This window comes from Tamandua tetradactyla, chromosome 8 (assembly GCF_023851605.1).
Source record: "Tamandua tetradactyla isolate mTamTet1 chromosome 8, mTamTet1.pri, whole genome shotgun sequence".
In the NCBI taxonomy this organism is placed as follows: Eukaryota; Metazoa; Chordata; class Mammalia; order Pilosa; family Myrmecophagidae; genus Tamandua; species Tamandua tetradactyla.
In genome coordinates, this window is record NC_135334.1 from 5669914 (window position 1) to 5735919 (window position 66006).

The following is a 66006-nucleotide window of genomic DNA, read 5'->3' on the forward strand; positions in this document are numbered from 1 at the left end:
AAATGGCAGAACCCCTCCGCCCCATAGAAGTCAAAGAGACTTTTCCATCTCTGGTTTCATTTTGAGACCGATCACCTCTTGAATTCCCTAAGTGAGTTCTTAAACTTGTAGAGACAATACCAAACAACATAGAAGTGAGGCGATCCTGAAGCTTGGTTGATATCATTGCTGAGTCCCTCCCAGAATAGTTCTGGGTGGAGAAATGCATTGGCAGGGCGGTATTGGAGAGTTTTCCACCGCTGGTTTCAAAGAGTTGAAACAGGACCCATTTCTGGCACATTAATGTGCAGGCCTATTTCTGACACAGAGCATATACCCTAGATTCCTCTCTCCTCTCTTCATTCTTCTTACTTTAAAAAGTCAGTACCAAAAACAAAACAAAAAAAGTCAGTACCATGCGATTTCAGAATGCTAATCCCCTGTTTAGAAACCAGGCTCCCCACTGCTATGGCTCAGCATAAAGCCCAACTTCTGGGGCAGGAATCCAAGCCCTCCACCATCTGGTTCTCATCTACTCTTATCCACCATACCTTTCAAACACAGTCCCTCTGCTGTAAGCCAGCTTCTCACCCCACAAAGAAGTCTCAGTTATCTCTGCCTTGTGCCTTTGCTTAAGTTCATATTTTGATATAACAAGATAATAGCCCTCAAAATAGATGATTGTGCTTTCACTTCTGTGTATGTGAACATCCCCAATTTACCCAGGGGCATTCGCATCTCCTGGGGATTCACAATGTAGGAACGCAAATAATAAATGCAATATTCAGCTTTTGACTTCCAAAATAGGATTTTTGAGTCTTGAGTGAGAAAATTATAGCCAGGATTAGTTCTTTTCTATAGAGTTGTCTGTGTCTGGAAGGCTCCCCTTTACATATCAAGAGCCAGATCATAGAGATTATGAGCAGCAAAAGATGGAGGATGGAAAACACAGCCTAAAGTCTCCACCTAACAAGAAGAGGGTAGAGAAAGCCTTCAGCCATGGGAAGAAGGCAGGAGAGCCATCCTAGGGTAAGAATAGAGCCTGGCTACTGAAAAGCCTGTGTCCCCCTTCCCCCACTCCCACCTTCCTAGTCTTCCCTTAAATAAAGTCAGCAATACAAGATGAGAGAAACTTTGACAGATTGAGGGAGAATAGGGAATATCTGAACTGGTTCTCCCCTTTCAAGCCAGATCCAGATGGCAAGGTATAGGACAGAGGCTGAAATATATGGCCAGTATTAGTAACAGGAGACCCATGGCCCCACCTGCCTTGGTGGGGGGATCCCAGCATGCAGAAAGAGCATATAGCTGGCAGAGACCTGATATCAAGATGGAGTGGACGCAGGGCATGACAAAAGACGAATGGAGGAGATCACGACCTAGAGAAGCAGGTTCCAATTATGGCAGACAATAATCCCTGCCTTCTGATTATACCCTTGTATAATCCCCACCCCTTCAGTGTGGATGGGACTTATTTCTAGCCAAATGAATATAGCAAAGGTGATGGATATCACTTCCATGATAACTTATATAACATTGTAACTTCCACCTTGCTAGCACTTTTTTTGTTGACTGCTTGGCTTGCATGCTTTGATGAAGGAAGCCACCAAACAGAGATGCCCACATGGCAAAGAACTGAGGGCACCTCCAGCCAACAGCCAGCAAGGAACTAAGGTCTCAGCCCTACAACCCACAAAGAATTGAATCCCATCAACAATTACAAGCAGATCCTTGTTTGGTCGAGTTTCAAATGAGACCCCAGCCCTAGCTGATCCCTTGATGGCAGCCTTATAAGATATCCTCAATCAGAAGACCATGCCTGAATTCCTGACCCACAGAAACTGGGAGGTAATGAATGTGCGTTGTTTCAAGATGCAGAGTTTCTAGTGATTTATTAATTATTCAGCAATGGATAACTGATCACAGCTTAACAAAAAAACCAGGCAGGGTTTTGATTCAGCCCCTGAATCAAGAAATGAGCAAAGGGTTCCCAAATAAAGACTATCACAACCACACTCAAAAGATTGCAACAAAAAGAGAAAAGAAAACAAAAAAGAAAGACTGCAGCAAGCTTTATTCATATTAGCCCTAGAATTGGAAACAGCCCCTGGGTCCAACAACAGGAGAATGGATAAATAAATTGTGCTATATCTATACAATGAGATATTACATGGCAATAAAAAGAAATAGGTTTATCAGAATAGTGCCGGGATTGATTGCAAGTGTCATGAGGGAACTTCCTAAGGGATGGAAATGTTCTTTACCTTGATTGCAGTGTTGAATACTCAGTTATATACTTTGTTAAAACCTATCAAATTCTACGATTCAAATCAGTGTAAATTAAAAAAAAAGATTGCAGCAAGGGCAAAGACAAAAGTATGCAGATATAGATATAGATATATTAATAGTCATTGTTGTAGATACAGATGTAAACATAGGCATACACATAGACAGTCATAGGTGTAGTTATAGATACAGATGTAGACATAGGCATATATGTAGACATAAGTTGTAGTCATTATTGTAGATATGGATGTAGACATAAGTATATACATAGACGTAGTCATACTAACAGCTGTTGATTGTAGATATGGGTGTAGACAGAGGCAAACACACAGACATAGTCATAGTAGTTGTTGATAAAGATGCAAACATAAGCATATATATAGACATAGTCATAGTTGTAGCTCTAGATACAGATGTAGACACAGGCATACATATATGTAGACATAGTTATAGTCATAGTTGTAGATATGAATGTAGACATAGGCATATAAGTAGACATAGTCATACTCATAGCTGTAGATTATAGATATGGACGTAGACACAGGAAAAGACATGGACATAGTCATTATAATTGAGATATGGTTGTATTCATAGGCATACAAATAGACATAGTCATAGTCATAGCTGTATATAAAGATGTAGACATAGATGAAGACATAGTCATAGTTGTAGTTGTAGATGAGGATGTAGATATTGGCATAGACCTAAGGATGTAGATATTGGCATAGACCTAGACACATTCATAGGTGTGGTTGTAGATACAATGTAGACATGGACGGTAATAGTCATATACACAGTTGTAGATACTGATGTAGAAATAAACATTGTAAAAGTCATATTTGTAGATACACATGTGCACATAGACATAGACATAGGTATACCACAGTCATAGTTGTATTTACAGATGTAGACATAGGAATAGAAATAGTTGTAGTTGTAGATATGAATGTGGATATATACATAGTCATATAGTCATAGTTGTAGATTCAGATGTAGACATAGGCATAAATATAGACATAGCCACAGTTGTAGATATGGATGAGAATATAGCCATAGACATGATCGTAGTCATGCACATAATCATGGATACAGATGTACACATATAAATACTCACAGTCATAGTTACAGATACACATGTTACATAGACATAAATATAGGCATCATCATAGTCATCATTGTAGATAGGATGTAGGTGTTGACCTAGACAGACACATAGTCATGATCATAGGTGTAGATACAGATGTAGTTATAGGTATAGACATGGTCCTAGGGTCACTGTAGTTGTAGATACAGATGTATATATAGGCATAGGCAAAGATACAGTTATAGTCGTCAATGTAGATGCAGATACAGACATAGACATAGTAGCCATCATAGCTCTATATGTAGATAGAAACATAGACATACCCACAGTCATTTTCATAGTTGTAGACACTGATGTAGACAGAGACATAGTCATAGTTGTAGTTGTAGATGCAGATATAGATATAAACATACTCACCACCATAGTTAAAGATACAGGAGTAGTCATGAGCATAAACATAGACATAGTCATAATCATAGTTATATAAATATGGATGTAAATATAGGCATAGTCATAGTCAGTTGTAAATACTGATGTAGACATAGAAATAGTCATATTCATAGTTGTACATAGGAATATAGACATATACATAGTCATAGTTGTAGATACAGATGTAGATATAGGCATAGACATGGGTATACTCATAGTCATAGTTGTAGATGCAGACATAGACTTAGGGATATATACGGACATAGTCATAGTCATTGTTGCAGATATGGATGCAAACATAGGCATAGACGCTGGCATAGTACATTTGCACTATGTAGAAATAGACATATTTACAGTCACAGACATAGCTGTAGTTGTAGATACATATGTAGACATAGGCATAGACCTAGGCATAAGCATCGTCATACATGTTGATACAGATTTAGGCATAAGCATGAAATAATCATAGTCATAGTCTTAATTGTAGATATGGATGTAGACATAGTCATAGCCATAGTTGTAGATATAGATGTAGCCATAGACAGAGACACAGTCACAGCATAGGTGTAGATAAAGTCATGGGAGTAGACACAGGCGTAGTTGTAGACGTAGACGTAGACACAGTCATAGCCAACCACTCCATGCCACCGTGAAAACACAGGCCTGTGCTAAGGAACCAACTTGCAAAAGAGGTCAAGGAAAGGGAGAGTCAACGCTGAGATAGAGTTTTAAATTAGAACTGATTTTCTATTTACTCAGAGACATTGAATTAGCCTGAAAGAAGAGCTGAGCTTTGCTTAAAGGCAGCTTTAAATGTTTCCCACCATTTGTAGAGACGGATGTTGTAAAGCAAGATGTGCTTTTCTTGATGATAAATCATCAAGAAAATGATCTATACTTTTCCACAGAGTGTACATTTTCTGCCTTGCCTACACAGCATTTGCTATTTAATTAAAATTATCATTTATCACACATCTACTAGTTGCTTTCACACAGAACTGCTGCCCACTTATTTAAGATCACCCCCTTGAATAGTTTCCTCATTAGTGAAATGTGTCCTGACCTTTTTCTAGCAGAGCTCATCAGTGTCACTGTTCTGACACTAGCATATACTCCTCTTTGGAAGTACCTATCACCTTACATATTGCAATAACAATTAATTATATAGTCTTTATATATGACCGTGACCTCTCAGTGCAGATCCTATGTCTCATATTCCAGATTCGTGGAATATACTGAACAAATAATAAGTATTGAAAAGAGAAGAAAACGAACAGGGAAGAACCATCCCTATCTCAAGGAGATTAATTTCCATGCCCAAGCCATCCTCTGTCTATCTCCTCCAACTTCTGAGTTATACCCATACTTTCTTCATACATCCTAATTCTTCCTGCTCTGTGTAACTCTTTGGACTATTTATTTTCTATGCATAATCTCTTAAACTGACTTATAAAGCCTTCAAGGGCGAGGACCATACCTTGTGCTTCTTTTTTAATCCTCACAGTACTAAGCACACAATAAAATAGATACTTATTGAACTCAACAATAAATCCATTCTTCTGTGATGCTTGAGATGGCATTTGAGACAGAAATATGGCTGTTGAGAATTTCTGTGAGAGCAAAAGCCCAAGGAAAACCATTCTCATGGTTTCTAGCCCTAAATCCTACCAAACCAACAGTCATTTACCAACCTTTCTAAACTTCAGTTTTCTAATCTGCAAAGTGGGGATAATGATAGAACATACTTCATCAAATTGTTATGAGGATAAGCAACTTATAACATAAAAAATAACTTATAAACACATGTAAGATATAAACAACATATAAACTTAGGGCCTGGATATAATCCTCTGTTAGCAAGAGCAACAGCATTATTCCACCTTCCCCAAGGTCCAGTGCAAAGAGAATGCAATGATGAGAGCTACCCACTCAGCAGCGGCACAGAATTCAAACTGGATTGGGGCTTCCTCCAAGTTCTAAGAATGGTTACGATAAGTATAGCAAAGAAATCAAAGAAATATTCAAGTATTATTTTCCTGGTCCCTGACACAAAAAAAACTACTTTAAAAGCCAAGAGGAAAAATGGACAAAGTATTTGAATAGACATTACTCCAAAGAAGATATGCAAATAGCCAATTTGTATGTTGAAAAGATGCTCAACATCATTAGCCATTTGGGAAATGCAAATCAAAACTCTGAGATACCACTTCACGCTCACAAGGATGGCTATTATTTTTTTTTTAAATGGAAAATAAGTGTTAGAAAGGATGTGGAATTCTCATGCATTGTTGGTGAGAATGTAATTTGGTACAGCTACTGTGGAAACCAGTTTCATGGTTTTCCTCAAACAGTTAGACATAAAATTATCATATGACCCAGCAATTCTATCCCTGGGTATGTACCCAAAATAACTGAACATAAGGTCTTAAACAGACTTGTACACTAATGCTCATAAAGCATTGTTTACTAATAAGAAAATGTGGAAACAACCAAAATGTCCATCAACAGATGAATGGATAAACGAAATATGAATATACATACAATGGAATATTATTCAGCCACAAAAAAGAAATGAAGTTATGATATATGCTGCAACATGGATAAACTTTATGCTGAGTGAAATGAGCATTATGCTGAATGAAATAAGCAAGGAACATAAGGATAAATGTTGTATGATTCTACTTATATGAAATATCTAGAATAAGCAATTTCATAGTGATAGAAAGTAGATTAATGGTTGCCAGGGGCCAGGGGAAGGGAAGAATGCAGAGTTATTGATTAACTTTGGGGTGATAAAAAATATATTGGTGATGGATGGTGGTGATGGTAGTACAACATTGTAGATGTAATTAATGCCGCTGAATCACACACATAAAAATGGTTAAATTGTCAAAAAAAAAAATCAAGAGAGACCAAGGAAACCCCAAAGGCAGCAGCAAACTTACATGCTGAGATTTCTCAAATAAATATTCTCCTTCCAAGGGCTGTGAACAGATGGAAGAACAGGTAGGCATCCTTGGATGGGGACGTTCCCAATAGGAATGGAAGAGATTGGGAATTTCCAAAGTATAAAGCTATAAAGATGCAACTCTTTTTGTTTCAGGAGATGTGACAGACAAAAGCTTGAGAAAATCCCGTTGGAGCTGAGATCCTCAATTAACCGAATCTATGAGTCTTAGGGCTTGAAGAGGCCATGTAATTAATTATCAAGGCCAATGCCTCACTTAACATATGAGGATATGGACACCTACTTGTATAAGGTCACTGGGCCAGTGATAGCAGGGTCAGGCTGGGTCTCCTAACTCCCAATTCAGTACCTGTCCAGGCTTCCAGGGTCATGTACAAATAGGTGGATTTTGAGAAAATAAGAGCATCATACCCTGAACTCTTGGCAACTAGAAGAGACTTTCCTACTAAGCAACTAGGGATTTGTCTAATTATTTCAAAGGCAATTTTAGATTTAAAACTTCCCCAGGTGGTGGGGAGAAAACAGCAATGACCAAATTTTGGGCGTCTCCATTGCAGATAGAGATTTGGCTGCAAGGAGATTGACCCATGTTGCTTTGTGGAAGTTTACCTTGCCCAGATGGGAAAGAACCTTCTCATTCAGAAGATCCTCATATTTCTCAGCCTGACTCCTATCCACTTGCGAATCCAGTCCAGAGTGTGTTACACATTAAAGCCATGGGATTCCTTATCAGTAACATATGTGGCTGTAACATATGGAGCCATAATACCTCGTAACCCAGTGTATTGTCCCTAGAGTTAATTTAGCTCCCCTAGCATATGTTTTTGCTATTCCCATCCTGAGATATGTGTATTGAAATATATTATGTACAGTGTACAGTTAATTGAAAGATACAGGGGGTATATTAAAATATAAATCTGTTTATATGACCTATGCTGAAATATATTTGAAATACTATGCATTTGCTTTCACACTAATGTATGTGGACTGGCTCTCTATGTTTTCCTCTCATCTCCCCATGCTTTTCCCTCTCTTGCTCCCCCATGTCTCCTTTTATGTTTTCTTGGTGCCAAGGGAACCACAGAATAGTAAGATTAGATGGAGGAGATGTGACGCCAAGCACTAAGACAGTGATCAAGAAGGTATGGTAGAGAGTAAGGGGCAGCTGGAAAAAAAAAGTTTTGGTCACCCCATTCCTCTGAATCCTGGCAGTACTATGTTTCAGACTTAATTCAAAGAAAAGATCAAGAATATCTACTTTGGGCGGGCCACAGTGGCTCAGCAGGCAAGAATGCTTGCCTGCCATGCCAGAGGACCTGGGTTTGATTCCTGGTGCCTGCCCATGTAAAAAAAAAAAAGAATATCCACTTTCCTCTCCCCTTGTTACATGGCCATATTGATGCATCAACAAAGGGCCTGATTCCTTCCTTTGTAAAGCCAGGCTTGTCGCTAATTCAGAAAATATTTATTTGCACTTTCCTCTGACTCTTCTTTCACTGCTGGACCCTGTAAACAGTTGGTTGTCAAAAGTGGTTCAATCTACATTGTACTCCTACATAGTTCTAGAACCCATTGCCATCCTCACCAATCCACTTGCATTGCCCGACTGCAGACTTTCATGGTCTTAAATTTGATTTTTACAGGAGCTTCCTCCCCCATCTTTTTGCCAACAAGTCTTTTCCTATCCAGTCCATGCTTACTACCGGCCTGCCAGAGTAGTTACACATCTTATTTTAAATCCTACTTTGGCTATTTGCTGCCTGCCCAACAAAATCCAAACTCCTTAACATAGCACAGAAGCCCCTTCATTATAGGGCCCCAGCCCCACCTTCAGGCCCTATCTCCCACCTCTCTCTCCCATGCATTTGAGGTTCCAGCAAGCTATTTCTCTTCCCAAACATTCCATGCTATGTTACATGTGGGTTCCACAGCAGGGAATGCCCTCCCCTCCTTATCTACTCAGCAAATTCTATTCATTCCTCAAGACTCAGCTCAAGCATCATGTCCTCCATGAGCACTTTCTGGATGCATACAGATTATTGCTGCAACTGCTTCTTCTGTAATCCCACAAATCTGTGTACATGTCTCTATTGCAGCACTTCGCCCTCTGCAGCATAATCGTTTGCCTGCCTCTCCCACTAAAATGTGAGTCCGTTGATGCGCAGAAAAAAACTGATTTCATTCTATGACTCATTGAATACATATGTAGTTCAATGTCGTGACTCTGGCATTTACAAGTTGAGGTAACATATATAAGGACCCTGACATCTTTGGACTTCAGCTTCTTCATATGCAAAGGCAGACCATGATGGAATCTAACTCATAGTGTCATTATGAAAAACAAATACAATAACTCAGGTAAAGCCCTTACCATGATGCATGTATATGGTTAATACTAAATGGTGACCACTATGTGCCAGGTACTTACTAAGTGTCAGGTCAATTGAGACTTACCCTCAAGGTCCTGAGAGTATAATTAAACAGACAGTGCAATGTCAGGAGGATATGGAGGGTGCCACAAGAGCACAAAATGAGCCCTATACTGCCAAGGTGGAAAGCCATTCCTGGAGGAAGGTGAAAAGGGACGAATCTGGATCCAGGAAGGGCTGGTATATTGATGTGCTCCAAGTGAGAAGTGAAACAACAGCAGTGGGAAGGAAAGATGAGAGTAGATTTTAAAGACCCTAAGGAGAATCAAGTCACAGGATAAGATGAATGATAAGATGTGGCAGGTCAATGCCAGGGAGGTGTCTGGGTGAGCACAAGTGGAGGAAAGGTTTAAATATGCAGATTCAGGAGCCATCAATGTTTTAGTTGTAATTGAAGCAATGGTAGAGCACGTGGATCCCCAAGGACAGTGTACCACTTGAGCTGAGTAGACTGTTTGAGGAGCACCAGCATTTAAGGGCTAAAGAAGAAAGAGGAGATTGAGAGGGGAAACTGAGAAGGAACAACCAAAGACAGAAGAGGAAACCAGCACAGGAGCAGCCAAGGAAGCAGAGGAGGGACAGTTTTTATATTCTTAATGCCTGACACCTGAGTGAATTAATGATGATATCTGTGGAACAAATGAAGGAATAGCTGAAGACCTATGAAAGTCCTTTCAGTTCACACCTATTATTTTGCCCCAGTGGAGCCTTCAGGGTATTTAAGATGAAGGAGAGAGGGACCCCAGAGTTCTGAAGAAGAGTAGGGAAATGGAAGGGAGGAGGTTGGCTGAATTCCATCCTCTGAAGGAAAAAGTGATAGAAAGATAGCATGCATTTCTTCAAGGGCATATGAAAACAGCAGGGAGACCAAGCAGGCAAACAGCTTCACCACTAGAGGAAAGCCTGGCTTTATGAAGTTCCATCTGTACTACTACATGAGGATCCAGTGTTCTTGGCAAAAATACTTAATCTAAATTAAATTAAGCATTGAGAACTAACTTCCAGTTGACAGGATATCCAGGGGAAAGAGGATTGAGTCAAAGATAGCATGAGGAAATCATCAGAGAATTAAATTCAGTGTGAGAACCTTGACTGCATCCTATAAAAAACATGCTTGGAACAATTGTGGGGATATGGAAATGGGCTCGGTAACAGACACTATCAGAGAACTGTTCATTTTCTTAAGCATGATCATCATATTATGCTTGTGCAGACAACTGCCGTTATTCATAGTAAAATGCAGGTTGATTATGTAGACAGCTTAACTGAACACGATAAGTACATGGAACCTTGAGTAGGGCATGAGATTTTGTTGGTTTGTCCAGAGTGATGTTCTAATAAACCCCAGAGTGATTTGAAAAGTGAATAACGAAGTATTTGCAAAGTCCCCTTCAGGGAAGGGTGAAAAAGGAGGAAAATTCAACTTCCCCAAATGGAGAATTCTTGATATTCTCACAAGCACTGGGGACAACCAAAGCAATAGGCTGAGCTCCCAATCTTGGGGTTTGTTCATATGAAACTTAACCCCACAAAGGATAAGTCAAGCCTACTTAAAATTAGGCCGAAGAATCACCCCCAAGAGAACCTCTTTTGTTGCTCAGATGTGGCCTCTCTCTCCAGCCAACACAGCAAACAAACTCACCGCCCTTCCCCTGTCTACGTGGGACATGACTCCCAGGGGTGTGGACCTTCCTGGCACCATGGGACAGAAATCCTAGAATGAACTGAGACTCAGCATCAAGAGATTGAGAAAACCTTCTCCATCAAAAGGGGGAAGAGTGAAATGAAACAAAATAAATTGTCGATGGCTGAGAGATTCCAAACAGAGTCAAGAGGTTATCCTGGAGGTTATTCTTACACATTAATTAGATATCACCTTGTTAGTCAAGATGTAATGGAGAAGCTGGAGGGAACTGCCTGAAAATGTAGAGCTGTGTTCCAGTAGCCATGTTTCTTGAAGATAATTGTATAATGATATAGCTTTCACAGTGTGACTGTGTGATTGTGAAAACATTGTGTCTGATGCTCCTTTTATCTACCTTATCAACAGATGAGCAAAATGTATGGAATGAAAATAAATAATAGGGGGAACAAATGTTAAAATAAATTTAGATTGAAATGCTAGTGATCAATGAAAGGGAGGGGTAATGCGTATGGTATGTATGAATTTTTTCCTGTTGTCTTCTTATTTCTTTTTCTGAATTGATGAAAATGTTCTGAGAAATGACCATGCTGATGAATATGCAAAAAAATGCATGTTGAAGTATTTAGGGGTGAGGTGTTAGGATATCAGCAAATTCCAAATGGTTTGACAACACACGCAAAAAGTCTCTCTCTGAAAGAGATGGGGCAGCTATGATAAAATAATTAATAATCACAGACTCTGATATAGGAAATAGGTGTAGATGACTCCATTCTTTCACATTTTAGATATTTGATATTGCTCATAATAAAAATTTGAGAAAAAAAATTTGGGAAAAGAACTAGGGATTTAACTCCTGATCATTACAGACTCCTCTCCCCCGAATGGCTCTGCCATGGCTAGGAAACCAGGGACACCTTAGCCCCTATGGAGCTAGACAGAAGGCTGCAGCCAGAGTCCCAGACAAGCACAGAAAATGGCAATACCACATTTCCTGTTTCATCCAAAGTTAGGGAAACAACTATGAAAAGAATAATCTTAGTCTTCTGCCCATACCTTTGCAAACTTTTCTTTATTCAACTCCCGTGGAATTATACTAACTTGAGTATGACAACAATTTCCTGCTGGGACCCTGATGGATACAAAGAGAGAATAACTTGGAGAAATGTAAGTCCCACCCAACAGGAGGGTGGGTTAAGAGGGGAACCCTGGAATGTCAATGGGGGGTCGGTTAGAGAAAACAGCTTAAAAGAAGAAAGGCAAATCAATAAACCTCTGGCAAGGTGAAACCACTTTGGAGAACAATTTGGAAACGGTTCTTGCTAAAGTTGAAAAAATATGCATCCTATAGCCCAGAAATTCCACCCCCTCACCCCCCAAAAAAACCTTTCCCATGCATGCCCTGGAAAGGATGTACAAGGATTTTCACAGCAGTATGGTTGTAATAGCAAAATACTGGAAACAACCTAAATTCATCATGCATCGCCACATAATGAAATAATACTCCAGACTGAAAAACAAGGAAACTAGAACTGCATACATCCACTTGAATCACTCCCACAGCTAAAGTTAAGTGAAGAAAGCAAGTTACCAGAGTGTGTATAAAATGCTAGCCTGCTATACAGTTGAAAAGCATAGCAATGCCAACTATGCATTATTTAGGGATGCATATTCCTAATATCCCTTTACTTCGTATATTTACTAAAATCAACAAGTACCCAATTCAAGGTAATGGTTACCTCTGGCAGAGTGGGAAATGGCATGGTTGAGCCTGCAAATCTATGGGTGAGGCTTTATTTCTTCATCTGGGTTATTAGCAATCCAGGCTTTATTGCAATATCTTTTGTACCTTTCATCAGCCCTTAAATGTTTCATAATTACATTAAGGAAAAAAAAAAAGAAGAGAGAAAAAAAAAAACCAACTCTGGAGATTTCCAAGGAAAATAGAGCCACACAGTTCGCTGCTCCCATGGCCAGAATTTTACCCACTCTCATGCTTTGACTTTCAAAATAGCTCAAACCATCTGAGGTTTCCACACTCTTGGTTCAGCCGGTGGCAGGGTGGTTTCTGGAGCCAAATCCCAACCCTAAAAGCCTCAGAAGTTCTACTGGAAAACGTACCAAGAAAACAATCAGGTGAATAGGTTTCCTATTAGAGATTAGAGAGATCTAGGGCAAGTTCCGATTGTGTTAATAGGTCCTTTTAGGAACAAGAAACATTATCTCAATGTTCTTAGTCATTCCAGGAAATCTTAACGGGGGAAAAAGAAAGGAGCAGATAATTATCCCTCTCCCTTACCAAGAGGCTCTGACAGGGGCTCCTGAGATAAAGCAGAGTAGTAAAGACCCTGGTTCTGGGGGAAAACAAACTGGAACTCGGACCCTGGCTCCATGACTTGCCACGGCTACATTCTGTAACTCCTTCACATTGTGAAACCCCAGTTTCAGCATCTGTAGGACTGAACTGACAAACCTTCAGAGGGCTGTTGTGAAAAACAAATGGAATCGCATATACAGGGTAGACCAGTATCCCTGGCAGAAAACTGACAGTTCTTGAGGAGACAGTGCTTTCATCCCTCTTGTTCTGATCAACGCTCGCAGAGGCCTCCATTGTGGAAATACTTATTGACCACCTCCCACGTCCCAGGCCCATAGACTGGGTGCTGTGTGTATCCACTGATTCCCATGACACTGCAGACCCAGCCCAAACAGGATTCTTGAAGACCATGTGGCATGCTCCCAAACATGATTCCTTAAGAATCCCAAAGCTGCTGTTGTCAAAACAATGACAACACCAAATCACGCTGGGATTATCTGATAGATTATCCAGGGCAGAGGCAATGGGTGATAGAATCCCAGCTCTGTCAGGTCTGAATAATTGGTCAGAAGCCTGAGGACGCAGTGACCAAAGCCCCTACATGCCATTCTGGGATGGTGGCCAGGGGTGGGGGCGAGGAGGGGATTGCTTGCAATGACTTAGGGACATAATTGGGCAGTGGCTAGCATCTCATCGGCTCCAGTCACTCACTCTGACACTGTTTCCACCCTCTTCCCAAATCCAACCTTTCAGGAGAAGACTCCTGTCTCCTTTTCACCTCTTTCTTCTGGCCCTTTCTGCCAAAAGTGCTCTTCCGTGGAAACAGATTGTTCCCTTTCTTCTTTGGAATGCCTCTGGAAGCCAGGAATGCTTATCTCCCTCCTTCACAACCTCTGGTCAGTTCTTGAAATGTGATTTTCGTTACTGACCCACAGCCCAGAGGCTTCAGGAACAAGCCACAGTGGGACTCCCTGAGTGGAGCAGAAAGGAGGGGGTGTGGGGACAGGCAGAGACACCGAGGGCCCAAGCAGGAGAGGGTGGGCAAGTGTGGGGTTTCTAGCGTGACTCCCTCCTTATGGAGAGTCCCAGAATTAGAGGCAGAAGATCCCATTGCAATCCTCTCATGCCGCCACGGTCAGTAGGTGACACGGTGGCATCTGAAGAGACCGGAGGGAGGCGTTTTGCACTTTGAGGATCCGTTGCTGGATTGCAGGCATCGGGGCTGACTCACCCATCAAACGCTGGGTGCAGTCCAAAGAGCAATGGAAAGACTCCTGGGTCACACCCGCTGCGCTACAGCATGCCAGCTCAGCCCGCTGCATTGCCAGTCAAGGCAGCTTGGCAGTCGGCCCATGGCCCAGGGAGTCGAGACCTTTTTACAATTACCAAGGCTCATTCCCTACTGGAGCAAGAAAGCATTACCCAGCCAGGGGTGGGTTACAAAGCAAATTGTCCCTGCCTCTCTTCAAAGGCCAGCAAGGTTAGGGAACTCATCCTTTCTTCTCCAGAAAGCTTAAAAATATAGCTTGGCTTGTCTGTTCCAAGCAGCTTCACTGGGAGTTGCCACCGTACCCTTACCTGGAGCCCTCCTGGGCCCCCAGGCCTGGCTGCGGGGTGAGACCCCATCTCCTTTGCATCCTCTTTGATTTGCATACTCCCAAACCAGCCCAGGGGCTCTCTTCCTTATTTACTGGTAATTGCTACATTAGAAACCAGAAGGGATAACCAAAGTCACAGCCCCAGGAAAGTCACAAGGTTTTGAAGAGTTTTATGAAGATCTTACAGTTTCTGACTTTTCAGCTTAGACATTACCCCAAACTCCCCCAGGACCTTTCCAGGGCTCAAACAAGTTTGTAGAGTTATGCAGGCTTTTTAGCTTGCTTTCCCTTCCCCCAGAACTTTCCATCAAACACAGACACTTGGTCTGAACCTCTGTCCAGACCTCTCACATGCACACCCCGAGGAGTGGCTCCCCATCTACCCCACCACCTAAAGTCCTGTACCCCATGGCCTTGCCCTAGAGGAGGGCGTGGAGAGAGGCCCATTCATCTCTGGACTCCAAATTAAAACCCGTCCCATCTTCCAAAGTTTAAACCAGAACTGTGCCTAGAAACCTAGACCACTAAAGCTGGAAGCACCCAGAGGGAACACTGAACCGTTCTCACTGTGCAGGTTGGAAGTGAAATTCCAAGGGAGGCTCTCAGATCTGGGACCAACCCCCAAGTTCCTAAGCTGCTAGTCCAACAGTCTTTAAAATGTACCACTCTTCTCTCCTGCCTGGATAGTCACTAAAATTGTTATGACCAAAACAGCACCAGGAAGAGTGAAAGGTTCTCCAAGCAGAAGGAAACGTTCCCTCAGGAAACCTGGGGTTTTCTGGTAAGGCAGGTGCCTGGGGTCCCCATGGGAGAGGCCCTTCTGCCTCTGCTGTCCCCTGTTGGCCTCTGTCCCTACAGGCCACCCACATGGGCCATCTCAGGTCCTCCTCTACCCTCAGCTCCTCCTGGTCCCCGGCCTGCATGTGCTGCCCAGCCCCTGCCTTGTTGTCACATTCCCTAAAGGGCTTCCGCATCACTACACACACATGCACACTCATACTCGCTCTCTTTCTTAACACCCAGCTCGTCTCTCCTAAGCTCTTACCACAATCTGAAATTAAAATTTATTGGTGTGCTTCCTTGCTTTAACCTGTCTCCTAACTAAACCATGAGCCAAAAGGACAGGCGCTGCACCTATCTCTTCTGTGCCGTGACACCCAGCGCCACAGCTGGCACATAGCGGGCGTCCTGTAAATGTGCTGAGTGAGCAGGTGGTGAGATGAAGTCAGGGAGGCAAGATGCAGACGTTAAATCCTTACAACTTTATTGGGAATAGGCTGCTGTCAGCTCGGCAGCCCCTCCCATGTATACACAGTATACATAGCCCAGCCAGGGCCCAGGCCCTTGTCCTTTTGCAGTGCACAGATTGCAAAAGAACCACGCGCCAGAGGGGGTGGGGAGCTCCACAAATGATAGCGTCTGGTCCCCCCGGAGCCAACTCTCGGGCTGGGAACACTGATGTCTCTCCAACTGTCCCCAACGTCTTCCAGCCTGGCAGGATCCATCAGGACAGCGTTTGGGTCAGAGTCCATCCATGAGTGCATGCGATGGGTGAAGGACGTGGGGAAGGAAGAACCCAAGGCCTCATCGGCCCATACCCCGCTGAAGAAGACTCTGGAGCCCCTAGTGTGTCTCTCTTCCCCCACAGACACGTCACACATACACCCTCACGTTTTATCCCACTGCCGGGAGAAACCTGTCCCTAGAGCTTGTCTCTGCTCAGCAGTGGGTGACATGGCTGGACCAGCCAAAATGCTCAAGACGGGTTGTGGCTCCTCCTTGAAGTGACTTGTAAGGTGACCGAGAGCAGGAGCCGCTCTGCCATAGGGGCCGGCCCCCCACGGTGTGTCCCCGCCCCCCACCCCCACCCATCCTGCCCAGCACCTGTGCACTGCCCTGCCCAGTCGAGGGGGGCACCCCGGGCACAGGTGCGGCTGTCGTCGCCATCCACAGCACCCTGGATCTCTTCACCCTCGATCCCCACCTTGTTCCCTGAGGTGGGGAGGACGGCTCCTGCAGTCTCCCTGCCCCCTCCTCGCCTGCTTCAATTGCCCTCCACACCTCCCCGACCATGGCAATTTCCACAGCTGGGCTGTGGATTCAGGCGATTAGGGGAAACCAACTAAAAGGACAGAACCCCTGGGGAGGACACCAGTTCTGATCTGGCCTCAGTGAAATTCTCCATCGAGGCCCTGGCCGCCCTGCTAAAGGACGAGCACATCACCTCCACTCAGAAACTAAATATCCCACTTGCTGGCAGGAGCAAGGACACCCTCGAGGAATACCCTGCTTGGCCAAATCATCTCTAACCCCCAAAATATCTTCCCCGTTGGGAGCGCTAGAACATGCCTTGGTTTCCATTCCCCAAATTCATCTCCAAAGCAGCCAGGTTCCCAGCACCCCCTTAACTGGTGGCGGCCAATAGCACCTGCTTGCAGTAACTCACTCTTCCCAAAACCCACCCTCACGGAGGCTGAAAGGCAGCTCCCCTCTCATCCTGGGTGCCCAGGGGCTGCAGGAACAGGGATCAAGGCTCACCTTCCACCATGAAGGAAGGCAGCATGAGCTGGGAGAAGCACCACGGTCACCACTGCCCCCGGGGAGGGACAAGGGTGCGATCCCAGAGATGTAACCTGAGGTAGCCAACAGCAGACCCCATTTTCCAATTGGAGAAGCTGGGGTCTCAGGAAGTGAAGCAATGCACCTGGGCCAGGTGTCACTCAGCAGTCAGGGTGAAGGGAGGTGGCAGGTATGGGGGAACTCACAGCCTGTCCCCCTCCTCACACTCCCTGCTTCAGCCAAGCATCCATTCATCTCCCCTTAGATGTTTCAGCATCTTAAAAAGAAAAGCCTCTTGCCAAAAAGGACAGGGTACCTGTTGATTTTCTACTTCTATGTCCCAAGCCACTGAGAACACCTAAGTGGAAGCCTTCCCCTAACCTGGCATCCCGGACCCCTTCAAGGAGAGGGGGTGGGGTTGTTTAAGGGAGGGCCAAGAGTGAAAGGAAGATGCCTCGGGAGTTCTTCTACAAACACTCCCTCCCCAAATGGCAGTAGCCTAGGCCCCAGCTTCACCTACCCCCTGTCCCCTATAGCCACTTTCCTCCCACCTTTTCCAGGCTTTACTCTCAGTCCCATGACAGCCAGAAAATGGAAGTGGGCAGAAGGCACCGTAAAAGCCTGCCTTTTTCGGAGCCGGCTCAGAACCCTGGGGGGCCGCTGTGGGTGCCAAGCTGCTGCGCCCAGCTCTCCCAGCAGCCCGCAGCCTCCAAGGGGGTGGAGGGTCCCTGCACCTCCCAGCCTCTGCCCAGCCACTGGGCCCCAGAGATGCTGGGCGTGAGGTAGACTTTGTGTTTGCTGCCCCCCCACCCCCACCCAGGCCAGGGAGGAGCCTGGTCCATGGTTCTTGTCCCAGCGTGGAGTGGCATCTCAGGGTGGGCCCACTGCCCCCTGCCCCCACTGGCCAGAACGCTGGCAGCACCTGCGAGAGGGAGAGTGACGGGAAGAAAGGGATGGTCCATCTCAGCATGGCCTCAAGATGCAGAAGTCCAGCTCCTGGGGCTTCCGGTGCAGGCCGCACTGGTCCCTGGCCAGCGACCGCCCTCCGGGGCCCACGCACTTCAGCGGGCGCCTCTTGAAGCCCTGGCCGCAGCTCTTGGAGCAGGGTGACCAGGCGCCGAGCTCCCACGCCGGGCAGGGCTCCCCGCAGGCTCGCATCTCTGCCGGCCGGTGGGCAGCATCGCAAGCTGAGGCTGAGAGCGGCCCCAGGGGGCCCCGGCAATCCACCATCCGCCGCTGGAGGCCGGCGCCGCAGCTCAGGGAGCAAGGGCCCCAGCTGCCGGCCACCCAGCGTGCAGGGGGCCGGCCGTCGGGCCGCTCCACCTGGTTGGAGAGGCTGAGGACGCTGTTGTGCAGCACCGAGGGGCCCCCGTGGTCCTTGTGCGGGGAGGGCCGGTCCTCCCGAGGCTCCTTGGGCAGGTAGAAGGAGTAGCGGACCCGGGGAGGCGTCATCTTCCCTACCGAGAGGAGCTCCACGGTCAGGGGCTCCAGCACCGGCCGGAACGCCTGCAGGCTCTCCACGGCAGTGCCCGTGCCGCTGTAACGCAGGAGGCTGCCCTTAACCACCAGGTCCCGCTCCACGGCTGACACGACAAAGTGTCCGTTGAGCAGGTACTTGCCCTGACTGTTTTTCAGGGCCAGGTAGTTGTCATCCCCGACCAGCCCCTTGTAGCCGCGCTGGCGGATGTCGATGCTTGAGGCGCCCGCCGGGATGGCCACGACAAAATTGTAGCCGTGCCTGGAATGGGGAAAGGGGGTGGCATATCAGACCCACGCCTGGGCCTTGAGGCCAGGACACCTCATCCCCATCTAAAGTCCCCAACCTTGGCGCTGGCAGAGAACAATGACCAGGCAGGCTGCTAAGCGTTCTATTTGGACACAATCAACTTCCGCAAAGCAGACAGAGAGTAGGTGCCTTAGATTATCACCAGGTGACCCAAAATGCAATACCCAGGCTTTAACGCCTTGGAATCCTTCTGAATGTATCTCATGGTCAATTCTAGCATGGGAGAAAAGTACAAGTTTTGGAGTCAGACAGATCCCTACCACTTGCTCAGCCATTGGTCTCAGATAAGTAGCTAAGCTTCTCAAAGCCTCGGTTTCTTCACTTATAAATTGGAGATCATAACAGCACAGAGCTCATTCAATTGCATGGAGGATTAAACAAGCTAAGGGACATATGGCATCAATAAATATTAGCTATAAGATACCCTCCCCTACTACATGGGACATGACACACAGGGGTGAAAGTCTTTCTCTGGCAACATGGGACACGACTCCCAGGGATGAACCTGGCCCTGGCACCATGGGATCAACAATCCCATTCTAACAGAAAGGGGGAAAAGAAATGTAACAAATAAGGTGTCAGTGGCTGACAGAGTTCAAATAGAGTCAAGAAGCTATTAATGAGGTCATTCTCATGCAAGCTTCAGCTAGACATTGCTATTTATCATGGTCTCCCAACCCCCAACCAAAACCATGTCTTTCAACCCAAAAGAACACCTAGGGCTTTATCTAAGACTCTACAAAGGTTCCATGAACTATGGTTACTTTCCAGAAACCTACAGCCTCCAGATGGGTTCCTAGGCCAGATAAGTCTTGAAACCCAGAGGAGCCAGCCTCTCCAGAACATCAGCTACTTCCATCCCCCATCCCATGTTATCAACAGCCCCTTCCAACAGGAAAAAGTTAGAATGGCCATAGCCCAAATGCCCGTAAAGGGTGGAAGATCAAAGGTGATGGTGGAGTTATACAGAAAAGGTAGGGTTTAACAAATAAGTATGATTGTTGAATCATTATTATGATATTTCTTTTAGTCTCCAGTGTCTTGGAGCAGCTAGAAGTGAAAACCTAAAATTGTGGAATTGTAACCCACACCAAACTCTGAAATCTGTTCTATAGCTAATTATTGTATATGCTTTGAAATTCATTGCTTTTTTCTACATATATGTTATTTTTTACTATTAAAAACTATATATGTATTAACTATGAAATGACAAGGAAGAGGGGGAGAAGGAGAAACACAGCGGGGAGGAGGGGAGAAGGAAATCAGTCTCTGGTTCTTGAAACCCAGGCTGGGAACCCTGATTTGGTGAAAGGGTGCTGGCCTTGGGTTTGGGAGATCTGAGCTCTAGCCCAGGCTCACTGTGTGATTTAAGCATGTGGGTTTCTCTGGGCTCCAGTGTTCTCATCTGCACAGTGGGTGGGTGAAAGGAGATGACAGCCAGAGCTACTGCCAGCTCTAACAGTCTATGAAAAGAACACTTGCAGCACATCTGGGGGTCTTTGCCTTTTGTTCCCCTCTTGAACACCCCTGTAGACCCTCAGGAAGGACAGCCTAGAGTGCCATCCGTCTGTAGCGCCTGAGCTACTGAGAGAGGAGCTGGCTGTCCTCCCTCTCCATCTTCCACCCAGCAGAGGGGCCCCTGCCCAGATACCTGCCCAGGACTCTCCAGTCACCAGCCCCTAGAACTCCCAAGTTTTTAGGTAAGCCTTCTGCCCCCCAACCCAGTGGAAACGTCAGGTGCTCTGCCTGCCCCAGCTCTCTCCAGAAAATGGATCTGAACAGTCAAAGAAGCACCTATCCCCTGAAAGTAAAAAGGAATGTGCTCAGGCTCTGACAGCACAAGCTCGGGAGTTTCCAGGCTCTGGCACTGAGAAAACCAGAGGCTCCAGGAATGTTCCTTCAGCTAGATCCCAGGTCACGTTCCCCAGGAAGCAAAACCCCTACAGTCACAGCCACCAATTCTGCCAGCCCCTTGCAGGTTTACTGTCCTTCTCTCCTCAACTGCACCCTCAAAGCCAATGAGTGCCATAGGCCCTGGGAGGTATCAGAGGTTGTGACATTTGACCACCACTTACAGTTAACTTATCAGCATCATTAATACTTATTAGGTGGGAGGAGCCAACCAGCTCCTAGGCTAAGCATTTCATTTGGATTAACTCAGTCAATCCTCACAATAGCTCTATGTGAAATGTAACTATGGGTATTACACCCACTCTACAAATGGGGAAAGCGAGAATTGTAGATATTGAGTTACTTGCCCAAGATCATCCAGATAATGATGACTTGAGCTGTGAACTCTGGTGCTCAAATCTGTCTCACTCTGAACAGCTCTCTGTCAAACCAGTATTGAATTAAGTATTCATTCATTTCTGCCTGTTGAGTGCTGGCTAGAATAAAGGAAGGGATGAATGAATGCATGAAGACCAGCCCTCCACAGCAAGAGTTGTGGCCAGGACCTCACATCTCCTGCAGTCTGATCCCAGCCCCCCTGCCTAAAGGAACTCCTTCCCTGCCAACCCTAACCCTGCTCCCACATGCACCCTGGGGGCACCAGAACTCACATGGGCTTGGTGAAGAGCCCCGTCACCTTCTTGCAGCTCTTGTTGTCTCCTCCACACACTCCACATTTGTCAAACTTCTTCTTGGAGCCCAGGTTCCCGTCACACCCAGCCTTGATACACTTGCCTTGGACGCAGACCGAGGTGGAGTCAGGGGAGCAGAGGGTCCCATCTATCACCTGCAGTGCCCCCCCAGGAAAGGAGGAAGATGGGAGAGGGACAGCTCAGCTGGGGGCTCCCAGTCTCTGCCTGCAGGAAGCTCACCCAGACCCTCATCTTTGCTCAGGTCGCTGCCTGGTCTACTTACCTTGGGTGCCAGCATGTAGAAATAGCCAGTACCATTGGCTCGGCAGATGAGCTTGCACTTGTCCCGCGGAGACACACCCGAGTACTTGGGCACCCAAGCCACGGCGAGCGTGAGCCGGTTGGTGCTATGGTTATAGCCATTGAAAGCCTCGCACTGCTCTTCCCGGAAGCTCTTGCCAGAAACTGTGGGGAGGCGGGGAGAAAGGAAGTAGATCCAGGGAGCTAAGGGAGAAACTTAGCTCCTCCCTGCAACCCTCATTGCTAAGGCTACAGTCTCTTCATCTCAAAGGACTAAAGCAGGCTGGTCCCAAAGGACACAGGTCCCAGATACTAAAGAACCCTCAAGCAGCACACCAGCTTCTCTCCAAGGACAGTCCCTAAGGGTACCTAAACTTAAACCCTCGAGGATGGGTAGCCTAAATATTTGTTGTGCTACCAAGCCCCTTCAGTAGTCTACTGAAACTATTTTCAGGATGCTTTTAAATGCATAAAATAAATTACCTAACACAACAAGGAATACTAATTATGTTACACAACTACAAATAGATTTTAAAACATATCTGTGACATGCATTTTTTTGTTTACACATTAAGTGACAAGATTCAATAGTGAGCCTAATAACTACCGTAATTTTGACATTATGTGGGCAAAATGGTATTCTGAAATTTCTGCAATAACTAAAATGTGAACTGAAATTACCCACAGTTTCTATTCACAACAAACTCACCGGTATTGCTACAACAACTGCAGCTTGTCACCTACACATTTCTAATGGAAGGGAATACTAAATTTTTAGATAGAGAGATTAGTAAAAATAGAGATGTATTTCTTTCCCACCCAAGTTCATGGGCCCTGGACTAAGAATTCCTGTTTATGGAGATGGGCTTTGGAGTCCCTAACTCAGAGGGTGTGTTCCTGGTGTGACCCTCCAGAGGGAAAGCATGGCCAAAGGCCAGTGGAGACCAGAATTATCCCGAGAGGAATGGCACCTCCAAGCTTCCAGACTTTGCCCCAGGGGGTTAGAACTTCAAGTGACCACAATGACGGCCATCCCCGCCTCTCCAGGCTGCAGCCACCACTGCCCCCTCCTCACCTGAGCTGGGGCAGGGCTCCAGGCTGCACGAGCGGTACTTCACCCTCACGCCCTCACAGTACTTGCCCCCGTTGGCAGGGGCGGGGTTACTGCACTGCCGCCGGGCCAGCTGCACGCCCCCGCCACAGGTCCGCGAGCAGGGGCCGTAGGGCTCCCATTTGGCCCAAGTGCCATCCACCTGTGTATGGGGGACAGTCCGGCATTATCCCCCGCCAGGGTGGGGGGCCCCCAGTTCCACACCTGTGCCCCAGACCCATCAGAGAATTGCACCCAGTTCTCCTCCCTCGGGGATGAAATTCACTCTGTATCACGAGGGGAAAATGGTCATCATGAGATGCTGAGGATTAACCAGTTACATCCCCCTACCCCATAACGTCGACACTCCTTTTGAAAAAAGGAAAAGAAAAGAGATACTCAGAAGAGACATCCCTCTAGGTTGTGGGATCAGACAGGCCTGTTTTCCAATTGGCCCTGCCCTGTGTAGACAGGGGTCTGAGCAAGCAGCTAAGTCTTCTTCAGTTGCAGACATGTCATCTGCAAAAATAGAGCTAATAGTTTTCAGGCCTGAAGCTGAATGGAAGATTTAAACAATGTAAAGGTATCTAAATCAGTGGATACATGACATTATACATTTGTCGAAACCCATAAACCATACAATAATAATTGATAAATTAATAATTTATCAATATTATTCACCAATCATAATTACTATACTGCACCAATGCAACATGTTAACAAGAGTGGACACTGTGAGGGATGGGGGTTGCGGGTGGGCATATGGGAACCTCTGTAGTTTCCCCCTATTTTCCCATAAACCAAAAACTGTTCTAAAAATAAAGAATATTGTTAAAAAATAATTCCTAGCACCATGTCTTCCACTGAGCAGAAATTCAAGGTGTCCCACTATCTATCTGCTAGTGTATTTATAAGACTTCTAAATCTAAGGCAGGGCTACCCCTCAGCCTTTTCCAAAAGCAGCTGTGGATACAGGCATATTATTATTTGTCAGTCTTTTCTAATTCAGATTTTTCACCAAATCACACCAATATTAATCCAATTGGGGACTAAATTTGAGAAGGTGTCACTAAAGTAGCTCAAATATTTGTGTTAAGAAAAGACACAGATTATAGACTCCTAAACTATTCTGAAACTCTGTTTGGCTTTGGGGTACATCATGCAGGTTTGTTTTTTCCCAAGAGGGTGGAAAATGGATAGGAAAGGTATAGTTCACATTACGTTTTTCTTAGGATGACAGTAGAACAAGTTTTCACCACTCCCTCAGCACACATCACTTGGGCAATAGAAGAAGTAGCTCAACTGAACAAACTGAGATTAAAAACCACAGATAATCCATAAAGTGAGTAACCCCCCCGGAGCACAATAGGAATGTGTAGCGTGCAACAGACACGCCTGAGCTCACGCGGGTGCCCATCTATTCTTCCTGTTCCTGTGTCACAGAGCTCATTTCATTGTCAGCATGTCTGCTCTGCCCTTTAAAAAACGCCTTCCCTTGGCCCCTGCTCCAAGCAATGCCCCGCCTCAGCACATCCTTTTGCTCCCCAAAAAAGGTCATCTGCATCTGCCTGTTTGCACCCCACCACAGCACCCCACAGCACAGCCCCCTCCCCACTACACCCCAGGGACTGGGGGGACCTTGCAAATACTGGGGGGGGGGGGGCGGGGGGGCTGTGCTTCAGCCTCATCGCCTCCAATTTTCCTCAGTACTTGACACTATCTTGCAGTTTTGGAGACCGTATGGTGACTTTCTGTCACTTCTTTGAAATTCTCGAGGAGGGTGGGGGGGACACAACGAACAAATAATCCAGAGAACATGTCAGATGGGGAGGAAAGCAGGAGGAGAATGGAGGGTGAGCCAAGGAGGCCTCACTTCAGGGGCAACATTCAAGCTGAAGCCTGAGGAAGGAAATGGGGTGAGCTGTGCCAATATTGGGGAGAGCAGAGAGAGGAGATGCAAAGGCCCCAAGGAGGAAAGGAGGTTGGGCATTCTGGCGCCAGTGGACCAGAGCAAGCAAAAGGGAGGGGCGCAGGAGATGAGGGCACAGGACGGGGCCTTCAGCTTTCATGCTGACAGTGGGGTGAGGTCTCTGAAGGACCCTGAGTAAAGAAATGATTTGCCTGGAACTTTACAGGACGCCTCTGGCTGCCATGTAAGGAGTAAGACCAGAGGCGAGAGGCCAGCTAGCCATGAGGGTGCTAATTCGGGCAGAGGTGGCAGCATGAAGTGGCAGGCAGTGCTGAGATTCCGAATATATTTTGAGGAGAGTGCACAGGGACTGCTGCTCGAATTGGAGGTGGCTTATGTGGAAATCACCAGCATTAGGGGAGAGAACGGGCTTCCCATTGCTGGCTGGCAAATTGCAAATCCCTTTACCACTTCAACCCAAGACCAAAAGAACATGATGTTGCTATTATATTCAGAGAATATTTGAGGTTTTGAACTTGTCCTGGTTTGACTGCTATTCCTATTTATCAAGGGTGAAAAAAAACTTTTGTCCCATCAGTTCCTGGTAAAAAAAGCCCCTATCACAAGGAAACCTGCAGCTTGGTTCGGCACATAGCAAATGGCTTAAACTTGTCTGAGGCTTGGCATCATTTAAGAAACAGACCCAATGAGAAGTCCCCCACTAAACTGTAAGTTTTCTGGGGATGCCATGACCAGCCCTTATCTATCTGTCCGGCCCACAGCTCCCTGAACGGGGAGATATTCAATGACGGAAGAAGCAAAGGAGCCGAGAGGAAGCCAAATCATAATACCCCACGTTGAGCTTCAGTTGCAGAGTTCCTTCACCACTTGGATGAGGCTCAGCATTCAGGACTGAGACTCTAGCTTCTGCAAAGTGTCTTCCCGTGTGTATAGGCCCACACCAAGTTCTCCAACCTACCACCTCTTTTCTCTACACCCTTAGACTTCAAAGAAGAGAGAGCCAGGAAGCCAAGGCCCAGAGTGGCTGGGAGATACAGCCAAGGTCACACAGCAGCCCTGCGATGGGAGCTTCCTCCCAGAAGGTACCCAGAGTCTGCTCTGCTCTGCCCAGCAGCCCTTGGCCAGCAGACTCCAGCACTCACCCTGTACTCGTTGGGATCGTGCCTCTCCACGCAGGCCCCCTTGAGGCAGAACTTGTGCTCGCCACAGCCGGTGCCGTCTGCCCAGGGGAAGTGGCGCGTCTGGCAGACCACATGTCCCTTGGCCTTGCCCGTGCACCACAACTTGGTGCAGTACTGCATGTAGGGGCAGGGCTTGGAGCCAACGCCGAAGGCCAGCTCACACTGCTGGTTCAGCGTGTAGCTGGAGCCCGGCAGGTCCTCGGGCAGGGCGATGGCCTGGCTGGGTTGGTCCAGGAGGCAGTCACCTGCAGAGAGCCAAGAGCATCATTCATTATGGAGGCACTGGGAACGGTGGCTTGGCTGGCGGGCAGAGAGCTGCAACCCGGAGATGACAGCTCCACAGTCATGGTATGCTTATGGGCTCCCCCTCTACTAGCTGCTTTCACCTTCGCAATTTAACAGAGAAGGTAAAGTGTGTTTTAACTACATTTTAAAGAAACTACATAAACCTCCACCAGGGCACAGTTAGGGACTGAAATGGGGCCTAAGCAGCAGCCGGTCGGTTTTTTTTCTAAAATGTTCCAGTTGAAAGAGTCTCCTTAACAACAACCAAAGTCCAGGGCTGACCCAAGAAGCAGCCCTTCGGCATCTCAGCATCTAAATGGTGGGGAGAGAAAGAATGGAAGGACAGCTGGCACAGACCCATGTCAGAGTCCACTCTTGGGAGTTAGAAGCACCCCAGGTAAGAGGGAACAGAAATAATTTCTAGGGGGACGTGTCCACCAGTGACAGCAGCAGGGCCTCTCGCAGTAGCCGCCTGCCCTCGCTGCCCCCACTCACCGTGCCCATTGTCCAGGAAGTCGGTGATGATGGCGGCGCTGCAGGCGGACCAGGGGCTGGTGCGGTCGATCTGGATGAGCGTTGGAGACATCATGTGGTTGGCTCGGAGCTTCCCAAACACCTCCTCACACACTTTGACGTTGTCGTGGGGCATGTTGAACACGTGGCCTGTTGGGGGAGACTAGAGGACTCAGAGGGTGGAAGACTCGGCCAGGAAAGGCCTGAGTTGGGGAGGAGGGATGGGTAAGTTACAATGCCCAAACATCAGCTTTCAGCCGGTCATTTCTACCTACGAGGAGACTGCTTCACGAATATCCTTAACGTCACTTCCTCGTGTGTTCCGTGCCCTCCACCAGCCCTCACTGAGGCCAGGAACTCCTCTTTCCTTTAAGATATTGGCCCTACATTGCTTAATGTATGAGAATCATTGAGGAAAGAGGTCCTCAACAGTACTAACAGCTGACTGGGCTAGGCCGATTGGAAAAACACAAAACAAAGCCATTGCTGAGACAAACCCTCACCCCAAGAAGTGGCCGATAAAGATATCAGAAACATACAGGAGCAAAGACCAACATTCACCCTCACGAAGGAAAGGAAGGCCCCAGGGAGGCCTCGGAGGGAAGCTCTGCCGCTCCAGCCTTACCCAGCTCGTGGGCAGTGGTGAAGGCTGACGGGAGCCCGTCGTCCTCAATCACGGAACAGCTCCTTTTGGGGTCGCACATGGTACCCACATCGGCCATGCCCAGCGTGTCGCAGGTGGTGGCCCCGCATAGGTCCTGCCAGGCGGGAGCAAAGCAGAGCCCAGAAGTCAGACAAAGAAGAAAAGAGAGGGCATCCTCTAGGAAATTCCAACTTGACCCCATTCCAATGCCAACTAGGCCAGCCCCTTTTTCGCAGGAGGATGTGGGATAATGCATGGAATCAACCTGGGCTAAGGGAGTAGACCCCAGTGTGGAAGTGCTGTGGCTTACTGAGAATATTCTGCCCAAATGCTGCCCAGGGAGATCTCATGGGAGTAAATTAGGAGGTATAAAATCAAACTTCTAGAGACATTGCTTTATATAGAGTTGGCTATCCACACCAGAAAAATGGTGACTTCCCTAGGTGGGCGAGGTTCTGGCAGCAGCCAACAGAGGCATGAGGGGCAGAAGGTAAGCCCTTTCCCCATACACAGTCATTTTGGGTAGCCAAGTCCCTTTCCAAGTGAATGCCTTTTGGACAACCATGAATTACAGTCAGGTTCTCAGCCAAAGGGTCACCAGCCAAGGAACTGCCCATGCTAGACAGAGACTTAGCTTCTTTGGTTTGGGATGTGGCAGAGTGAGATAGATGCAAACCCCTTATTCAGTCACAGCTCCTCTAGCAGCAGAGGTCCACTGGGACCACAGGCTCAACGGCTGCTTAGAAGAAAACACAAACTAAATGGATTGTGGCTCAGCAGGAAGTCACAATCTTTTTTTTCTGGAGCTTAACTTGCAACAGATGCTGGGACTACCAGCAGCAAACCCAAGCAGGAAATATTTCTAGGGGACGTGGAAAGATAAGATGGGTTGAGGATCTCATGGATGAGCAACACATCTAGACAAGAGCCCAGGAGATGGGAATAGGGTAAAGCACCTGCCCACATTCTGCTCTGCTTGCAAAAGAATGTGTGGAATCGGTGGCGCTGGTATTCTCTTCATTACATCCCACTCTTTACGTTTAGAGTATTTTTCAGTTTACAAGAAACTATTTCATGTATCACCTCCTATAATCATCATCCCAATCTTAGGAGGTGCCTATGTTATCATACCTTTTTTTTTCAAAGTTGGAGGTTGAGAGCCATCATCATAGGCAATCCTGGTTCCAGTTTACCAAATGCTAACACTGGGCATGTACTCTACACACATCAGTTTCTGTAGTTCTGGCACCATCCCACTGAGAAAGTGACTATGATTCCCATTTCTCCTGCAAGGATGCTGAAGTTGAGGGTGGTCTAAGTCACTGGCTAAGGCATGGCAGAGTAGAAACACGACCTCAGGTGTGTATGGTTCATAACAGCACTCTTCCCACAGCATCACAGCTAACTGCCTAGCAACCACGAGCAAACGCTGGAGGAAGGCCTGCCGGGGGCTGTCAGGATTCCCTGTAGGAGCCAAGGGTTCACAGACGGAAGCACAGAGTGGCTCTCAATTTCATTTCTCTTTAGGACTATATATGTGCATGTATGTGTGAGTGTGAACATGCATGTGCATATGTGTGTGTGCATGTGTGCTCGTTTGCACATGCATATATGTATGTGTACATATGGACGAGCGCATGTGTGCACTGTTAACTCATCGGCACATGTATGCATGTGGGTGCATATGTGCATGTATCCTCATCTGCACATGTGTGTGCATGTGCCTGTGTTGGACATGTGCATGCATGTATGTCTGTGCTTATCCACATGTGTGTGCATGCATCTGTAAGCACATGTATCCTGACATGGCGAAAAGTCAGGCTAAGCAGTTAGCCGGGGCCAAGGGCACAGGAGAAAATGAGGTCAGAGCACAGAAAATCAGCAAAAATTAATCCAAAGCACCAAGAAGTTTAACACCTGAGCAGTCAAACTTGGCTTCACACAGTCAGGTGCCAGTCACACTTGCTAATGAGTTAGTTATTCTGGCCGTGGCCCCAACAGGTGATCAGATGATCCCAGAGGACACAAAGTCGACTGTGGGCAAGTTGGATGCCCGCCCTGGATCCGCTCTCCTGGGCCAGCACAGCTCACTTCTGCCACTGCTGTGAACCCCACTGTGCGAACCTCAAATTCCCTTCACTTCTCAGCACCCTTCTTTCTCCAGGGACTCAGGGTCCCAGAAAGTTCTCCTTCTGCAGAGCTCTGAAACCTAGGAAACAACTGCTGTCAAAACATTTGGAGGGGGGTTTCACCTTTGGGAAGGGAAGTTTGGGGAATAGGATGTTGAGGGAAAGGGGCCCAGGCAAGGAAGGAGAAATGAAGGCTCATGAAAGAGGCAGGTGCTGGAGTCCACGACCTACAAAAGTGGTAGACTGGGAGTTCCAGTCTGGAGGCTGCAGGCTCCAGGGACAGCCACAGAAAGCACTTTCGGGTCCCTCCAGGGCACCATGAGCCTTGGGTAAGAGCGAGAGTGCCGAGGAATGAGAATCAAGAAGCCTAAACTTTGGTCCAGGTCCCAGCACTAAGTAGGTCTGTGACTCCGGGCAAGCCACAGTTTCAGTTTCCTCCTGGGAAAAAGGGCTGATTCTTAATTAGGACTCTTATGGAACCATCCCTTATGCCTTCCACCCCAGCCCCAATCCCAGGGAGTTCAGCCACTTCAGGTCCTCTGGGATATAAAGGATCTCACAGAATGATATACTGTTAGAATAGAAAGAATCTTATAAACATCCTCTCCTGATCCATTTCTGGAGTTGATATCACTAACTCACAGAAAAGTGAAGCAGCTTTCCCTGGGCCACCCAAGAGGGAACTCAGAGTCCTGAGCTCACTCTATCCCTATGTTCTGCTTGTCAGAAATGGCCAGACCAGACTGAGAGTTCCAACTGGGACCCAGATAATTCCTAGAGCTTGGCGGTCCACAGCCCATCCTGTAGCTATGGGCGGGGGGTGGATTCTCACTGGAGCAGGGACAGACAGCTGCAAGCCCTTCCTGGCCCGGAGCAACCTGTTCTTTCCATCAAAAAAAAATCTGGTTTCCCTGGATCAAACAAGAGGAACAGGGAAAGAGCCGGCATATTTCCTGAGGGTAAGGGTGGAGTTGAGAGTAGCCTCCTGCAAAAACTAGAGTCTCCATTGTGGGAAGATGCAGCTGTTTGGGGTCAGAGGCTCTGCCTGTCCCTCTAACCTCAGTAAGGGACTGGGTGAAGAATCTCTACCTTTAGTGCTTTGAACGCCCATAAGCAGCTACCCAGCACCCAGGAGTACCCAGCTCGAACACCTCATTTGTGGCACCGAGGGTCTCCACCCTTCTGGAAGGAATGCAGAGATGCTCCAATTGCTTTAACCCCTTCCACTCAGGCACTTGTCTCCATATATTGCAACTGGGCACTTGGCAGCCCACTCCCTACCTGCCTCACTATTCAGGCAATTTGCCATTTCTCTTTGTAGCTGCAGCTGCAGCTGCTTTTGCAGTCTGGCCAAGAATCTAATTCTCCTGGGTTATATTCTTTTCCAACGTCCCTTCTTACAAAATGCAGAATTTTATAAGATAATAAGTATCAATGCCTTACAATAGCCTGATCCATACTTACCAATGTCACACCTTATATCCCCACACACTCAACTTTCACCTTCCCCACCGAACGACTCCATTTCCCTGGATATCCTCCCCACCTCCACTTGTTTCCCATACCATGTACTGAAGTGCTCAATATTTTCCAGCAGGATGGAGAGAAGAACTCATAAAAATCAAGCCCAAAAAAATCAGTGCAAAGAAAGTTGAGTCGTTTTTTTTTTAATCAAAAAAAAAAAGTGCAGCAGAAAATATGTGCATTCTCGTGTAGCCAACTTCCCAATTACACTGCTTTCTGAAGCACGTGAGCCAGGGCTAATTCATGGGCTTATCACAGCATCCAAGTTTTACAATCACAGAGCTTCAGAGGCATCCTTTCACTTGGCAGTTAAGTTAAAATCACTCTCCCGGTCACACAGCTGTCAAGTGAAGGATAGAATGGGTCCTCCACCCAGGCCTGTGGACACTGAGGCCAGCAATGGCCTCTCCTCAGAATCACACTTACAAATGAAAACCACTCTGCACTAGGACCGGCCCTGCCCCCTTTAACTGCTTCCTATCTGGGTCTCTATCATGCATCCTGGAATTTCCTCATCCAGCCCCAAATCCACTCCTGTTTGCAATCCCCAAGGATGGGAGAGCTTTGCTTTGCTAGAAGAAAATGAAATCTAGCAACTCAATGCCTGGGAATTGTGACAAAGGCCGCCTTGGAAAGAAGGAGATAACACGCCCTGCAGGAGAGAGTTAGTCACTTCTGTTAACAGAATATAAATCCCTCAAGATATACAAGATGTGATTCTAGAAAGAAACCGAAGCAACCCAAACAACAAGAATTACCTCAGTGATGAAGGAAGGCGACCAAAGTTTGCTATAAGCCTAAACCTTCTTTAAAAATCATCACTTCAAGAAAGGGTACCTACCAAAAGAATGACAATGGCTAATGTTTACTGAGCCACTACCATGCTCTAAGAGCCTTACCTGTTCCGGATCATTTAATCCTCACAACAGCCTTTTGAGGGAGAAGCCACTGTTAGTCCCGGTTTTACAGATAAAGACACACAGGGTCAGCGAACCCAAGGTCAGACAGAGAGGAAAGGGCAGCATCAGGACAGACACTCAGGCAGTGCAACTCAGAGCTGGGTTCTTTGCACAACTCCATACTGAGTCTGGTGCAAGATCCACCCCAGAGCCTGCTTCCCAAGAACGAGGGGGTTTGGGGAAGCAGGACCACTTCCCCTCCTTCCCAGAATGGGAAGAGTCCTGGGAGAATCTGGGAGAGGAAGCCAGCAGGGTGAAGCTGGGTGCGCTCCCGAGAAGTGTCTACTACTGGCGCTGCAGAGCAGGCTCCTGGCTCCCTGGGCCCCACACCTGCCTTGACACACTGCCCCCGTTCCTGCTGTGTACCTTGTCTGCTGACTTGGGCATGGACTGATCACGCCTCTCTCTGGGCCCTCTTTGCCCCAGGATGGAACCTGATGGCAAACAGCCAAGATGGAACGCCAAAAGAAACTACACTCCCTCTCCCAAGTCTGCAGCCTGACAGCCTGGGACCTTGGCTTACTGATCCCCAGGGAGGGAAGTAAAGGGCCTGAGCTCCCCCCCAACGCCCTGCTACCTACAGCCCTGTCACTTCTGTCAGCACCTTCCTGCGTGAACGTGCACTGCATATCTATGACGGGTGGCAACGGGGCCCTGCACGGTCAGCTACTGAGGCTGCAAAGATAAACAAGGGCCCTGCCTGAAAGCAGCTCATGGATCAGTGGCCCTGGCAAACGCTGACGTCCATAGTTTCCAAGCCAAAAATAGGAATATGTAATCAGACAAGCGTTCAGTACACTTGCAAGGGCAATAGGGACAGAATGATTTAAATCAGGACTATCCCCAATTTAAATTCTGGCAAGGGGTCAGAAGGCAATTATTTCAACAATGACAAACATACAAGACTAGAGGTCATTAATTGGGTGCCCATTTTGGGCCACTCAATGACGTATCCTTACAGCAGCCCTGTAAATCAGGCCTCATCATCATCATCATCATGATTCCCATTTTAAGGATGAGGAAAGCAAGGAGGAAATGGTGACTTCATCCAAGGTCCACTGCTAGAAAGAGTAAGAGCCAGGACTCCACCTCAGCCCTGCCTGATGCCAAGTCTCTGTTCTTTCACTGCAGCTGAGGCAAGGAGTTAAGGCAAAGGGCAATTATGCATCAAGAACATGAGACGAACAATTACAGAGAAGCCCAAAGGAAGGGGAAGATGGTGGAAACCCCAATGGCCTTCCTGCCTCCAAATCAGTGTTTATGAAAAAAGAAAAAAAAAACAAGACTCCACTGCTCATGGTTATTTCCAGCCTTCCTCTCTCATCTTCCTCCCTCAACAATGAACTTACTTATTTGGTATAATTAAGGAATGAGGGGAGAATAACAATCACCACCCCCAAATCAGGAAGGACTTCTACCCCACGCCTCCTCTTCCCCCACCCCAGTCCTTCCCCCTCCCTAAAGGACTGGTGCTGAGTTTCCATTCAGTGATCCAGAATCACATACCAGTAAATACCCAAGCTGTAGATTGCCTCTCTCCCTAACACTTTCCAAGCCTGACTTCAAAAGAGATTATGGCAAAACTATGGCATTTTTCATCATTTTGGGAGATGTATGTAAAATGCATTTTATCACTTTATAATTAACACTTTATTCTTTTACCTGAACATGAAATTTCACTGCTGTTTAGCACATGTTTTGTTATATCAAGAACCACCCTCTCTATACAGTGAGGTTCTGGAATGCTGTTCCACTCTGCATGATATAGAATGGTCCCCCACAAAACAAAGTACTGCTCAAAGCCAAAATGAAAAGAGAAGTGCCAAGTCTGGGATTACAAGGGATTATGAGAGAGGATGAATGAAGAAAGTAAGAGTGAAGAGAAAGGAAAGATAAGAAAGAGCCCGCTCCAATAATCACAAAAAGAAGAGGGGAAAGGAGAGTGGGAAGGAAGAAGAGGATATAGTGGCACACACAGCAGAAAAAATAAAATAGATGAAGGAATAAGCAGGCAGAACAACCACAGTTCCTAGGAAAAGCCAGTCCAGAAGAAGGAATGTTGTAAATAGCAAAACAGGTGGCTGAGTGGAGAAGTGGAAGCCCCACAAAGTTGAGATCATGCCTCCTTCCCCTTCACCAGCTTCCCAGACTCAGGGCCTCTCTTGCCACTTGTCCTTCGCAGAGGCCTCGGCAGCTCCAACAGTAAGGAGGAGGACACCCTGTGTACTCCCACAGTGATAGTCCATGCCTTAGCACACTATTGTAGTTAGCTGATTCCCTGGCGGAACCCCTGCCACCCAGTGAGTTCCTAGAGCCAGGGGTCACATCTTGTTAGTATTTGTATCTCCAGCACCCTGTGGACCACCCGACAATAATAGGTGCTTAGTAGGTACTGAAAGAATGCGTGAATAAATGAGTGAAAGCCACTGTCCCACAAAAGGCTTGGACCTGGAGAGAGAGAAGACTCTGAGAAATGAAATCCTACTGACTCTGGCTCCTTGCTGCCCAATGCCACAAGAAGCCACAGAAACTTTCCTTCCCATAGAAATAAATGTTCACCCAGAAGGAGGCTGGCTGCCACACTCCACACATCCTGATTCCAATGCTGAACTGTTCTCACCCTGCAGTTGTCAGCCCCAGGTCTCTGCAGAACACCGGGAGACCGGAGCCTTGCAAAAGAAGATATACACTGTTCCCCCACGAAGTTCTTATCTGAATGTCAAGGTAAGCTTCTCAAAGTGTCAAAATGCTTGTTGGACAATCAATGCATTCTCCTCACAGAACAGTTGCAAGGTCCTCCCTGGGCCTATCAACACCCCTCACCCTCCCTCTGCCTGCCAAGAGGCCACGGCCTGGCCCAGACTTGTTTGCATACACAGCAACTCTGTCAGTCAAAGGGAAAGTTCCCCACATGCAAGTTCCTCTGCTACTGCCGCTCTCCTTCCGGGGGCCTCTGGCATCCTAAGCTCTATGGGAGCTGCTAGCCTCTCTTGGTCAAAGGAGGAAATACAATCTGATCAAACCAGACCCCTTCCTAGCTGGTTTCTCCCTGTGAAAACTGTAACTAGAGCTAAAACCAGTCAGTTTTCAGATTTCCTTTGGGCACCCAAGGATTAGATGATTCTAAAGGTGTCTATCATTTCAAGATCCCTTACAGGAAAAAAAGGTGACTTGCATATAAATAAATATATATATACATATACACACACATATATGCGTAATCTCCCAATCAGATAGATAGTTGGCCAAATTTTAGTTTGAAAAAGCACTGATTACAACATTGCAATAAAGAGGGTTTAAGCCAACAGTTCCTCCATATGATTTAAAGGATTACTACTGACCCTCACAAAGTAAAACAAAAGTCCCTCTTCTTTTCTTGTGTTGGAGTCTTTGGCAGTAGACTCCTCCAGGTTTCCGGAGACCACGTCTGCCTCAGTCTAGAAAGAGCAGCTGCACACTCCTGTTCTCATCGAATACAGTACCTGCCCTGGGGAGTCCAGGAATGAGAAGATCCTAAGCCTGAAAATGCAGCACGCCCTGAACTCTGCGCTGGTAAGGAGGCATAAAGCACATCCCCTGATGACAGACCTGCCAACACAGCCTCCCCATTCTGGTGTACCCTCTAGACTCCAGAAGAAAAGATTGCTTCTAAGTCACAGCTTGCACAGCAGACACGCATTTTGTCCCCATTGTGCACGGATAGCACTGCCCCCTGGGGGACTAGCATGCCCCACTGAGAAACAGAAGCCTTCCCACTGTTTGATTGCTGCGTCTTCCAAAGGCGGGATCCTTCTGATTGCATGGCCCATATTCCCAGCAGAAGCCCTCCTCCTAGGGCTGGATCCAAAGAGTCAGCTGAGCCACCAAGCAGCAAAAACTGAGATCTGTTACTGTAGAGCCATGAGTGGCCTCCACAGGGGTATCCCGGGTAGCAGAGGGGACCGCAGCTGCTTTGCGCATTATCTTGTTCTTGGCCTTTGCTTTTCTTCCAGCAGTCTGCCTGCAGAGCTGGTCTGTGTGCAGAAGTTGAAGCTGCCTCAAAGGTTTCTCGTGACTCAGGCAGTACACGCAGGGGCTGGGCAGTGGCAGCTCTACAGACCTCAGTTGGAAGAATGCATGCAAGGAAACAGATTTAGGCCAAAGACCTCCCTAGAGGAACCAGGTGGTGGGAGGAGAAGGAGGCTGGGAAAGGGAAGAGGTTCAACTCCAGGAAGGGATTTGCTGTGCCAAATGGGTTAGTGTGGGAGACTCCAATTCCAGCCCAAATGCATCAGGCCAGCTTTGACTGGCCATTTGGAGACAGTGGAATGAGCATTAGAAGCCAGGAAGTAGCAGAGGAATCTGTGCCATCCCCAAAATGCCATGGCTAAGATAAGGAGAAAATGAGAGCAGGGCACAGAGTCAAGTCACACCCCCAAATCAGATGAAGCTGATGACTTGGACACCCCTTTTCTTCCTGTCTTCCTGCATCTGAGAAATGTCAAGAATCCAAAAACAGCATCCAACCACTCCAATGTCTATGACTTGAAACTTTGACCGACTCATTCAAGATAGAATAACAAGTAAAGACCTGCTTTCTACAGGAATTTCTGTTGTCTGATGATAGTATCCTGGTTGCCACTCTCCTGGGACTTCCTTTGTGCTCACCCAACAGGGAGCAGACTGGGTATTTCGAAGCCCACACGATTTCACTACAAAAGGTAAAATCACTTTCCTGAACTGCATCCATCTTTCCAATCCCAACATTCAGGGTCTTTCCAACCTCACAACTGGAGTTTCCCAAATGTTCTCTACCAAGCTCACATGGTTTCCATGCTTGCACCAGGGCAGAAGCTGAAACCTGTGGTCACGAGGTTTGTAACCTCACCAGCTGGGGTCATCAGGGCAAAAAGTCACCTTCCAGGGACAAAAATACAGGAAAATTGTAAGAGATTTTCCCAACTCAGCTCCAAGTGGAAGTCCACTTGAAACTCCAAGTGAAACAATCCCAGCTCCAAACAAGAGCCTAAAGAGACTGCTCAGAAAGGTCTGGAAGTCCCTAAGAGAGAAGACAGACCCAGCAGAGGAGAGTGCAGGAGAAGCAGCAAGGAAGGAGAGAAGGCTGCTCTCAAGTACCCTCCCGTCTGTCCTCTCACTGCAGCCCACAAAATTTCCCAAAGGATTCCCTCTTTCCCAGTCCAGGGTTTTCCAGGCCCAGGCCAAAGAGGACAACTAAACCTATTACCAGCGAGAAATGTATCTGGGCTGTACTGGTGGTACGCTGGGATTACCTTCCAATTCTACAGTCAGTGACAGGACAGAGGGAGGATGTTTCTGAGCGGTCTTAGACGCCCCCCTGCCACAGGGGCGGACCTTTCCCTCCCTCCCCAACATCATCCTCAGAGCGCCTCCTATCCGCCTTAGTGGCAAACTGCAGCTTCGGGGCGGCAACTTCCTGGGCGCTGATTGGTCGCCCCTGGTCAACACCTTCGGAACCAGCAAACTCTCCTCCCATCACCTAGACGCACGTGAGCCGAGTTCCGGCTAGCCTGGGAGCTGGGTTCTCCCGGGAAACTCCAAAGGAGGAGTCGGAAAAGACCAAGGAAATATAAACCCGGGCCACTGTGCTCCACGAAGGGGATTTGGAGAGCTATGGTGTTGACCCTAAGAGAATGGGGCCATCTAGGCCCCCAAAAGGCGACAGATCAACTCACCTGCCTGGTGAAGAGGATGGCCGTGTCCCAATACTCGGGGTGCTTATCGCTCACTTTGTTCAGTTTCTTCTGCCAGGCACAGAAGTTGCGCAGAGTCAGAGCCGCGTTGCCCGTGACCTTCGGCCCGCTGTCGCGGTCCCCGAGAAGTAGCACCTTGACCACTACGATGCTGATGGGGTTGAGGATGCTGGGATGGCGGTAGAGGCGCGCCGCCGTGGCCAGCAGAGTCAACAGATAATGCTCCAAGTCCGCGCCGTGAAACTTGACCATGGACTCGTCCGCCACCACCAGCGTCTCCACGTACCGCGGGATAGACACGAAGCGCTTGGCGCGCCCAGACCTGCGCCGGTTGCGACCCTCCCCCGAGCCGGTCTGGCGAGGCTTGTAAGAGTCCAGGGCTCGCAGGATGGCGGGATTCCAGCCAGAGGCCACCCCGCAGCGAGAGGTGGGGTCCCCAGGAGACCTGCCGGGGGCGCCCCGGCGCTGGAGGAGGTGTGCGCCCTGGCTGTTGCGCTGCGCGTCCGGCGCGCTGGCATTGGGCAGGGGACTAATGACAAATTCGGCGCCTCGGTAGCCAAAGGCCCCGCGTAGCCCCCAGCATAGGCTCAGGGCGGCGAACGAGTCCGGCTCGGCGTTTACGTCCCCGGAATAGAAGCAACGGCGCAGGTCCTGGGTGCTCTCGGACAGAGCCCGGAGGGGGATGCTCAGATGCTCCGTGGCGAAGGTGGGTGCCAGGAACTGGACATCTGGCCTCAGGTGGAGATAAAAGTCCTCCTGAAATGCTGTGATCTGGTAAATAAGCCCCTGATCCGCGGAGTCCTCGGGTCCCCGCCGATAGTAGTGGCGACCATTGATGTCCGGGTCCAGTCGGATGGGCACCACCACCTCCCGCTCTGGCTCGGAGCCGCTGGCGGGTCGCCCGGCAAGAACCAGGGTCAAGATGCCCAGCAGAAGCATGGCGCCGGGCAGCGCTCAACCGCGGCTCTGGAAAGGGCTGGCCCGGATCCCCGGCTCCAGCACGGTCTCCGCGCCCCGGGCACCGGAGCCACCAACCCTCCGGGACAGCCCGCGCGCGGCTCCAACAAGGAGCGCAGACGCGGGGTGACTCTTCTCGAGCCACAGCGAGCGGGCACTGGCTGCCCGCGCCTCCTACCTGTGCCAGTCCGAGCGAAGCGCGCTCCGGGAGCTTAAGTACAACCGCTGTCAAGTGCAAGGGCGAAGATTTGTAGCCGCTAACGAGCGGGAGGTGCCGGGCGGCTGCTCCGAGTCGCAGCCGCTCGCAGGCTGCAAAGCCAGCTCTGGGCGAGCCTATTAAAGGCCCCCTCCTCGGTGGCCTGCCCAGTCGGCGCCCCTCCCCTCCTCTCCTCCCAGCCTCCCAGAGCCCGCAGCACCAGAGCAGAAAGCCACTCCGCAGAGAGGGAGTGGCGCTGAGCTGAGGCGGGAGGCGTGGCCTGGCAGAAGCCCGCGCTGCAGTCGCGGTTCTCCGTCTTGCCCTCGGTTATACCCCGGCGTCCCGACTGTTTAGTTACTTCTGTCCTGACGGACATCTGCCACCTTCCCCGAGTCTTGCCATCATCCCCAAGCAGCGCGGGCCGGGAGGTGGGAATGAAGCCCCGCCACTGACCCAGCTCCGCTCTTCCCTCTCTTGTAACGTTCCCGCTCTTTTTTCATCACAGTGTTTCCTAAAAGCCCAGAACCAAGAATTGCCCCTGAAAGTGCCCTGTTGCCAGAAGGGGGACTTTCCAGGAACATGGGGAGCCTTTTCAAAACCCAGGGCTCGTGCTCTATGCAGAAGGCAGTGGCGTGCTGGATCCAGCTGGGGCGGATTGTTAAATTTGCAGGAATTTTGCCAGCCAGTTGTTAAACACGACCACCAATAAAAAGTAAATTATATAAACTTACAATTAAATTATATTGAAAACGATGGTAATACTCAAAACCCTGTCACTCCCTAATTATTTTACTATTATCCGCTCTCTTGATTACCCACCTGCACCCCCAAGCTCCCAGAGAGGGGAGGAAGGTGGGAGTGTGGCTGGCAGAAGTGCTGCTTAAAAGGTGTGCAAATGCACCCAGCCGCCACTTCCACCCCTTATTCACACACAGGCAATGGGAGCTTGAAATAGGTCTCCAGGGGAGTATTTACACCACTTCAAACTAACAAACAGGACGTTAGAGGATGGGTGAGCCCTGGAGCCGCTTGTTAAAAACATTTACTTGCCCAGGTGCCTGGTGTTAGTCTCCTTGGATCTTAGAGCAAGCATTGGGCAGGCACTGGAGGGAGGGCGGCCAGTGTGAATCAGGAGAGGACGATACAGTCAAACCGGAAGTTCCCAGCCAGTTTGGGGGGGAAGGAAAGGGACCCCCATTTTCAGCTCCAGAACTAAAGATCCTCTTTTTCTCAGTGACAGGGACTTCTTTCTTCTGAAAGAAGTCAAGTGGCCAAGTAGAGGAAAGAAGATTTTCCTAGCCTTTCCTGCCATCTAGAAAATCTTGCCCGAACCAGAGGGCTCTTTGTTGAGTTTTCGAGAAGACAGGGAAGCAAGGAAAGCAAGCCATGATTTTAAGCAGAAGGGGGTGGGGCAGGGTTGGGGAAGAACTTTGGAATTTTCTTAAGGAAAATGGCTGCGTTAAGTAAACAGTTCTATTGTTGAAGGGACGTTAGATGGATGTAAAGAGAGAAGGAAGCCTGAACGTTTCCATCAGTGAAGAGCACATTTTGTATTCTCTTCACCTCAAAAAGAGCACGCTCTTAGATGAGTCCCCTGGGGCCTTGGAACATGCTCAAATACCCAAAATTCTACTGGGGCCCCTCCTTACTTGAGATGCAAGGGGCTGAAATTCACCATGCAAGTGGTAAGAGATGGGTGCCTGTGTTCTGTAAATGAAAGGAAGGGTACACCTACGGAAAGGGTTTTGTGAGTGAAAGCGGAAATTCAAGTTTACAAAGGCCCAGTGTGTTTGAGTCCTTCAAGAGGACCTGTAATTAAGGAGAAATTCAGACAACCAAGAGCAATCCTAAATCACTTTAGAGCCAACGATTGTTTTCCTACACTGGTGGTTTTAACGGTGGGTTATGAGTTCTCCAGAGACATCTTATTTTCACTGTGATGAGTGCAGCTTGGCAGGGGTTTGGTAGGGGTTTGGCAGTGGCTTGGCATGTCAATAAAGATGGCAGGACCAAGTCCCTCCGTGTCCTTTTTTTTTTTTCCCTTAAATATAGAACGCTTCACGAATTTGCATGTCATCCTTGCACATCCATGCTAATCTTCTCTGTATCGTTCCAATTTTAGTATATGTGCGGCGGAAGTAAGCACCCTTCTGCGTCCTTGAGCACATACTAAGTACTCTCTGTGGACCTAGATCTGCATTATCTTAGGAGGTGTTTGTCTCCCAACTGGGGAACCTGCAGTTCCATCCAACCCCATTAGCAAGGCTTCCTGTGTAGGAACTGAGGGTCTAGGGATATGCCGGAGGAGAGTACAAAGAGCACTTGAGTGGGAGTTAAGAGAAGGCAGAGTCCAAACTGTGCTTCCTTCACTACTTCTCTGCCTCCTCATGTTCTCATCTTTCAAAAGAGGATCCCAGACCAGAGGACCTCAACTTGGAAGGACTGCAGCAGAAATCTCTGTTCTAGATAATATTTAGGATCACTTCCAGATCACATATTGCATGACTGTTTGAAGCCTATGGGAGGGAACATAATTTAATGATCAAGAGACATCCCAGCCCCACCAGATCTTAGGTAAGGTATTTTCTTAAGCCTCGATTTGTCCATTATTTAAATGCAGAGTAATAATACTGCTCACCTCCTAGGGATGTTGTGAGGATTAGGTGAGTTAAGGCTTATAGAGTGCCCTACAGTGCTTGATGAGTAGAATGTCTCCATTCAATGTTATTGCATATTACCGTTAATATTATTATTGGCATTTACTATTATGAATATCAAGTCTTGCTCAGTCCACCAACGTGGTTACTCTCATCAGTCATGGAAGTTTCTGGAAGGCTCACTGGAACACCCTCTCCCACCTCTGCCCAGGACCTTATACTTCACTTCCACAGCCTTGCTTTCACACAGGAACTCTGCAATCATCCACCTCTTGCCTCCCCTGTCCTCTGTGGTCTTAAGGTAGGTCTTTGGAAAATAAAAAGCAACTCCTTCCCAGAGGAAGATTGGAGAGATACTCAAGGTGACTTCTGCCTACCTGTAAAATCAAGCATCCTGGGGAATCTCTCCAAAACAGGAGAAAAGAATCGAGGAGAAAAGGGGAAGCGAGGGCAACAAAGATAAGCTTTATGATCTCGGCAAGATATTTATGGAAAGGGAAGTGACAAAAAGAAGTCTCTGGAATCCTCAGGTCTGATGTTATAAATCACTTGCTTTCCATGTTAGGATTTAGATCCAGTTTTACATAGCAATATGGAAATAGATTTAAGAATTTATCTTTTTTTGGTGGGGGGGGGGGGGAGTTTATGTCTTTATCATTATTAAAGTCAAAGATCCCTAAACGTCTCAGATGTGTTTCATCTGCCCTTCTCAGAAACTTTGCCACAGAGATGGACGAAGCCTAGGACATGGAGAAAGTCACAGGCTGCGGGGAACTGCTTATGTGGAAAGCTCAGGAGTGTTCAACTAACCAGCAGCAGCATCCTCCGGCTTCCAAAGCCTCTGCAGCCCTTTGGCCAACCTTTCCCCAGATGTGGAGACAGCTGAAGCAGCTGGAGATTCATCTAAGGCCCCAGGAATTATAGCCCTGTGTTTGGGTCCATTCTTCATTGTTCACAGGAAATATTTAACTCTGATTTTTTTCCCTCTCAACCACCCACTCTGCCTTTTTCTCTGGGGGTAAGTATTGAAATAAAAGAATCTCAACCCCTGTACTTGTTTTCTTGGATGCCAGGAAGTTAGAACAAAAGGCCCTGAGTTGGCTTGAGGAGACTCATCAAGAAATAGTTCCCGTGTGCCTTTCTCCTGTCTGAGTACCCCACCTGCTTTAAATAATACCCACCACCCGCATATCTCAGGATCCCTAGTTCAGTTATCTATTTTATACATTTACACACGTGCACCCCCATGTAAATTACTTTAGCGGTCTTGGCAGTTCAGAGTATAGCTGCACCTCTGGCCTTTGGACTGATAAGAAGGGAATGCCTAGAATGGAGGTGTAATAAATACTAAACCCTCATACTTCTGTCTAGGAAATTAGAGAGCAATTAATCCTTTCTGTCAAACCAATTTCCATGTCCTCCAATCTCCCCAGTATGCCCTTTTCCCCATCGCCATTGGCATCTAAATAGTAGCTTAGAGACTGAGTTTGAACTTAAGCTTAGGGCTGCACCCCAATCAGTAGGAAAGGACCATCTCAGACTACTTCAGCATGTCAAGAGTATGTCCCAAGATGAAAGGCATCCTCCCTCCCAGGTGCCCCATTTTCTTCCCTCAATCCAACTCCTTCCTAACAGAAATATTTGAATGTACGAAAGTTTGCATCATTTGTAAATCAGTTCATCTATACCTTCAGCCTTTATAATGTGTGCATCCTGTAATTGCAAATTCACCTACTCACTAAAAGGTATTTGTAACCCCAGAATCTATACTCACAGTGTTTTCTTGATCATTCAAAGACTGTGCAAAAAAAATGTGTGCTGTCCAACGCACATGTTCTCAGTTGAGGCCACACAAGGCCACGCTCTGCCTTTCTCGGGAATTGGTTATTGAGACCGATGGTCAGAAGAACCCACGGCCTTTGTCCAGTAACAATTTGGTGACCCTCCGAATGGATGGTCAGGGATGAATGCACCCGCAGAGCAGGTGAGCCAGGTTAAGTAAGCCTTTTGCAGCTGCTGAACTAAACTTAGTCTAGAAGCTCAGCAACCGGGGTTTTTCTGTTCTGCCAGCACTCCAGAGACTTTTGGTGCCTTGAAAAGCTTCAAAGAGAGAAACCATTTCCAGTTCCATGTCCGGACATCTGACTGAGTGAGTGGGTCATCGGAGAAAAGTGGGTCAGGGAGCAAACAGATGGTTCCAGTCCCCTTGACATAGCCCTGGGTCATGCTTCCAGAATGATCCCTTTGCTCTGACCTCTACACCTGTTTTCTGGGTGCCATGCCCTATGGGGTTTGAAGCCCTGACCTAAATTTGTCTATTGCACATCCTCCTAAAAAAAAGACAAATGAGTACTCCAACAATGAATTGGTATTTAATAAAATTAAGTGCTAGCCAGTGTGTTACCTGCATAAACAAGTTAATACTTGTTTAATTGTTAATCGATATATTGAGTGTTAATGCCTGTTTAATTGTTAATTGGTGTGTTTGGTCTAGTTATTAACTGGTGTATTACTTAAATATAATAAGTGTTAAGAATCTGTTTAAATTTGTTGATTGGTATGTTCCTGCATTTGTATTGGTCAAATGTTCCTAATTGGTTACTAATTATGGAAATGCTTTAAAAAGGGAAACTTTGGGCCGTATTGGAAATTGAAAAGATTTTAATTATGAGTTGTACTGGTTTGAAAGGATGTATGCCCCCTAGAAAAGCCATGTTTTAATCAAAATCCCATTTCATAAAGGTAGAATAATTCCTGTTCAATACTGTATGTTTGAAACTGTAATCAGATCATCTCCCTGGATGATGTGATTTAGTCAAGAGTGTTTGTTAAACTGGATTAAGTGATGACATGTCTCCACCCATTTGGGTGGGTCTTGATTGGTTTATTGGAGTCCTATACAAGAGGAAACGTTTTGGAGAATGAGATTCAGATAGAGCAGCACCACGAAGCAGAGAGTCCACCAGCCAGCGACCTTTGAAGATGAAGAAGGAAAATGCCTCCCGGGGAGCTTCATGAAACAGGAAGCCAGGAGAGAAAGCAAGCAGATGACGCCATGTTCACCACATGCCCTTTCACCTGAGAGAGAAGCCCTGACTGTGTTCGCCATGTGCCGTCTCACTTGAGGGAGAGACCCTGAACTTCATCGGCCTTCTTGAACCAAGGTATCTTTCCCTGGATGCCTTTGATTAGACATTTCTACAGACTTGTTTTAATTGGGACATTTCCTCGGCCTTAGAATTATAAACTACCAACTCATTAAATTCCTCTTTTTAAAAGCCATTCTGTTTCTGGTATATTGCCTTCTGGCAGCTAGCAAACTAGAACATGAGTCTATTAAAAAGAGTTTATTTCTGTAATGTAATCTGGCCTCAAAATGATTTAAAATGAAAATGCTATCATTATAGTTAAAATTAAAGAAATTGCAGTTAAAATTGATCTGTGAAAAGGTAGAAATGGGATGAGATAATTTGTTCCATCTTTTAATTGTCCCTCTCAGAAGTATTTCTTTGTTGTGTAACTAACTTTCTATTTGTGTCTGCCTGGTCAATGTGTACTCTTATACCTCTGGATGGTATTAGCAAATTAACAAGAAAACTCTATCTGAACTGCTTAGAAAGAAATAGGCATCTTATATAAATATATAAATTGGTACTTATGAAGTTAAAAAAGTAAAAAGAAAAAAAAACTCTCTGAATGGCAAGATTCAAAACCTTAGTTTTGTAATTACTGTAAGCAAATCTGGACATTGGAAAGAAATTGTACCTGGAATTTCCCTAAGGCAGCAGAAAACTGTCAAAGACCTTTTCCAAGTGTCCCAGTCACAACTTTTAGTAAAATAAATCTAGTAGTTGGAAATAGTTAAAGAAGAGCATAAGAACTCTCAAAATTCCATGGCCCTCACCTAAAGCTTTCAAGTCCAAGCTCAAAAACAAGTTTGGTTTCTTTCCGTCCAACCTCTCCCTGCCCCAAAGCCTAACCATGTAATGCAGTTATGGGTGAGGGCCAGGCACTCATATGGTGTGGTTTAGAATTATTTTTTACTGAGCCTGGAGATTAGAAATGTTAAGCATAAAAAATGCAATAGAATAGGCTATGTTTGCTAATTTTTTCCCAATAATACCTTTGCAATGGTAACTGTAGTAATCAGTTATTAATTTTTAGAGTGATTAAAATATTTATAATTATTAAAATATAAATAGCCTTGGGATAGGAGTAACTGAATAAAATCTAATGATAAAATTTCATTAGGTAAAATGAAAGTCTTTGAAAGACATGGGAAAGTTTTCCCATATTAGAATTGGGACAAATTAAACAATTGCAGTATATTTTCCAGAACTTGATAGTCAATGTACTTTTAAAATTATTTGTGATTTTAAGATATTATGAAAACAAAGAGATTTTTTTGGCCTCTGATAAAAGGAATTTTATGATAAACCTTGAATTCAACAAATGTGATTTTATTCTGCTTAGATGTGTCCTCCCTAAATCTATATAAACTTCCTAATAAAATAAGCTAGTATTATAAATACATTCTCAAAATTCCTCTTAAAATAGCCCAACTAGATAAATTAAGTTACATAAACTGAGCAATGTACCTGGTAATAATAACACTTACATAAAGTATAATAAAATTTAAGATATGCTAATGCTTCAAACATATTCTATTTAAGAAATCAATTAAGCTTAGTAAGAAATATAAGTAGCTTTTTTTATAACCTTTATTACCTAGGTTTCAAAAAATCTGGCTTTTGGTTACTTGGCCATTTGTTACCCCGGTATGTGAAAGAATTTGGATTTGTAGTGGCTTTTTAATGTCAAGCAGAATATTTCTGTTAGTAAACGCTGTCATAAATAAGGAAAACTTCACTCTTAGCTTCAAAGTGTTTATATTCTAGTTACAGTATATTTATACCAGGGCATAGTGTAAGAGAGTAATAATAAAGGAATAAAAATACCAGATAAACTTAAAAAACAGATAGATAAAAAATGGCCTAAGAAGACTTCATAGAAGAAATGACACTTATCAGCCTTTAAATAAGAGAATATCATTTAAATAAACAGAGCTCTGAGCTAGTTTTTTAGAAGCCATAACTTGATTTTGTGAACTAACATTTTCCTGGTATTATATAGTATTTGGGAATAACATTGAGAAAAATTTTGAGGTTTTTTTCTGGATGTAAAACAAAGTATTTATATCAAAAAGCTGATTATATTTCAAACTTGGGGCTTTTCTGACCTTTGAACATAGTGCTGACATGGACTGAGAGATTTTAAGCATATTGCAAATGATCATTTGTGTATACTAAGCATGAAGTATATAGATGCCTGACTGTGTTCTAAATCCAAGCATAAATTTCTTCCTCCTTCCATTACTTTGTAGTATCTCTGACTCCTCTCCCCTTCCTGAATACTGTTATTGGAAGGAAGTATGCAGGTTCAAAAGCTTTGTGAATTTATTATCAAATTTATTTCTGATTATACGCAGTATGGATAAATTAAACTAAAGGTGGAATGGATATGAAAAGTGACAGAAAATTTAAAGAAATGGATTGTGTTTCTTTATGGTCATTGTGGACTACAAGCCCTGAATGGGTACAGAAAGTAGGAAAGAGTTGGAGGAAGTGAGTTTTGTTTGTCATAGTCTTCGTTGACTATACACTCTGAATTAATGTAGAGAGGTGTAAAACAAGAGTTTATGAAAGTGAATTCTGTCTGTCATAGTCAATGCTGACCAAAATTTAATAAGTCTGTGTTCTAGTTTGCTAGCTGCCAGAATGCAACACACCAGAGACAGATTGGCTTTTGATAAAAGGGGATTTATTTCATTAGTTCTTCAGAGGAAAGGCAGCTAACTTTCAACTGAGGTTCTTTCTTATGTGGGAAGGCACGGGGTGATCTCTGCTGGCCTTCTCTCCAGGCCTCTGGGTTCCAACAACTTTCCCCAGGGTGATTCCTTTCTGCATCTCCAAAGGCCTGGGCTGAGCTGCGAGTGCTGAAACGAGGTATGCTGAGTTGCTTGGGCTGTGCTACATTGAGCTCTCTCATTTAAGCACCAGCCAATTAAATCAAATATTCATTGCAGCAGGCACGCCTCCTAGTCAACTGCAGATGTAACTAGCAACAGATAAGGTTCATGCACCATTGGCTCATGTCCACAGCAACAGAACTAGGTACCTTCACCTAGCCAAGTTGACAACTGAAACTAACTACCACAGTCTGCTTATCATCTATTTCAAAAAAAAAAACAAACTTCTGTGTCAAGCTGCTTATTCATACAAAACTAAAGTTTAGCTTTCTCCCTATTAAAGTAACGTGGATTGCTAGTCTACTCTTCATGTAAAGCTCTTTTTTTAAGTGTTCCTAATCATCTGAGTACTCTGTCTAGAAAACAAAGATTTTAAATAAGAGTAATATCCTTGCTGGGCTATGGTGGCTGTGGTGGCGATGGGGGCGGCAGCAGTGACTCGGGCTCGGCCAGAACCCGAGCACGGCAGGAGCAGGGGCCCCAGTGGGGCCAGGCCCATGTCGCTGCTATGGGCAACCTTTTTGGGTGCAAGAAGCAGAGCCAGGTCACGGAGCAGGACAAGACCATCCTGCAACTGAAGCAGCAGTGGGATAAACTGAGGCAGTACCAGAAGCGCATCACCCAGCAGCTAAAGCAGGAGAGAGAGGTCACCTGGCAGCTCCTCTGGAGTGGCAAGAACGAGCAGGCCAAGCTGTTGCTCGAGAAGAAGCGGTACTGGGAACAGCCCCTGGACAAAACAGAAAACCAGATCACCAGCTTGGAGACTATGGTTCAGAGCATCGAGTTCGCCCAGATCGAGATGAAAGCAGTTGAAAGGCTGCAGTTTGGAAATGAGTGTCTGAACAAGATGCACCAGGTGATGTCCACAGAGGAGGTGGAGAGGATACTGGATGAGACCCAGGAGGCTGTCGAGTACCAATGGCAAATAGATGAGTTGCTGGCAGGAAGCTTCACTCAGGAGGATGAAGATGCAATCTTGGAAGAACCGAATGCTATCACTCACAAACACATAGAGCTGCCCGAGGTTCCTTCTGACCTCCTCCCAGAGAAGAGCCCAGAAAAAGTACCCCTCAACGCTAGGACCAAGCAGGCAGAGCTGATGGCAGCTTCATAAATCGGACTCCTCTTGCCAGACTTGTGGGGACACCCTGCATTCTGTGACCAGTAGCATCTGAGCATGTGGCCAGCCCTGGATTGGGCTCCAGGACAGCCGGCCCCAGTCACACACATGGATGGGGTGCTGATAAGCCGTGTGAGGATGACTTTCCAGAGTGTTCTCCCCTCACGGTTTAAAGTCCGAATGCACTTTGGCAGTGCCGTCCTGTTCTCTTTGAAGGCTGAGGTTCCATGGTGGCCTTGGCCCAGGCACGGTGCTCTGGAGCTGTCCACGTCACTTGTTCCCAGTGTGTCTTCTGGGCACCAGCAGTCCTCAGCATGCCCTGCCACTTTTCCTTGCTGCTGCCTTAGCTGCTGGAGGCTTCAGTTCAGAGTCCCTTTCCCTAGCCTGCCCTCCTGACATGCCACTCCATTTCCACATAGATGACCCTCTCAGTGCCCCAAATCCAGCCTCTCATGTTTGGGGAGTGGGCCCAGTGGAGCTCCCTCTTCACCCTGTGCCATCCTGTTGGCCTGTACCCAGTGGTTTGGCCCAGTTGAGATGGACAGGCCAGGATGGCCCAAGGGTGGTCCTGGACTCTGCTCCAGCAGGAGGTCCTGCAGCTGGAGAGCTGGGCACTCACATACCTGCCAGGGCTTGGGAGCCATGACCTGCAGACAATGGAAGTAATGCCCCAGGTCCTCACGGGGTTTTCTGCTTTGCTGTTTGACAGTCTCATTGGAATTTCATCATCTGTAAGAAGCAAGCAGGAGCCGAGGCCCAGGCCCTCACACTTCAGGCCTGATGACAAAACAAAACCTCTTTCTTAGTCCCGTACTTCCCCCAGATGGACAAACTCAGTATTAAAGTCAATCCCACCTGAAAATAAAAAAGAATAATATCCTTGTTAATGCTTATGCTGACATTATCATCCTTTATTTCAGAAAACAAGACTTCTCACTGTTCAGGGAAAAACTGTTGCAAATAATTTGTTCTTCACTTTGTATAATTAAGGCACTAAAATAGTTTCTATAGGCATAGAAAGTGTTTGGGAAGTATTACAGTGGTTAAGAGAGACTTTCTATCTTGTTGCTGGTTAGATTTATATGAGTAAAATAATTATGTGTTTAGACGCTGTATAAAATTTCTTAAAAAAAATGGCAATGTTTTCACTGTCTGTGTTGTATCTTGATACTAATCTGTATGATGCTAAGCAATAGCATGGTGTTGTTAGTCATGGTTTTAGTTATTCTTAAAAGCTACAAATCATAGAAATAGTCATATTATCAGTTGCTCTGCTTTGCTGTAATACGTCTCTAAAAGTATATGTGGTTAGCTATAGGTCAGAGCTCCGTCTGTAAGAAGGAAAGACTTTTTAACCTATCTGTATAGCTCATTTGAACAACTGAAACGTAGGGAGCCCAGAATAAGAAAGAGAGCCTTTAATCCTGTATAGCTTAAAGTAATGCCTGGATACATCCTAGAGTATATTAAGCAGATAATTTAAAAGTATTGGCAAAGTCCCTTGAGGAATGGGAGAAAAAATATGGAACTATGAAACTTTACCATCAGGGAATCCCTTGATACTATATCAAACTTTAGGGACACCCAAATCAATAGGCCAAGCCCTTATCTTGAGGCTTACTCTTGTGAGGCTTATGTAGGTAGTAGAGAAGCTTAGACTACCACTAGATATGCCTAAAAGCTACTTCTGGAGAACCTCTTTTGTTGCTCATGTGGCCTCACTCTCTCTAAGCCCAACTCTGTAAGTGAAATCATTTCCCTCCTCCCTACATGGTACATGACATCGGGATGAAAGTTTCCCTGGCAGCACGGGAGATGACTTCCAGAGATGAGTCAGGCCCTGGCACCATGGGATCAACAATTCCAACCTGACCAAAAGGGGGAAAGGAAGTGTAACAAATAAAGTATCAGTGGCAGAAAGAGTTCAAATAGAGTCAAGGGGCTACTCTGGAGGTTGATTTTATGCAATCTTCATTTAGACATTGCTGCACATCATAACCTGCCAAATCCCAACAGGACCATCCCAGCCAATCCTAAAGAACACCTAGGGCAATATATAAGATTCCACAAGGGTTCCATGCACTAGAGTAGTTTTCCAGAAACCTACAACCTCCAAATGGGTCCCTGGACCAGATAAGTCCTGAAACCTAGAGGGTCCAGCCTCTCCAGAATATCTGATCATTTCATCTGCCTACCCCATAGTATTGACAGACCCTTCAAACATGAAAAAACTAGAATGTTCATTGCCCAGGCACCCCTAAAGAGAGGGATAGAAAGAACAAAGGTGATGGTGGTGTTAGACAGAGAAGATAGGATTTGACAAATGAATATGAGTGCTGAATCATTAAATTGATATCTCTTTTAGTCTCTAGCAACTTAGAGCAGCTAGAAGTAAAAAACTGAAATTGTAGAATTGTAACCCATGCCAAACTCTGAAATATGTTCTACAACTAATTGTGGTGCTGTGTTTTGAAATTTATTCCTCTTTTGTATATATGCTATTTTTTACAAAAAAGAAAAAAGTTGATTGTGGTGATAAAAAAATATGTATGCCTTCTAGCCTCCTATATTCTGGAGTAGCTAGAAGGAAAAATCTGAGAGGACCATATGGTAGCCCATGACAAATTCTGGGATCTGTCCTCTAACTACTTGTTGAAGAGTGCTTTCGAAACTGTTGCTTTTTTCTTTCTTCGCTTTGCATATGTGCTATATTATTACAATAAAAAAGGTTTTAGGGGCGCGACCTTTCAGGTGCTTGGTAGCATCCGCTGAGTCAGTGCCTTGAGGGACCTGCCAGGGCACTTGATCCTAGTCATGCAGCCAGTTTTGCGCCTGAGTGGCCGAGCTCCCTTCAGTGTCTTCTGATTGGTCCAGAACCTGCCTGGACCGCAACCCCGCTGGCCGCACAGACTGGCCCGCCCCTCGCGCTGCGAGAGAGTGGCGTCATGAGGCACCTACCCTACTTCTGCCGCGCCCAGGTGGTGCGGGGCTCCCATCGCTGTTCCAAGCAGCTGGGCATCCCTACTGCTAACTTTCCTGAACAAGTAGCGGATCATCTTCCAACTGATCTATCCACTGGCGTTTATTATGGTTGGGCCAGTGTTGGAAGTGGAGATGTTGGTCAGATGGTGGTGAGCGTAGGATGGAACCCCTACTATGAGAATACAAAACAGTCCATGGAAACTCACATCATACCTTTAAAGAGGACTTCCATGGGGAAATGCTCAATATGGCCATCGTTGGCTACCTCAGACCAGAAAAGAACTTTAATTCTTTAGAATCATTTATTTCAGCAATTCAAGGTGATATTGAAGAAGCTGAGAAACGACTAGAATTACCAGAACACTTGGCAGTAAAAGAAGACATTTTCTTCCACGTTTCTAATAGCAAAATAATGAATGGCCACTGCTGAGAAACATCTTATTTATTCATTCACTATTTTCTTGTATTTCACTGCTCATATCTACACAGTCTCATGTTGGTGATATTTTAAAAATCAATCATTTTCCTGTAGCTGTGAATTAGTTTAAACAGTTCAATGTAATTACTATATTTATGCTTCAGCTGTTAAATTAAACCCATCATGCCACGGTAATAAAAAGATTTCATTAAAATTCAAGATTGTTTTTATGTAATATGTTAATTAAAAACTCAAAGCATTCTACAATGTACCACTTAGAAAGGTCTTAAGTTTCTTCTGATAGAAATAAAACATATATATATAATGGGTAAAAAGTTTGAGATGAAGCATGATTCTTAAAATACCAGTATGTATGTAGGGACTTGTATAGCATGTGTTGCTAAACAGAGAGACTTGTAGAAGTAAATACATTAAACAGAGGTTTGGTGTAGTCTATTATGAACCTAAGAAAGAAAAAAATCCAGACTTTGCATTTTTAGTAATTGTGCATTGATATATTTTTTACATTAATATAGTTTATTATAGACATGAAGACTGAAATTTCATTTCAGTCATTTCCTTCATGAGGTGAAATCATTGTACTCTCCTTTCCATTTTTACATTAACCTGCCTCAATTCTAAACAGTTTTACTCCTTCCACTCTTTTTTTTTTTGTATTTTAAGTCAAAGAAAAATCTATAGTTTTCAAATCTGTAGTTCTTATTTTTTTTGTGTTGGATAATGTTTTTCTCCTTAAGAGGAGATACTCTTGTTCTTCAGAATTTTTTTTTTTTTGATGGGTTCTTTTTTCGTTTAACAGTTGTCAGTGTTGAGTTATTTGTTTTGTTTTTTCCATTTAGATTAGCTTACAACTGTACATTCAAAGAAGATTGAATCTACCTTTACCATTCCATCCTTTCACTATATGAACAGTAATGGCCATGCATATCTGCTTGTACTTTTAGGGGAAAAAAGCGGTAGTTTCTTCAAGATTTAGTTGAACATATAGCAGTTCGTTTATATATGCCAGTCTTTTAAAGAACACGAAATTCTTGGGACTCCTCTCCCCTGAAAATATTTATAAGCCAATTCAACCATGAAAGAGCTTGAAATAAATCTATTTCATGTTAATTACAAGCCTGAAAAACATCTAAACTCTATGGTTGTGTATGGTCAATGCCAGACTAATGAGTGCCTGTAGCTTGGGGGAAAAGCATAAAGTTCTAGTTAAATCTTTATCTCATATGTTTTTCCTTCCTGCTAACTATGCGATTTTTGGCTGTTTGAGTCTTTATGTATAGAGGAATTTGAAATTAATATTTGGGAAATTAAGGTTACAGATTGCTTTAGGCTTCTGAAATACTACATTGTATCATTTTTCACTTGAGCAATGGATTTGTGGGAAAGGAGGAGCAGTATTTAGAAGGTAATTTTAATGATGCAAACAACTCATTATAAATATGTTTCCCTAATCTGCATAAATGAATTAAAATAAAGTATATAGAAAAATATCTAAAGTCACATTGGATTATCGGGAAACACGGATAAATTCAATTGGTTGTATTTTACTGGATGGAATATGACTTTGTGGCAAACAGCAGTATGTGGCATTTTTCATTTTTATTTATGAAAATATTTTAAAATGTAATTTAATGTTAGAAATAAAATGAAAAAAAATGCCTCAGTTATTTTATGAAGCAGAGTTAAACATCCAAAATGTAAAGACAGATTTGTGTTTATTTTCTTTGACTAGTTTGCTGCTAATTATGTCCTCATTTAAGTATATGAAAGTTCTTTGATATTTTATTGTTGCCTTGTATTTTTTAAATGGCCATTGCTTTTGAAAATCTGAGTGTCAACATTTTCAAATGAGGGTGGGCCACGGTGGCTCAGCAGGCAAGAATGCTTGCCTGTCATGCCAAAGGACCCGGGTTCGATTCCCGGTGCCTGCCTATGTTAAAAAAAAAACAAAAAAAAACATTTTCAAATGTTTTTTATGAAAAGTTTATATTTATGTATTTTAAGAAATTGCAGTAGTATTTTAAGAAATTGCAAAATATGAATTGCATTCATATTTTAATTAATATGAATGTTTCCAGATATTGAAATAAATCTTGACTAAGAGATTTTTAAAAAAGCTTTAAAAAATGCAGGGCAAATATATAAATTATATTTTTATCTGTTAATTAACATAGTTCTGAAAATATGTAAAAGTGAAACAGAATAAAACTGCTATCATTTGTTAATACAAAACAACTGTCTAATGTTTTTATTTCTGAAAGTAACTTCGTTTAAAAATGCTTATAAAAATTGGAGCTTAGACTGTAAGCTTTAACTATTATCTTTGAATTCTGAAATGCTTTGTTTTTTGTATAACCTAGTAGTTTCCTGGAATTTTAAGTGTCTGTGTGATACCAGAGACTAGATTTAGTTCTCTAGCTCTGGAAGTCGGCATAACTCCATACAGCAACTGTTTAAAAAAAAGAAAAAACTGGAAAAAAGCCAAACTCTGATTAAAGATGTGATGAAACTGATTTGATTAAAACCAGGGTAAATCAATATATAAGGTTAAAATTTTAATATTGTCTGTATTTTAAAGCTTTAACTTTTGTATGAGACAAAAATAATGTTTATTTTGTCCAAAATTGAAGTTTTCTGTAGCACGCTATCTAATTTAATCTATCTGGTCAGTTAATTTAAACAACCTAATTTAACTTTATTTGATATAGAACGTAGTATAAGGAATAAAATCTTAATATTCTGTACAAATTAATGTTATGTCATGATGCATTTCAGAGTATTTGGGGCAGTAAATGAAAAAGTGTTTGCAAAGTCCCTTGAGGGACTAGGAAAAATAGAACTATTAAACTTCCCCACTTGGGTAATTCCTGATATTTTCTTAAACAAGAGTGGCTCCCAATTTACTAAGTCAAGGCCTCAATTTTGAGGCTTACCCTTATGAAACTTAAACTGAACCTACTTATGATTAGTGCCTAAGAGTCATCTCCAGAAAATCTCTGCTGTTGCTCAAATGTGGTCTCTCTCTAAGTCAAACTCTGACCTTCCTCCCTACAGGGGACATGATTGCCAAGGGTGTAAGCCTGGCCCTGGCATCATGGGACATATATTCCAAGGATGATCCTAGCCCTGGCATCATGGGTTAGTTGACCAAATGGGGGGAAAAAAATAGAGTTTCAATGGCTAAGAGATTTCAAATTGAGTCAAGAGACCATTCTGGAGGTTACTATTATTCAAGTTTCAACCAGATATTGCAAATGGCCATGATATGGCAAACCCCAGCCAACAATATTCCTGGAAACCCTGAAATACATCCTGTGCTCTATCAAATTTTGCTTATTAAGTTCGTTTTTCAGAGACTTAAAACTTCCTTATTGTTCCAATGCCAAAGAATCTCTGAAGCTTATAAACACTGGACTCTCCAGGAACAACTGGTTTCATCATTTCATATCTTTGTCCCTTAATAACAATGACCCTTTTCAGCTTTGAAGTAGACAGTCATTACCCAAATAACCATCAAGACTGAGAGATAATTATCCAATGAAAGGGAGATATTGTAACCAAAATATCAGGATTTAAAGGATGATTTTGAGTAGTGAATTATTAGATAGATATTACTCTTTGCTTTCTGGTATATGGGAATAGACAGAGGGAAATTCTTGAAATCTCTAAATTGTAATTCATCTGCTTTTATCTCTGATAATTATTTGTATAGCACTTATCTTCTGCCCCTGTGATTGTAAAAACCTTGTGACTAACCTTCATTTGCACCCACTTACCCAGTTTTTCACTTTAGAATCTTGTAATCACTAAAGACAGCCCCTAATGTTTATTAATGGAGAGTCTTTGGGTCAGCCCAGAACTAACCCACCCCACGTCTGGGATTGTCTTGGTGGCCGAGACTGGATCTAGCCAGAGTGGGCTTGCCTGATATGCTTGGTAGCTTGGATTTTGACCTGCAAGTCACCTATACCTCATTATAATACTCCACTATTTTCTTACCTGTGACTAAAGCATGTAATCAGTCTGTTCAAACTCAATAATTAGATTACCTCTAATTACATCATTTGGGGCCACTGTGTTTGTCATCCTAAATGCTATCCATCTTTTCCTCTAATAAAACTTCCAGAATTACTGCAGTTTGGAAAGACAGATTTTGGGCTGCTAGGCCATCTGCTCTCCTCCTATGCACCTAATAATAAGTTCTTTCTCTCTTTGAACTCCAGTGTTTCAGGGATTGGTTATTGAGCATGTTTGGCAAAAGAATCCACAGCCTTTGTACACTAACAATATTATAAACAAGTGTCCTTTTTGTGGTATATTTAGGGCCACATATTTTCGTATTTTGTGCTCTTGTTGTGTGATCGCACTGTTTGAAATGGCCCCCAAGGGTAGTGCTGAAGTACTATCTAGTGTTCCTAAGTGCAAGAAGGCTGTGATGTGCCTTTTGGAGAGAATGTGTGGGTTAAACAAGCTTCATTCAGACATGAGTTACATGAGTATTATTGGCCCTGAGTTCAACATTAAGGAATTAGCACCTTACTTGATGAGCTCTAATTACCTGCCTTTCAATGCAATTTATGATTAAACTTGCTTAAACTTATGTTCATAGGCTTTATTTCAATGTTGCTTTAAACTGTTCTGAAAACAATACTATTTTTAAATGGGGCTAAATGGGGGCAACCTCTAAAAAAAACAGAAGAAATGAAAGACCTTCTTTGGGAGCTATTGTATGCAAATTTAAGGAGGAAGCAAGGATCCATCTCTTTAAACAGAAACCCACATAAAACAGGTTAAGTATTGATCACTTGACAAAATATGACCAGAAACTCACAGAACCTTTGCCTGTATTTTTTCTGGGAGCCTGTATTTCACCAATTCAGTGTTCAAGACTTTGTGTAACTACTACAAATAATGAGAATCGACTCATGTTTTTCACTTTTCTCCTCACAAAAACATTGGTAGGGGGGCAGATGGGGAGGGCAGGAATTATTAACATCTCCACCTTTGGCAAGAAGAATTAAGGCTGAAAGAGGTCAGTGACTTCTCTAAGATCACTGTTTTGGTGAGTTGCAGAAGGAAGAGGTGAGACTCCTCCAGTGGTAGATCCCAGCCCGGAGCCTTGCCATTGCCCCTGTCTCACAGCTGCCTTCTCACAAGACCTTCCCACTTCCCCACAGTCCCATCTCACTCATGTCACAGGGGACTCTCCTGCCTTTTTATTGGCTTCCATCCATACATAGACCTTCCCAGACCTGTTTTCCATACACACACTCCTTCTCATACTCCTTGGGCACATACTCAAAAACGCATTTAAATAGAATTTATAAGAATCCAGTGAGTTGCCTTTAAGCTCAACCTACAACAATTGATTTTTGGCCCTGAAGTCACTGTGTCTTCTATCTTTAGACACCACCCAGAACAGGGGAGTCTTATTTAATAGGCCTTAAACGGTATATTTTTGTTGTTGCATTTATTCCCACTTCCCTCCCTCCAGACATGGCAGAGATAACAGTTGGCATCCATTCAGCATTTGGGAGCCTCTGAGAATGTCATAAACACCACGGAACCTCCCCCCTGGAAAACACTAGGCACATCTGCACAGACGAATGCACTCAACTCTGGGAGATTTGTAGCCTCCTAGAAGCCCATTTCCCAACTTCTGGAGGTCCATCAAGCCCTTCTCATGCCCAAAGAGGAGGAATGGTCCTTCTCAAACACAGTAAGTTGTTAAAATATTTGAAAATCCGATAGGGCTGAGCCAGTGCTTGCACCTGAAACAACAGCCCTTATATGACTGAGAAATCAGAAACAGGGATCAGTCCAATTCGCTTCCCCAAATTACAGAGTACCAAGGCAGGATCCAGCCCCAGCTCCATCAGACGCTGGATTTTTCAGAAATTCTACCTAAAGATCCTGATCTCTTGGAGCTTTCAATTGTTTTATGATATAGGAAGAATGTCCTTCTGATTGTCCATTAGGACACAGTGAGTCCACTGAGCAAATGGCATTATTTGGGACTCAAGTAATTACAGAGTATGATACAGTTCTGCCCTTCAGGAGTTTGCAATTTATTTAATTTGTTTTGCCAAGAAAAACTGAGGTGAGCTGTAGGCTCCCACTCTCTTCATCTAGACAAAATTATAGTGTGGAAACCCAGAGGCTTCAAACCCTTCCTGTCTGAACCCCTGCCCCTCCAATCTCATCTCCCCTCCACCCTCTGCGTTCCCAGCCCTACCCTCCACCCTACTACCACACTTACTGTTCCTCTCTTTAATTCTTCTAATGCATCCTCATTCCCTTTCTCAAACGTCGCTGCCAGAGCCCTCATTTACACTAAGGTAAAAATAACTGATAACAGATTTTGAATGTTTCCCTTTTGCATGTATCTTTCCCTTAAGCAGGTCAAAGTCTTTTTTTCAAAACAAATGTGTGATGATAGAATTTCAGCCAACAGTCAACAAGGGAAAGGCCTTTAAGAGGGGAAGAAGGAAAAAAGAGTGACAGAAAAAGCTCCCCACACATGGAAACTCTTAATGATTGCGCTGGTTATGCACAACATGGCCTTGGGGGGCACAGTTCTCATAAATGAGGACCCTAGAGACAAGCTGCGTGCACAGCAACCAATTGCATCTATTCATCCTGCTCTCAACCATCCTGCTTCCTAATCCTGACAGCACCAAGATGGGAGGGCTACCATTCATCAAGCTATTGCCCTCAAATTTTTTGTCCAACTTCTGATTTAGAAATGCTTTGTAGAATACCTGCCTCATCTCTTCCATCGTTTGTCAACCTAGAGTCCATGCACATTGCCTCGCTCTAGGCCTTACGCCTCTCTGCTTGACTCTGGAAGTAGAGAAGGGAGCAGGCAGTGGGAATGGGAATCATGGATAGCAGAGATGACAGCAGTGAGCCCAAGTGGCAGATAAAATTTCCAATGGAGCCTCTACAACCCAAAAGGCATGAAGCTTAAAGGTGTGAGTTTCTCTGATTTAAACTCTGGCATTTAAATAAAAAGGGCATAACATGAGCCCATGACCCAGGATAGTGGTAGAGGAAAAGCTGCTTCTGGCTGCCCCAGCTCAGGCCCACCTCCCAGCTGAAGGTGGGACAGAGTGAGGCCCGAGGTGGTCCACAGACCCCACTGCTCTTCCACCTTGGTTTCCCCAGTGCTTTGCTGAAAATCCAGACGGTATCTCCTCCGTAAATTCTTTCCCTGCTTTGCTTTCCCTCACTTCCTCCTTCCTGCCCTCACTTTTCAGAGCCAAGAGGTGATGGGATCCAGTAATGTCACTTCTTAGCCAAACTGGCAGGAACAACCCAGTAACTTGTCCAGTATTTTCAAGCGGTGTTTGGGGAGGTTCAAAAAGTCAAGTCACTCAAGTCAAGATTCCGCCTTTTCTCCCCAAGTTAGCCAAGACTCTCCTCCTTCGGGGCATCCCACCCAAAGGTGGGATGACATTTTGAATCAGTCAACAGCTCAATGGAAGGACACATGTAGCCCAGAGAACCCCACCAGGGTGAAAGTCACCGGGTTCCACAAAGGAAACCCAAGGGTGCCTATTGCTTCTGGTAAGGCCCCAGGTATAGGGAGAGAGGAGACAGCAGGAGTGATTGGAGGGGGGCTTTCCCCTGTGCTTTTCAAAGGGTAAAAAGAGAGAAAAGTGGAGGGATAGGAAAACCTAAAAGATGGGTACGATTTAAGCAGGAAAGAAAGAGAACCCCTAGTCTGACAGATGTTCATGAAACAGAGCATACTCCCACTCACAACTTCATCAACACCATTATGTCATTTGGCTCCCAAGTCTGCATTTATGTCCCCATCACTGTCTGGGCTTCATTTACATGTGTCTGCCTCAATCTAGAGTTCCAGAGAGCACTTAGCAGGTCAAAAAACAAGCTTATTATTCCCCCAATTGTTGTACCCCCCAAACAACATAACATATGCACATTGTCTTCTTCCAGTTTCCCTCAGCTCAGCCGAGGGTATGTCCCTTTGCCCCAGTCCTCAACCAGTCAGCCCTCTCCCTGCGCCCGGTCCCACCCCCACCCCCAGGTCCCCACCCTGCTAACTCAGAAAAGCCCAAGAGGATTCCTGTCCACCTCCACTGCCACTTTTTCAGCTCAGGCCCACATCGTCTCTTGAAATCCTGTTCTAATAGGTCCCCTTACTCCAATCTCTTCCTTAATGCAATCCTTATTCTACATAATTGCTAAGTTTGTCCTTTTGAAAGTCATATACAGTCATGTCATTACCCTGTCTAAAAGTCTTTAACGAGTCTGCACTGCCCTTGGGAAGAAAATTCACGGCACCCAGGGTAACAGGAACACCCCTTCGTAGAGTGGCCCCAGCTGACTTTTCCCAGCTGTATGGCCTGCCATTCAGCACCCAACTCCCCTCCTTTCCCAAAGGCACCAGCCTTTAATGTCTTCTTGCCTAGAGATAGAGATGGAGATGGAGATGAAGATGGAGACAGAGATAGGGATAGAAAGAGAGATGGGGAGATAGGAAGATACATGAGTGCATGTGTATGTATACATGTATAGATGTATAGCACCTATATATAGATTGACACATCTGTGTGTGAGTATATTTCAAATCCACCTTTCTGAAATGCTTTTCCCCACTCCAGTGCATGAAGAACCCCTACTCATTTATTAAAATCCAATACAAATATTACTCAAATAGAACTTTTTGCAAACCAGTCCTTGCCCACCAGAGCATAGATATCACAACCTTCCCCAGACTCTAATAATGTATTAATTTCAATCAGCAAATGTTGACTGAATTCCTATCCTGTATACCAGGCTTTTTGCCTATTTTTACTATCCTTCTTACAACATGATATTGTTATTATTTGGTTTTATAACATACTCTCTGATCTGACTAGGAGCTGTTTTAATGAAAGAGATGATGAAAACACAGGAATTGCCGTTTGCATTTCTTTGCCCCTGATGCCCAGGACAATTTGAGGCACTTAGTCGCTGCATGGAATTTCTTATTGAAAGCATAAACACAGGGATTTGGAAAAGGAGAAAAGAAAATTCAGAAAGAGGAGAAAATTGCATAAAGTCCAAAAAGAAGAGAGATCCTGGGGAGAAAGCCATGGAGACTGGAAGAAGAGAAGAAATATAAGGAAGAGGAGAAATGGAAAGGTTTACCACTTCTCCTTCCGTCCCATCAAAACACATGTGTAGACACACACATGTGCCCAGTAAGATATGAAAAAAATCCTCCAAAACGGGAAGCTTCGATGCTTTTTCCACACAGTGCCCCAGGCCATGTCTATGCCACCTCTTCCCCTTCCACCTTCACCACATGGGGGCCCTAAATCCTGCTCTCCTCTGAAGGCCTAAGACCTTTCCTTATAAGGCCATCATCTTTTAAGGCCAATACCTTTACAATCTATGACAGTTTCACACAGGGTGAAACATTTCTTTGTAAATCACTAAATATGTCTAAATTCTTTATACTTAGAATGCATCCATAGTGGGAGGGCTTTTTACTGAATAATAAAACCAAACAAACAAAGAGGAATGGGTCCAAATGAAAATAGCCCTGTCAGTTGGTTTGGGGTGATGATGAAATATGCTCAGTAGGCCTGGATTTCACTCCCTAGCCTGCCCACAGACAGCTCTGTGGCTGTGACCATGTTACTCAAACCCACAGGGCTCAGTTCTGGCTTTTTAGGAGAGAGTGGAATGCAATGCGACAGAGAATATACTGAGCTGAGCACCCAATCTCTGGCCCTGGATCTCCTGCTCTAACCAGCTGTGTGATTCCGGTAAGTGCCAACAGCCACTAGGTCTCAAATCTCCCATCTGTGAAGCAAGAGATTAAAGAAGAGGCCCTCTCAGTTCCACCCCCCTCTAACACTGATGCTGCCAACAGGCATGAAGAGACTCCAGAAAGAGGAAAGTGCAGGAAAGAATATTCTGGTAAAAAAAAAAAAAAAGAAAAGTGGGGAGGGAAGCATTGCTATAATCTCAGGAAATGGGAAGTGGGATTGGTAGACAGCTGCACAATTTGCCCTGGGCCTAGGTGTCTGAAAGCAGACAAACAACCAAAAATAACAGGGCTTCCCAGCCAGGATCAAAACGATGCTCTTTTCTAATACAGCTCAAGAATATTTGAAAATTAGAATGGGTGGGGCCAATGCAAGGCTTTTCTTTGAACACCCCTGCCTGTGTACTCTGTCATCGTTTGTGTGATGAGAAAGCTCTTCCTCTATGGAGCGCTGCAGAGAGTTGAGCAGGAACAGGTGGGACAGGTATGAGTGGGGGCCTGGCTTGTTTCCTGGGATCCTAGATTTCTCCATCACCATGTATAAAATTCTGCCATCATTTGTTTATGTCTTTTGGTGCTCTTTTCTCTGATCACTAAGAATTCAAACATTCCTAGTGGTCCATGCTCTCAAACCAAAGTATGCATGACTTACTGGCTACCAGCTCAGGTGGGAGATGATAACGATGATAGGCAATAACTAGCATTTAAATAGTGCTTGCTATGTGCCCTGCACTCTTCTTAGCACTTCATATTCCAATTACCTATGAGTAAATAACGCCATTGATAAAAACTATATATATTGCATGGACTTGCACATTGAACACTTGTTTGTGCTCACGCATTGAGTCAAAGGACAGCACTTTCTTCAATGTCACTCCTGATTTGGGGCATAACTCCCTTAATGACAGTGAACAGACATGACATCTGCTCTATGAAATTGCCCTCTCTTCTGAAGATCCCAGCTCCTTGCCTTCTCCCCTCTTTTCTTCCCGCCTAAAACAAAGAGAAATGGATACAGCTTTTTCTTTTTTTTTTTTTTTTTTTTGATTACTTGTGCAGGTGATTCTGTTATTAGTTCATTGGTCGTTTCTAATGTTTCTTTTGGGAAGCATCAGTTCCTGACTCTTGCCTGTTTTCTTCTTGGTAGGCCCATTTTTGTCTTACTGATTTGTAAGGGTTCCTTATAGATTATGGGAAACAACTCTTTCTGTATGTGTTGTACATATTCTTCCAGTTTGTCCATTGTCTTTTATTTTTATGATTTTATGGACCATTTGCTTGTTACTCCTCTTTAATTTAAATTTTTTTTCTTTATAAAAAATATTTTATTGAGAAGTCTTCACACATATAGAGTCCATCCATGGTATATAATCAGGGTCTTACAGTATCATCATCTCACAATACTGTGAGAACATTTGCATCACTCCAGAAAAAGAAATAAAAACTCATACACCCCATACCCTGTGCTCCTCCCTCTCACTGACCACTAGTATTTAATTCTACCCAATTTTTTACCCTTATCCCCCCTCATTTATTGATTTTTATCCTGATTTTTTTTATTCATCTGTCCATACTGTGAATAAAAAGAGCATCAGACACAAGGTTTCAACAATAACACAGTCACATTGCAAAAGCTAAATAGTTATATAATCGTCTTCAAGAATCAAGGCTACTGGAACACAGCTCAACAGTTTCAGGTACTTCCCTTCAGCCACTCCAAAACACCACAAACTAAAAAGGGATATCTGTATAATGCATAAGAATAATCTCCAGAATAACTTCTCAACTCTGTTTGAAATCTCTCAACCAGTGAAACTTTCTTTTATCTCATTTCTCTCTTCCCCCTTTCAGTCAAAAAGGCTTTCTCATTCCTATGATAACAGGGCCCAGCTCATCCCAGGAGTTCTGTCCCACATTGCCAGGGAGATTTAAACCCCTGGGAGTCCAGTCTCATGTGGGGTGGGGGGAGGGCAGTGAGTTCACCTACTGAGTTGGCTTAGAAAGAGAGAGGCCGCATCTGAACAACAAAAGAGGTTCTGGGGAGGAGGGTGATTCTTAGGCATAATTACAAGTAGGCTTATCTTCTCCTTTGCAGGAATAAATTTCACAGGGTCAATCCCCAAGATTGAGGGCTCAGCCTATTGAATTGGTTGTCCCTACTGTTTGTGAGAATATTAGGAATTCCCAAAATGGGAAAATTGAATATTTTTTCCTTCCTTCCCAATCCCCCAAGGGAACTTTGCAGATACCTTCTTATTCTTTGCTCAGATTACGCTGGGATATATCAGGATACAACACTAAACTGTACAAACCAACAAGATCTCATGCCCTATTCAAGAGTCTTTGTAATTGTGGTGTGCACATAAACTGACCATACAAGTTAAATTAGATAATGTATTACCCAAAATATAAATTTTGCACCAAACAAACATCTCTCCCTTTGTTCTCATATAGAAATTGAAGTTTTAAAATACGGACCATATCATCCTTTACCCAGTATTCTGATTTACCTTTGTCCTGTTCAAATTAGCTTCATTCATTTCTCTAGTCGAAGTCTAATCACTTCTTCACCTTTTCTAGCAGTTGCTGTATGGGGTAATGCTGACTTTCATAGCTCAAAGCTCTAACTCAGAATCTCAGGTATCACATAAATACCTGAAGTTTCAGGGGATGGCCAGGTTATACACAAATAGCTCAGTATCTCAGAATTTAGAAATTAAAAGTTACAACTCCTGACTATATGTGACTGCTATAAGAGCTTACAATCTATGACCCTGTACAATAGCCTTTGCAAATAGATGCAGCTTTGCAAGTGATCCAATAAGTTAAATATATCAGAAATGTTTAGACCAGTGGTTTAGAGCAATTTCAGAGTCTCTTCTTACATTTGCTTTAAAGGTAAATGCAGTGAGACTCCCATCTGGTGGCTGAAATCAATAGCAAAGATTTGGGGAAAATAGAGTTTGTGTCAATTAACTGGGGTAGATAGAAACGAAGCTATTCTCATGATTAAGAGGAGCCCAGGTCTTGCAGACAGCTCAGCTTGGCCAGCTCCCCCATCCCGCCTGGTCATTTGAATCAAGAGAAACTGGTTTAATAATGACCAGAAATGGAAGGGAAGAAAGGGCTGCAGAAAGGGGAGAGACCCAAGTTATGTGAAATAAGACGATAGTACAGCAATACCTCCTGCCACCGTCTCCAGGGACTGAAAGAAATCTGATAGTTGTTTTATTTGTCCAGTTTGGAAGGACTGCTGCCTCAGACCTGCATGGCCTGACAGTAGAGATTTCTAACTTTTGAGAAAGTTTGTCTGAAAATAGTAAAAGAGAGAGAGAGAGAGAGAGAGAGAGAGGATAAATCCCAAGTTCCAACAATGACACCTGCTGGCTATGAAGTGTTCAGGCACGCATGACCTCACCTCTTCCTTCTCATTGCCATGGCCATTCCGATGGCATGGGACACTCACAAATGTGCAAGTGACTCTCGTTGGCCATTTACAGTAGTCCTCTCAGGTGCATTTCACGCAGACTCCCAGACAACTCACCCATGTGTCTTGCCCATATCAGACATTACCTTAGGAGGGTGGGGATCATTTCCTACACAGCTTGGGACACCCAACCTCAGGGTTGACCCGTACTTGTCAGTTGGTCACTGATAATGCAAATGTCAAGAACAAAAGTGCGTGTGTTGTGTGTGTTTTTCAGTGTATTTGAATCCATTAAAATATCTTCAGCAGGAAAAGTCAATAACAACATTGCACTAATGACAACATTGAATCTGGCCATCAGGGTCACAGCTGGCAGGACAGCTAGCACGCCAATTAAGATTTTCTCTGTGAATGCTAGGGCAGCCAAAGAAAGGTAGGAAAAGTAACCAAAGTAGCTGGCACTTCACGGGAGCTAGGGAACTGAACGTAAAG

General features: G+C 45.0%; 1 protein-coding gene, 1 non-coding gene and 2 pseudogenes across 2 annotated transcripts; 2 read left to right on the top strand and 2 right to left on the bottom strand.

Moving 5' to 3' along the window:
* Positions 1–16614: 16614 nt before the first annotated feature.
* Positions 16615–39178, bottom strand: ADAMTS15 (ADAM metallopeptidase with thrombospondin type 1 motif 15). The gene is made up of 8 exons (XM_077112417.1): positions 37907–39178; positions 27584–27716; positions 26941–27108; positions 26122–26405; positions 23035–23212; positions 21943–22124; positions 21639–21814; positions 16615–19029 (listed from the first exon to the last, which is right to left on the bottom strand). The coding sequence occupies exons 1-8, from the start codon at positions 38861–38863 to the stop codon at positions 18255–18257; spliced, it is 2853 nt and encodes a 950-aa protein (XP_076968532.1). The 5' UTR covers positions 38864–39178; the 3' UTR covers positions 16615–18254.
* Positions 39179–41119: 1941 nt separating this feature from the next.
* LOC143645357 (U6 spliceosomal RNA) lies at positions 41120–41223 on the bottom strand. Its single transcript, XR_013157078.1, has one exon. It is a non-coding gene; the product is annotated as a U6 spliceosomal RNA (small nuclear RNA).
* A 7047-nt stretch (positions 41224–48270) lies between these two features.
* Positions 48271–48876, top strand: LOC143643153 (charged multivesicular body protein 6 pseudogene; annotated as a pseudogene).
* A 2951-nt stretch (positions 48877–51827) lies between these two features.
* On the top strand, positions 51828–52294 carry LOC143643154 (riboflavin kinase pseudogene; annotated as a pseudogene).
* Positions 52295–66006: the final 13712 nt, after the last annotated feature.

What these genes read in the sequence shown, in the direction of transcription:
- ADAMTS15 (XM_077112417.1), bottom strand. Translation starts at nt 38,863, where the DNA reads ATGCTTCTGCTGGGCATCTTGACCCTGGTTCTTGCCGGGCGACCCGCC. An exon ending in CCATCCTCTTCACCAGGCAG is followed by an intron (nt 27,717 to 37,906) that starts GTGAGTTGATCT and finishes CCCGCCTGGCAG; the next exon opens with GACCTATGCGGGGCCACCAC. An exon ending in TCTACATGCTGGCACCCAAG is followed by an intron (nt 21,815 to 21,942) that starts GTAAGTAGACCA and finishes GGGGCACTGCAG; the next exon opens with GTGATAGATGGGACCCTCTG.